Below are 72,089 nucleotides of genomic sequence, written 5' to 3'. Positions count from 1 at the left end.
TCCTGCAGCGATCGGACGGGATCAGACTCGCTCTAGGAGCTGCCGGTAATCAGCACATAAGTGAGTATTTTTTTTTTTTGTACCGATGCATCTGCTGTGATTGTATAAACGGCTTTTTTACAATCAGCTGATGTGTGATGTGATTCAGGCACTTGATCCTGACACATCATCTGATCGCTTTGCCTTCCAGCAAACCGATCAGATGATATTGGATCTGGATTGGATGGCGCGGGACCCTTGACCCAGGATTACTGCGGAGGGGGGTTCTTTATTTCAATAAAGATGGAGTCACTAATTGTGTTGTGTTTTATTTCTAATAAAAATATTTTTCTGTGTGTTGTGTTTTTTTTATCTTTACTAGAAATTCATGGTGGCCATGTCTAATATTGGCGTGACACCATGAATTTCGGGCTTAGGGCCAGCTGATAATATACAGCTAGCCCGAACCCCATTATTACCCAGTGAGCCACCCGGCATCAGCGCAGCTGGAGGAGTTGGATACAGCGCCAGAAGATGGCGCTTCTATGAAAGCGCCATTTTCTGGGGTGGCTGCGGACTGCAATTCGCAGCGGGGGTGCCCAGAAAGCATGGGCACCCTGCACTGTGGATTCCAATCCCCAGCTGCCTAGTTGTACCCGGCTAGACACAAAAATTAGGCGAAGCTCTTGTCATTTTTTTTTTAATTATTTCATGAAATTCATGAAATAATTAAAAAAAAAGGTCTTCTCTATATTTTTGGTTCCCAGCCGGGTACAAATAGGCAGCTGGGGGGTTGGGGGCAGCCCGTACCTGCCTGCTATACCCGGCTAGCATACAAAAATATGGCGAAGCCCACGTCATTTTTTTTGTTTGGGGGGCAAAGAAATCCTGCATACAGTCCTGAAAGGAGGATGCTGAGCATTGTAGTTCGACAGCTGCTGTCTGCTCTCCTGCATACACTATTGGATGGAGGATGCTGAGCCTTGTAGTTCGACAGCTGCTGTCTGTTCTCCTGCATACACTATTGGATGGAGGATGCTGAGCCTTGTAGGTCTGCTCCCCCTGACTCTCCCTCCAGCATACAGTCCTGGATGGAGCATGCTGAGCCTTGTAGTTCTGCAGCTGCTGTCTGCTCTCCTGCATACACTATTGGATGGACAGACTAAGAACAAACTCTGTTCGAAACGCGTCCTCTCACGTTTATTCCTATGAATTCATGATGGAAAATTTTTTAACTTGAACATGAAATAAAGAAACAACCTATTTTTAACCTATTTTGGACCAGATTGCTGGATTTCTACTCTATTCATACTATTGGATGGAGTATGCTGAGCCTTGTAGTTCTACAGCTGTCTGCTCTCCTGCATACACTAGTGGAGAATGAAGAACATATTGAAGAAGGAAATGACATCAGACCTTTTATTTTTGTTCACTGACAAAAAACGCATAAAGACGCAGTGAGCAAAACGCACCAAAATGCAGCAAAAAACGCAACAAATCGCGGCAAAAACGCGTGCGTTTTTGGCCGCGTTTTTTTGACGCGGGTGCGTTTTTGTGCGTTTTTTGCCGCAAAAAACGCACACAAACGCAGCGTCAAAAAAACGCAGTGTGTGAACCTAGCCATAAGATGCAGCACATTTATTAAGTAGAATGCGCCTCTGGATGAATTTTTCAACATCTTATTACTGCATACATCTTATTAAGACTGGCGAAAGAAACCCCCATCTTAATGAAGCGGTGCCATAATTTTAATATAGCATAGACCGAGGCTATCCCAAACAAACCATACTAAAAATTATACCGTAGCCTACACCATAGGGCAAGATGTAGACCTAACATATAAACATACGTTAACAGTCATGGTTTGTGATGTTATTTTTTTTTAATGCATAGGAGTTGGTGTAGGCCACACCAGTTACGGTACTTAGGTCCTGTTAAATAAAAAACATTGGTAGGGATGTACTTTCTTTTTACCATGGTTATAAGTAAAGACATACAAACCCCCCCCAAAAAACTGCAACGATAAGAATCCTATACCCCCATAATAATATGCTTACAAGAAATATACACTGTCTTGGCCTAAGAAACGTGTCAAATATTTTTTTCCTGAGGAAGCTAATGCGGAAAATGTGGAGAAGGAGCTCAATGTTTTCCAAGTCTTGGGTTTGATCTCTGCTTTCCTGATTATCTTACTAGCACCAAGGCGGGCTTTACACGTTGTTATTATTATTATTATTTATTATTATAGCGCCATCAATTCCATGGCGCTTTACATGTGAAAGGGGTATACATAATAGGGACAAGTACAAAAACAGTACAAGACACAGACAAGTACAGGAGGAGAGAGGTCCCTGCCCGCGAGGGCTCACAGTCTACAAGGGATAGATGAGGATACAGTAGGTTAGGGTAGAGCTGTGTTGTGACATTGGTAACGATATATCGTCGGGGTCACATCGTTAGTGACGCACATCCGGCGGCGTTACCGACATCGCAGCATGTAAACCCTAGGAGCGACGATCACCGATCGCAAAAACGTCAAAAATCGTTGATCGGTGACACGTCGCTCCTTTTCATAATATCGCTGCTGCTCCCGGTACGATGTTGTTTGTCGTTCCTGCAGCACCACACATCGCTGTGTGTGACACCGCAGGAACGACAAACATCTCCTTACCTGCCTCCACCGACAATGCGGAAGGAAGGAGGTGGGCGGGATGTTATGTCCCGCTCATCTCCGCCCCTCCGCTTCTATTGGCCGGCCGCTTAGTGACATCACAGTGATGTCGCTGTGATGCCGAACGCACCTCCCCTCTGAAGGAGATATCGTTCGCCGGTCACAGCGACGTCACCGACCAGGTATGTGCATGTGAAGCTGCCGTAGTGATAATGTTCGCTAGGGCAGCAATCACCACATATCGCATGTGCGTAGGGGGCGGGTGCTATCGCGCTCGACATCGCTACTAATTGCTAGCGATGTCGCAGCGTGTAAAGCCCGCCTAAGACTATTTTGCCACACATTCTCTACATTTTTCTTGGTATTGACTTTTATTATATTTTATACTATACTGTATGCAGATTCTTTTGCCATCTTGTACATAAAAATTACATTATACTAGGGTTAGTTTTCTTTGACCTATACTGAGGAGTCTTATAGTAATTAGTATTCTTGTTTTAGTTTTGTTTGTTTTGTTGTTTTTTTTATATTACATTGGTAGTACATGGCGTTTCTTCATTTTTCATCATTTTTCTTTTTTGCTTTTCTAATAAGCCTTTACATGTTATGTGTAATGATCTTCTTTGATTTCTGGACAATGTATGCTTCTTGACACTTCAGGCTGTAGATGGGAATATCATCATCCTAATTTAATGTAGGCAATGATGTTATTCAGAATGTTTGCTTCTTGAAAACATGAACATATCTTCAGGGAGGGGAGCGGTACTTGAACTTGTTCATGCCTGTCTACAAAAATCCTATCTAAACTACTTAGAATGATAATGGTGTGCTTGTTATAAGATCCATCTGTTGTTGAATTTCATTTCATTTCTTTTGTCTGATGCATAAGAAATAGTAAGTAGATGCTCGGGTCATCCCATTTTCAGTTGGCAGATTACCTTTTTTTCGTGTTTAGTGATGGTCTGATTGGTGGGGCCCCAGAAATTAGACAAGGACAAAAAGTATTACCTGTACTTCACATAGGTGATCAATGTCCATTATGGGACTACTAGTTAATGCTTAAAAGCAAAGATGCAAAGTAGAGGTTTTTTAGAACAAAACAATAAAATACCGTAATAAAAAGGATAAAATGTGCAAAATAATACTGAAATTACATGTTGGATGACGGCAAAAAAAAGAATGGACCAATTCTAGATTTGAGATATTTGGGCCAAAAAAAACTTGTAAGATAATCACAGCTGCTGGAGGAGTGATTGATGCAGAGGATAGGTCATCAATTACTGATCAATTGGGGTCCGATACCCCTGCTGATAGCTTTGGCAGTGGTAGGCTGCAAACAATGTACAAAGTTAGAAAAGCACTGCCTAAGGCCTGCAACACACATCCGTGCCTCCGGTACGTGTTTGGTACGTTTTTGCACGTACAGTAGACACGGAGACACGTTGACCAATGTTGCCCTATGGTAGATGGCACACACACGTAAAATCACACGAAACGTGTGTCCATGTGGTTAGTACGTGTGTGCGTTTTCCCACACGGCCGACATGTCCGTTTTTGGCGGTCAGCACGCTAAAGTCAATGGGTCCGTGCCTGCACGGACGGCACACGTAGCATGTCCGTGTTCAGCATGTACCGTTCGTGTGCGTTTTTAAACAAACGATGTCGGGTTTTTTTTTGGTAAATGTCTGTCTACTTACCTTTTTTTCTGCTGTTCTCAGTCATCATCCCATTGGCGCTCGGTCTGTATCTTCCTCTGTCACATACTCACCGATCATCAGCGCGGCGAAGAACAGCTGTGTCAAAGATATGTGGTTTCAATTAATTTGAAAATGCCGGCCGCTCATTAATCAATCTTATATTCCCTGCTTCCCCCGCCCACCGGCACCTATGATTGGTTGCAGTTAGACACGCCCACATGGTGAGTGACAGCTTTCTCACTGCAACCAATCACAGCAGCCGGTGGGCGGGTCTATCCTGTGCAGTAAAATAAATAATTAATTAAAAAAAAAACGACGTGCGGTCCCCCCCAATTTTGATACCAGCCAGGGTAAAGCCATATGGCTGAAGGCTGGTATTCTCAGGATGGGGAGCTCCACATTATGGGGAGCCCCGCAGCCTAAAAATATCAGCCAGCAGCCGCCCAGAATTGCCGCATCCATTAGATGCGATAGTTCTGGGACTCTACCCGGCCCTTCCCGATTTGCCCTGGTGCGTTGGCAATTGGGGTAATAAGGAGTTAATGGCAGCAACCCATAGCTGCAACTAAGTCCTAGATTAATCATTGCAGGCGTCTATGAGACACCCCCAATGATTAACCTGTAATTTAAAGTTAATAAACACACACAACGACAAATCCTTTATTTGCAATAAAAAACAATAACAAATACCCTCGTTCACCAATTTATTAAGCCCCAAAAACCCATCCATGTCCGGCGTAATCCACGGAGGTCCCACGTCGCTTCCAGCTCTGCTACATGAAGGTGACAGGAGCTGCAGAAGAACACCGCCGCTTCTGACAGCTCCACGCAGCAACTGAGGTGAGCCGCGCGATCAGCTGTGCTGTCACTGAGGTTACTCGCGGCCACCGCTGGATTCTCCGCCTCGGGAGGCGGACTCCAGCTGGCCGCGGGTAGTCTGAGTGACAGCAACGCTAATCGCGCTGCTCACTTTAGTCACTCAAGGGATTACTGGTCACCGGTGAGTCCTTCACGGGTGACCGCTAATCAGTACGTGACACACAGACAGAGCCGCGGTATGACAATGAAGTCAGGTGAAGTTCACCCGAGTTCATTCCCATCGCGCAACTCTGTCTGCTGTCAGCTGACATGTATCAACGACATTGTGCATCACACACGGAACATTTCACACGGACATTACACGTACGCATACACAGCCATTCCACACGCACACACCGCTAGCATACGCCATCACACGGATGTCATACGTACCGGAGAAACGCCCATAAAAAACAGAACACAGACCCGAAAACGGAACGTGAGACACGTACGTTTTTTATGCGGAAGTGTGTTTTAGGCCTTATACACTGCAGCCATTACCAAGTACTGCAGCTAAGCTCCTAGTCACATAAACATCCCCTGTAGACTGTGAGCCCTCGCGGACAGGGTTCTCTCTCCTCCTGTACCTGTCTGTGCCTTGTATTGTTCATGATTATTGTACTTGTTTTTATGTATACCATTTTCACTTGTAAAGCGCCATGGAATAAATGGTGCTATAATAATAATAAATAATAATAATAAAAAACAAAACAAAAACAAGAGCAAAACCACCATACCTGAGAATAGCCTCTACACAGTGGAGCTGTGATAACTAGAGTTGAGTGAGTACCCAACTATTTGTACTCGCTATACTCATAACGAGTACTGTCTAATACTCGTGTATTCATTCTGAATACAGTGCCTTGCGAAAATATTCGGCCCCTTGAATTTTTCAACCTTTCTCCACATTTCAGGCTTCAAACATAAAGTTAAAAATTTTAATGTTATGGTGAAGAATCAACAACAAGTGGGACACAATTGTAAAATTGAACGAAATTTATTGCTTATTTTAATTTTTTTTAAAATTAACTGAAAAGTGGGACGTGCAATATTATTCGTCCTCTTTGAGGGTGGCATTACACGGGACGATTTATCGTGCGATCGCATGAGCGATCGCACCCGCCCCCGTCGTTCGTGCGACACGGGCAATTTGTTGCCCGTGGCGCACAAAGTCGTTTACTCCCGTCACACGTACTTACCTCCCGAACAACCTCGCTGTGGGCGGCGAACATCCTCTTCCTGAAGGGGGAGGGACGTTCGGCGTCACAGCGACGTCACACAGCGGCCGCCCAATAGAAGCGGAGAGGCGGAGATTCCTTCTGCATTGCCGGCGGGACGCAGGTAAGCTGTGTTTGTCGTTCCCAGGGTGTCACACGGAGCGATGTGTGCTGCCTCGGGAACGACGAACAACCGGCGGGCAGAAGGAGGAATGACTTTATGAAAATAAACGACGTGTCAACGAGCAACGATAAGGTGAGTATTTTTGCTTGTTCACAGTCGTTCGTAGCTGTCACATGGTACGACATCTCTAACGATGCCGGATGTGCGTCACGGAATCCGTGACCCCGACGACATATAGCCCGATATATCGTAGCGTGTGACGCCGCCCTTAGTTAATAATTTCTAGCGCCACCTTTTGCTGCGATTACAGCTGCAAGTCGCTTGAGGTATGTGTATCAGTTTTGCACATCTAGAGACTGAATTTCTTGCTCATTCTTCCTTTGCAAAAAGCTCGCGTTGAGTGAGGTTGAATGGAGAGCATTTGTGAACAGCAGTTTTCAGCTCTTTCCACAGATTCTCGATTGGATTCAGGTCTGGACTTTGACTTGGCCATTCTAACACCTGGATACATTTATATGTGAACCATTCCATTGTAGATTTTGCTTTATGTTTGGGATCATTGTCTTGTTGGAAGACAAATCTCTTGTCCCAGTCTCAGGTCTTTTGCAGACTTCAACAGGTTTTCTTCAAGAATGGTCCTGTATTTGGCTCCATCCCATCAATTTTAACCATCTTCCCTGTCCCTGCTGAAGAAAAGCAGGCCCAAACCATGATGCTGCCACCACTTGGGTTACAGTGGGGATGGTGTATTAACCCCTTAACGACTGCGGGCAGTAAAATTACGTCCTAGCGGTCATAACGTTACTGCCCGCGGTCTCCTGGCAGCAGCATGCTGCGATCGGCGCACATCTCAGCTGATTTTCACAGCTGAGATGTGTGCCTGCTAGGCACGAGCAGAATCGTTATCTGCTCGTGCCGTTTAACCCCTGAAATGGCGCTGTGAATATGTGACAGCGCTATTATAAACGCGATCGCGGTAAAGTTTTACTTACCACCCGATACCGGAAGTCACGTGACATGATCACGTGATTTCCGATGGTTGTCATGGTAGCATAGGGTCATGTGATGACTCCTGTGCTAGACATGAACTACTTTCACTTTCGCTTTCCACGGAGGCCAGGGAAGCAGAAAGTGAGCGTATCTGCTGTTTACAGCTGTGTAGCTATGATCAGCAGATAGTGCAGAGCGATCGGATTGCTGATCGCAATAGCCCCCTAGGGGGACTAGTTGTTAAAAAGCATTAAAATTAATACATCTAGTTATCAAATATTTTATAGTAGGACATATAAGTTCATAGTTCTGTTTATGTTGGAGGGCATAGGTTATTAATAAAGTTTATAAGGAATAAACTTTAAGATGCCCATATTGAATATACTTGAGTACTGACATGGAAGGATATATATAAATCCTCTGGTAGCTTCTAGAAGATTATGTCACATGAACTATGTTCAACTAGAACACCCTGTATGGACTGAGCAGTTGGTATATAACACACGATGGAGGGGGCCACTGGGGGCTCCTCCACATTGCCTGCTGTCGGACGACTCCAGTGCTGCAAGATGAACATACGCTGTCCGGCCTAAGAGATGACACCCCCTGCTTTGCCATTCAGGACCCAAAGAGAGATGGGTAAAGATTTCCCATTGATCAGTATGGACTAAATGAACTCTTTTTATGTAAGCTGACAAAGTATATTGTTTTTCCTTTCTGTAACTGAACCCTGGCAACCATTTTTAAATAGATAAAATACATTTATTTTTTACATTTTTGAAGTCCTTTCTTTCATGCGCTTTTACGTATTTGAAGAAAAATATATTTAAGAGTATATTTTTTAACATTTGGTGAGCCACCCATTCGTGATTTTTTTTTACATTTTTTGTTGTTCCTTCACTTTGCATAAGGGGGGTCGAAGTCAAGTATCTCCTGCAAAGGATCAGGAATCGACAATTTATAAAAAATCACGCAGAACCTAGGAAATACGTATAAGTCAAGTTGCATGAATGGTTTTTTTTTTAATGAACTTTAAAGTCTTTACAAAGCTACAGAAGTTAACTTTTGACGTATTTTTGAGCAAGAAAGATAAAGTCAGTCCATAAGGAGTATTGGACGTGCTGAGCAAGGTGAATCAAGTCTTACAGGATCATCCATGAGATCGTCTGATCATTTCAGGTAAGAAAATGGATTTTATCTCTTCATATGTTAAGCAAAGTAAACTTCAGTTCACTTATTCAGATATTTCTAATGTGGAAGAGCTTTGGTTACGCTTTTATGAGGAGTGTGAACTTGAGAATTCACATATAGAATGTGCAAGGTCTTTTAATAGAGAGAAACAGAAAATCAGTTTCTAAAAATAGAACAGACAAATTTAGGAATTAAACTTAGAAAGAGTCTATTGGACATATGCAAATTAATTCCCGCATATAATCCTAAAATACATGTTTGCAGAAATTCAGAGATATTTGAAAGTTCCATTGAGAAGTTAAATTTAACCAATAGTGAGACGAATCAGTTATTCTGTATGTGGATACCTCAGCATTTCTTTAGACAATTGGCATTAAAAAAGTCTTCTGACAATGAGACATTTGATTGTTCAAATGATAACGATATCATAAGGTTGAAAAATCTCATCTTCTGTGCAAGGAATGAATCTGATCCAAATTATGAGATGTTGAAGGAATTACAAATTGAACAGAATGAGAGTACGTTCTCATTTATGTCCGTTTTTGAACGTTTGTATAGGGCGGTCATTCCAAATGTCAGATTGGATGGAATGATACGTTTATTCATCAAGAAATTTCATTTCCTTGACAATGCCGCCTGTACGGTGGCATTAAATAAAAAGTCCCTATTCGAATGTACGACATTTATCGATTTTGTTAGAAGTCGCCAAAGTCAATCAAAACAGAAATTAATTAATTCTGAAAAACCAACACGAGAAAGGAAGAGATTCTGTAAAAAATCAACAGTGTCTCCCAGATCCAGATATTTCTGTGACAGGGTGTATGAAGTTCGGAGGAAGATGCATACGTGTTACAAACCATACAATCCACCCCAATTTTTGTCATCTAAAAGTCTTTTTCCACAGGAAAAACCCTTGTCACCAGTGACGGGATCGGTCACTGGGATTGAGGATTCCAGACAAATGATGAGTAAAAGCTTTGAAAGACAGAAACAGGTGTCTTGTGGAGATCCTCTCCCTGGGTTAGAATTTGACAGCCAGCGACAGTTGGGGGATTTTTCAGAGAGAGAAATTCTTTCTCGTTTAAGGGACAAACTAGACCGAATCTTTGAAGAAAAATTTAGGTTTGGTCTTCAGCTAAATAAAGTGGATTTCTGGGTAAATTAATTTTATTGTTTGATAAATATGTTTATTCATATACAGTGAATCTATGCATATATATATATATATATATATATATATATATATATATATATATATATATATATATATATTAAAGGTAGTGATAGTAAATCAAGGTCATATTTTCATTTAGTAACATAATAGTTTAATGTTATAAATTAATAATTTGATCTCTGTATATGAATAATAATATTTAAAATAAAATAATAAGAGAAAGTAACAGATTTAAGTGTTTTCATTTTTATTATAAATATGATAATAATTTTATTCTTTTATTTCCCTCAGAATTTATCAGTAAAGCAGATTGATGAAGTATTAATTTTTTATCTATGCATTTGTTCTTGTCCTCAATCAGGTAACATATATTTTATTGGGTAAGGTTAATCGCGAAAGCACGATTAATAATTTTATTTTCTCAGGTACCAATTGCCAGAGAACTATTACTTTAACGTTTCTTTTATGAATATACATACATCTTCTTTAGAGTTTTTAGAAATGTAATCTGAGCTTTGGAGTGTAGTAAAACTGCTTGCTGTTTTGGAATGGTGTTCTTTGCACGTAACCAGACCATGTGACTTGAATTACTAAAGCTAATAATAAATGTTTGTTCTATGGTCAAATGTACAGTATGTAATACATTGGAATTTGTATTTTTTCGAGAAGTACTTCAAATTAGTAACATAATTTTTGAAATGCGCATAGAATACTTGGAAAAAAGGGATATGTGTCTGTCAGTTTCTATGTAGAAGTATATGTTAAAGAACCATGACAGTCTTGTGTGCATAGATGTGTCTATGAATGATTGATTGTTTGAGCAGCTGCTAATGTCTATGTTGAGTACTTGGATCCAGAAAAAAAAAAAAAGGGAATTTTTGTTTTAACTTCGAGGTTATAATATATGTGTTATACTATTAGAATAAATAGGTTATAGTACATAAGTATAAATGAAGGAATTTATACCGGATATATATATATATTATTCTTAGACATATTTCTTTAATATAGAGATGTTAGGATCTTTTGTGTTAGTCACTTCTTTTACTGATACACAGATTGGTAATCATTTTTCTTTTCAAATATGGAAGTGATATTTATAATATGGTCTTGAAGATATACAACACAAATTTTAATTTAATTTAATCTAAACATATTAATTTTTTATAATATCATATTTCATGATATTGAAAGGGGGAGGTTTGGTCTCGATTACACATTTTATAGTTGATAAATATATGTGTTTACAGGATACTTTAATAATTAATATTTCAAGTACAAAGGAAGAATTGGGAATAAAAAAAAAATATATTTGAAGTATATCATAATGTATTTATATACTAAGAGAAGTGTATTATTTGCAAGGTTACATGACTTAATTACTGATATGATAGGTTTGGTAATCCTATAAGATACTGGTAACATTAAGGTTATGTATTATTAAACACATAGGTGTTATATACATAGAAGGCCTTATTTTTATTTCAAGTTTTATTTTTATTCCGATTTTCATTTTTCTTTTTATTCCTATTTTTTATATTAATTATTATTTAATATTCACATTTTTAATCAAAATCTTAATTCTACAATTTTTATTTTTTCTTCAGATTTTAAATATCTCAATTGAGAAAACACTTTAATATTTGGTTCAGTAATATCTAATATAAGAATATTACTTTATTAAATATGAATCATATTAAAAGGGAAAAGTTCCACTTTTTTGGAAGAAAAGATACTTCCTTTATCAATATATACAATTGTTTACTTTCTGGTAATACATTATTTTTATATTAGTATGTTAACACAATAAGGATGAAATATTACTTATAGTTACACATTTTCTTATAGTAGATTATTTAATAAATAATAGACAAATCAAATAAATTAAGTTAGAGTAATAAAGATGGAAGATCGAGGTACATTTGGGTTTACCTTTCTAAATTTACAAATAATATATATTATATTTTTAATTAATAATAATTTATAATGGGTATTATTGTGTTTTGATGGAATCATCCAGTCTTTTCTAAAAGGTTATTTGCTTTGGTTTATAATTTTACAAATGATCTAACTAAAAAAGCCACATTGTTGCCTTTCATATTTATAATATGATACATGTTATAGGTACACATTATATTATTTCATATTTTATATATTATATTTTGGTTACATTCAACACATTGCCACCTATGGGTTTGGAAGGGTAATGCACCAATGACAAAAAAGGTCATTACATGAGAATTCTATTGTCTATACCAATATGCAGTATTTTATCATTCTAAGTATCAATTATATTAATACTTCTACGATAATAATAATGACATGGTATTATAGTATTAGAGTTATGATACGCTGTGACATTTATTAGTGATAGTTATTGCCATATTTGGTATTTAGATTAGGGAATGAAGTCTTCAATCAAGATTATAGAAGATAAAAAGACTTTATAATTTTCCTAAAGTTAAAAGGGATTCTGCAAAAAGGTCCAAAAGGTAACGTCTCAAATAAGACTGTGAAACATACAAAATACACTTACCGCGTTTGCACCTCAGAAACACAATGGTCTTATGGTTCGAGGATGGACAATGACACATGGTCTGTGCATTAAGACCTCCCTACAGTTACTAAGAAGAGCAATGACGTGTTAAAGTTAACCCCTGTCGTGCTGACCAAGAACGTCTTAACATCTGTTCCAGGATTTGACAACAGGCAGCATGGAGGATAAAGGTGACTAATGTAAATTACACTGCACAGACATCAAAGATTTCTGCTATTCTTCTACACTCATGAACTGTGGTTTATCAACATTGGCTATGGACTTTGTAATAAAGAATAAGGTTTATGGACTTTGATCTAACGATGATAAACACAATACGGGACTGTATAAATTGGTAACCATTCATTTTTATCAAAGGATTTATTTCTAAGAGACTGTGTTTATGCCGGATTACATCGGAGATAAGAAGACATCAATTCAGAGGACATCATATGGTGACCGGATTTGGTTTTTTTTGCATTTCTTTTTAGGTCTAGCAAAGTATAGTTATATATTTTTATATGATTGATCAGTCACGGCCTATCATAACAGGAATCCACATTATTATATTATTGAATTTACAACATGAATAATGCAAATTAATTATTCATCATTATTATTGATATTAATCCATTATCACCAAATAAGGAAAGAAGATTTGTTATTTTAATGATGTATTAATTAATTTTCGGGGTTGCTCCACCCGCTTCAAGGGGGGATTGTTAAAAAGCATTAAAATTAATACATCTAGTTATCAAATATTTATAGTAGGACATATAAGTTCATAGTTCTGTTTATGTTGGAGGGCATAGGTTATTAATAAAGTTTATAAGGAATAAACTTTAAGATGCCCATATTGAATATACTTGAGTACTGACATGGAAGGATATATATAAATCCTCTGGTAGCTTCTAGAAGATTATGTCACATGAACTATGTTCAACTAGAACACCCTGTATGGACTGAGCAGTTGGTATATAACACACGATGGAGGGGGCCACTGGGGGCTCCTCCACATTGCCTGCTGTCAGACGACTCCAGTGCTGCAAGATGAACATACGCTGTCCGGCCTAAGAGATGACACCCCCTGCTTTGCCATTCAGGACCCAAAGAGAGATGGGTAAAGATTTCCCATTGATCAGTATGGACTAAATGAACTCTTTTTACGTAAGCTGACAAAGTATATTGTTTTTCCTTTCTGTAACTGAACCCTGGCAACCATTTTTAAATAGATAAAATACATTTATTTTTTACATTTTTGAAGTCCTTTCTTTCATGCGCTTTTACGTATTTGAAGAAAAATATATTTAAGAGTATATTTTTTAACACTAGTAAAATAAAAAAAAAAGTAAAAAAAAAGTTTTTAAAAAAACCAAAAAAACATAAAAGTTCAAATCACCCCCCTTTCGCCCCATTGAAAATGAAAGGGTTGAAAAAATAAAAAATATACACACATTTGGTATCGCCGCGTTCAGAAACGCCCGATCTATCAAAATATAAAATCAATAAATCTGATCAGTAAACGGCGTAGTGGCAAAAAAAATCCAAACGCCAAAATGACGGTTTTTTGTCGCCACAACTTTTGCGCAAAATGCAATAACAAGCGATCAAAACGTAGCATCTGCGCAAAAATAGTACCGTTAAAAACGTCAGCTCGAGTCGCAAAAAATAAGCCATCACTGAGCCATAGATCCCGAAAAATGAGAACGCTATGGGTCAAGGAATATGGCGTAAAACGTGCGCCACTTTTTTCAGACAAACGTCCGAATTTTTTTTAACCCCTTCTATAAAAGTAAACCTATACATGTTTGGTGTCTACGAACTTGCACTGACCTGAGGCATCACACCCACACATCAGTTTTACCATACAGTGAACACAGTGAATAAAATATCTCAAAAACAATAGTGCTATCGCACTTTTTTTGCAATTTTTCTGCATTTGGAATTGTTTTGCCATTTTCCAGTACACTATATGGTAAAACCTATGGTTTCATTGAAAAGTGCAGCTCGTTCCGCAAAAATTGAGCCCTCACATGACCATATTGACTGAAAAATAAAAAAAGTTACGTCTGTCAGAAAAAGAATGGCGGAAAAAAAAAACGGAAAGCGAAAAATCGGCCGGTCGTGAAGGGGTTAAGGGTGATGAGCTGTGTTGCTTTTACGCCAAACATATAGTTTTATAGTTTAGCATTGTGCCCAAATAATCTGATTTTGGTTTCATCTGACCAGAGCACCTTCTTCCACATGTTTGGTGTGTCTCCCAGGTGGCTTGTGGCAAACATTAAAAAACACTTTTTATGGATATGTTTGAGAAATTGCTTTCTCCTTGCCACTCTTCCATAAAGGCCAGATTTGTGCAGTGTACAACTGATTGTTGTCCTATGGACAGACTCTCCCACCTCAGCTGTAGATCTCTGCAGTTCATCCAGAGTGATCATGGGCCTCTTGGCTGCATCTCTGATCAGTCTTCTCCTTGTTTGAGATGAAAGTTTGGATGGACGGCCGGGTCTTGGTAGATTTGCAGTGGTATGATACTCCTTCAATTTCAATATGATCGCTTGACATCAAATTCGGGACTGGAGAAAACAGGTTTAACACCGCGCTTGAAGACCACGGACATCAGTGTTGAACACACAATTCTTTTATTTTACTTCATTCCTACGCGTTTCGGAGACCACAACTGCCTCCTTCTTCAGGGAAAAGAATTTTACAGAGACCAAGGAGGAGCCCTTAAAAAGGATATACAGAAAAAAAGAGGAAGAAAAAAAAGGGAGAAGGGAAGAGGGATCCCTGGCTATGACGTCAGTTCACCGTGTGCTGCAGAGCAATGACTCATTGCCACGTGGAGTAAAACCGCATTACATGGCCCTTACAAAAATTAAATAAAATATACATTAATGCATTTAGCACAAACAGAACATTCATAATCAGAAATCATAGCAATGAGAGATACAGAAAAAATGAATTTAAAGTGAAAAAAAAAGGGGGGGGGGAAATATATATACAACTATTAATGATCTTTGACACGAACCCGGGGTAGAGAGGCCGTGAAATTGACCGGCCATCTCACTGACATTGTGCTAACAGAGAGGTTAAATGATGCCTCATGATTAGCTACAAAAACCATTCACCATTAAAATCAAGTGCAAATGACATGCACTAGGTAAAAATCGGCAAATAGAACGGGGCATATATTATATTTGCAAGTAGGACCAATAGTGACATCATTTTTGTTATTATTAAAACTCAACCTTTTTAATTAATGAGTGAGGTGCACTTGAATAGGATCGACTAATGAAAAGGATCCGTTGTGATAAACCAGGAGGAACAACAGAGGAACAGTGTAGTGCGCATGTATAAGAATGGAAGCAGATTCTCTTAATGAGAAGAGGTGAAAGGAGTTCAGATCGTGGGAAGAAATTGCAAAGCGCAGGCGCGCTTCACATAGAAAGTAGCAAGTTCCTCACATCCCAAGGTTAAGAAAGTTCAGAAGCGTGGGAACTAACTATAGTGCGCGTGCGTGCAGCCAGTGACAGTTAAGGATTTTAACTCCAAACCATGTAGTCAAGCCGTGGAGAAGGAAAGACAAATCACGGATGAAATGCTCAGAGAAGTGTGAAGCGGGATCAAGCCCGACAGTGCTAGGAAGACTAAAGGATAGTTCATTTTAATCTGACAAAACATCCAAAACTCTCTCATAATTGGTTTACCGAAAAAACTAATCTTTAACACTAAAAAGCAAGGGAAGGGAAAAGGGTAGTTTAAAAACAATAATGCATTATTTGAAACACGTAGTAATTTAAGCAAGAAAATAAATTAATAAAGAATGGATAAAAATCAGGATATATGTGCGATGTGCATGGGGATTAATGACAAAACATATGTTGACAGTGTATCATTAGTAACATGAAAAAAAGGGGGGGGGTATGGGGGGGGATTTAAAAATATCTAAACTGGTAATTAAAACAACATTTAAGACATGAATACATTGAATATTTAAATGAATGTAAAAACAGTCCATCAGAGAAAAATGATATAAAAATGATATAAAAATATGTAAATATATATATAAAAAAATATATATATTAAATATATAAAGGATATATGAGCGAATAAACATAAAAGGCAATCATTATGATTAAAAATATCATAAAAAATCACAATAACGTATTCCCATAAATTAATAAAATAAATCAGTAATCTCATTGAGGCCAAAGGGTTTAAGAGTATTCAATCTGTGTATCCAGTAGGTTTCCTTTCTACTGAGTGTTTCTGCCCTATTATTGGCATTAGGGGGAACCTGCTCAATGGGTGTAATTTTAAAATCTGGATTTTTATTGTGTGCAATAGTGCAGTGTTTAGACAACCCATGTTTTAGGAATCCTATCTTGATATTATGGCGATGGGAATTGACTCTATTATGGAGTTCCTGACTGGTCCGACCTACATACTGCTTCCCACATTTGCAGTCCACCAGATACACCACATAATCGGACTGACATGTCAGATGATCTCTTATTGGGAAATTCTCAGAGACACCAGGAGTACTAAAAGTGGTCCTCCCGTGACATATGTTTTTGCAACACAAACATTTTTTTGACCCACATCTAAAAGCCCCCCCTATGGTAGGAGTATTATTATTTTGGTTAGGAGTTACTGTTCTGAGCCTACTAGGGGCTACTATAGTTTTGATAGTCGGTGCTCGTTTGAAGGTGACACCAGGAGCTGAGGGCAAAATGGAGCTAAGAATGGGATCTTTTTGCAGGATCGACCAATGCTTAGATAGAGTGTCCCTTATGATTAGATTATCCCTGCTGAAGGTAGTAATAAAATTGAGTGCAAATCCATCTAACATTTTACCCTTTGTTAGATCCAAGGGGACCTTTCTCCCTTTAATGAGATCAGACTGTTTAAGTTTAGCAGTCTCCTGGTAGGCTCTCCGGACCAAAGAACCAGGGTATCTTTTCTCTGAAAAACGTCCCCTCAATACATCTACTTGATCTCTAAAATCAGTGTCACGCGAACAATTTCTCCTAATCCTCTTGTATTGATTGAGGGGAATATTTTGTAACCATTTGGCATAATGCTCACTTCCAAAGTGTATGTAGGCATTAGCATCTACTTTCTTAAAGAAAGTCTTAGTAAGAATTTTTTCATTGTCATGAAAAATGGTTAGGTCCAAAAAGTTGATCTCTTTATCGCATATAGTAGCTGTAAAATCCAAACCCCAGTCATTACTATTTAGTTCATCGAGGAAGGTTCTGATATCTGAGTGATCACTATCCCAGATTATGAAGAGGTCATCAATGAACCTTTTATACAGGATAAGGCCACTCTCATGTGAGCCATTGTCAATAAATAATGATTCAAATAGCCCCATAAACAAATTAGCATAAGAGCAAGCAGCTTTAGATCCCATAGCTGTACCGACATGCTGATGATACAATTTTCCCAAGAAAGTAAAAAAATTATTGTGAAGGATGAAGTGCATACTTTCACAAAGAAAGTTTTTTTGTAGGAGAGGAAATCTGTTATCATCCTCCAGAAAAAAAGAGAACGCTAACAGGCCCAAATGGTGGCGAATATTTGAATATAATGATGCTATATCAATTGAAACAAAGATATAGGATTTGTTCCATGCGATTTCATTTAAAAATTCCACCAGATGGGCTGAGTCCCTGAGGTGACTTTTAAGGTTCCTGACATGTGGCTGCATTAATAGATCCACATAGTGGGCTAAATTCGCTGTGAGGGGGTTTATGCCAGAAATAATAGGCCTCCCAGGTGGATTAAGAAGATTCTTATGGACTTTCGGGAGGTGATAAAAAAAGGGTAATGGCGAATTATTCACCTGAAGGAACCTCTTTTCTGCTGGACTCAGCATATTAGCATCCACTGCACCTTGGATTAGAACTTTATAAGATACAACAGCTTGATCATATTTCTCTTTACTGACAATTTCATAATATAAAGGGTCCGATAGGATTCTGAGGGCTTCTTTGATGTAGTCTGTCCTATTCTGGATAACTATTCCTCCACCTTTATCAGCTGCTCGGATTACTATATCGCTATTATTTTTAAGACTATTTAGGGCTTTCTTTTCTATATGTGACAGGTTATGCTTAAAAAGTTTTTTTCGATTAACTGCTACTTTTAGATCCGCCAATACTAGGTCGCAAAAGGTTTTTATAAAATGACCTTGGCTGGCTATAGGATAACACTTCGATTTAGCCTTAACCGCAGTATGATAATAAGAAGTTGTTTCTGGGAGATTGACAAAGTTAGTGTCATTTTTTAATAAAAAATGCCTTTTCAGGGTTAATTTTTTGATATACTTTTGAACATCCAGGAAGAGATCAAAGTCCTTTGACCTATACGATGGGCAAAAAGACAAGCCCTTATTCAGAACTTGGATTTCACCCTTGCTTAAGACATGGTCAGAGAGGTTAAAAATATTATTAGTGGTAATGGTCTCTTTCGATTCAGTATCATCACAGATCACGTTGTTTGCACTGTTGGATCTGCTTAGACATTCTTTTTTTCTTTTTTTGTTTGCATTTGGAGCCTGCTCTGACTCCTCTGCGCTGTTTTTTCTTTTTTTGGTTGATGACCGTGGGACTAAAAAATCAGTTATTAAATTAGTTTTTTGGATTTTCGCCGATGGTAAAAAAGGTACTAACGGCTGGGACATGTTAGTATTATCGATAATGATTTTTTCAGGCTCTATGGATGCAATCTCAGGGACTAGTAGTATTGGTGAACCAAATGAGGGGGTACAGTCATCATGCACGGATATATTTAATAAATCAATAATATCACCATCTTGCGATGTGATAAGGACCTTTTCTTCTTGTTCGATGAGGGCTCTTTCCTTTCTAATTTTTTCTATTTGGAGTCTAATTCTAGCCAGATGAGCCCGTGTTTCCTCCGGGTTCAGGGAGGCCGGGTTCAACGATAAGGAATTAATGTAATCTCTAGAGGTAGATGGTTGAGCTGTAGAAGTTGCCACTACCGTCTTACTTTCATTAGGAGCATTGACCTGCTGGAAGACTTCATCTGCCAGCAAATCAATCTTATCAGGCTGCCTGACGGGTTTGCTGAAGTCAGTCTCCCCATTAGCAGCTGATGGTTTTACCGAAATGCTACTAGAACCTCCAGTAATGTTCTGATGACTATTGTTATGGTTATGAAATTTACTATTGATAAAACTTTTTCTATTATTGAAATTATTGCTGGAAGAGGAGCTAAAACTCCTATGTGAAATTCTTCTAGGAGGGAGGGGGGGCATTGAATCCACACTAGGAGGGTGAGATTTGGCTTTACTCTTATCATGCCTATCCCTTTGAAGCTTTTTGGATTTTCTCATGATCGTATCATGCTCCAGCTGCAAGAGACGAGTATTGAGCCCGGAGTTCAAATATTTATAGTCCAAGTGCAAACAAAACTTGGAAAGTTCACTATTTAGCTCAGTGATTTTTTGAGCTGAAGTCATGGCAATGTTAGTTCTTTTATCATGAAGGCAAAGCAACATACCTTTCATACAGTCCTTAAATAAGTCGCTCCATTTGGCTGTGAAAACTTGGTCCTGCGGAAAGGGTGATTCACGTCCAATCTGCAAGCCTTTAGGGCAAAGTCCTTCATCCAGGTATATCGATAAAAACCTGGCATCCAGGCTGTAATGCAACTCTTCTTTCATAAGGTCCTCCAAAGTATAGAACAGTTTTTTCATAAGAAAAGTATCATCCTCAGAAAAAGGAACCCCTGAGTCCATACTGGATTCAGGATCATTGCTTTCTGGTGTACCTACAGTCTGAAGTATTAACCTCTCTCTAGAGGAGAGGCGATTACTGTAGTAATCCATGTCTCTTGAATCGATAGAGAAGTTGATAATGTACCCTCTGCTGCCGGTTCTCAAGAGGAAAAAGGGGGACTTGGTCACACCGCCAAACCCCGATGTCCAACGGACTTGAGCAAACTAAAATTAGGAGAGAGAAGGCGCAATAGGGTATTACCCGATTTACTGGGTAAAAAGGTATAAGGAAATGGTGCACTCACCTGGTCGGGTTGTGCCAGTCACAACCCCTTTAATAGCATAGGCGAGTGCTAAGGTGGTCCAGCAGCAGCCCTGTTGTACAAGCAAAACATCAAATTCGGGACTGGAGAAAACAGGTTTAACACCGCGCTTGAAGACCACGGACATCAGTGTTGAACACACAATTCTTTTATTTTACTTCATTCCTACGCGTTTCGGAGACCACAACTGCCTCCTTCTTCAGGGAAAAGAATTTTACAGAGACCAAGGAGGAGCCCTTAAAAAGGATATACAGAAAAAAAGAGGAAGAAAAAAAAGGGAGAAGGGAAGAGGGATCCCTGGCTATGACGTCAGTTCACCGTGTGCTGCAGAGCAATGACTCATTGCCACGTGGAGTAAAACCGCATTACATGCCCCTTACAAAAATTAAATAAAATATACATTAATACATTTAGCACAAACAGAACATTCATAATCAGAAATCATAGCAATGAGAGATACAGAAAAAATGAATTTAAAGTGAATATGATCGCTTGCACAGTGCTCCTTGGGATGTTTAAAGTTTTGGAAATCTTTTTGTAACCAAATCTGTCTTTAAACCTCTCCACAACAGTATCACGGACCTGCCTGTTGTGTTCCTTGGTCTTCATGATGCTATCTGCGCTTTAAACAGAACACTGAGACTGTCACAGAGCAAGTGCATTTATACAGTGACTAGATTCCACATAGGTTGCTTATATTTATCATCATCAGTCATTTAGGACAACAATGGATCATTCAGAGTTCCTCAATGAATTCCTTCTGGAGTGAGTTTGCTGCACTGAAAGTAAAGGGGCCAAATAATATTGCACGCCCCACTTTTCAGTTATTTATTTTTTAAAAAAAGCTTCGTTCAACTTCACAATTGTGTCCCACTTGTTGTTGATTCTTCACCATAACAATCTTTAAATTTCAAGCCTGAAATGTGGGAAAATGTTGAAAAATTCAAGGCAGCCGAATACTTTCGCAAGGCACTGTAGTGTGTGCAATGCAAGTCAATGGGGAAAACTCGCAAAGTAACGAGTAACCAAAATGCCGTACTATTCGTGCGAGTAGCGTACTCGTTATGGGTATAGTGAGTACAAACAGTTAGGTACTTGCTCAACTCTAGTGATAACCTGTCCTAAGAAAAGGTCATCAAAATGTAAATAGTGGACAACCTCTGTAAAGGGAACCTGTAATGAGATTCAGGCTGCAGGAATACAGGCAGCATGAATCAGACTCTTGCTATCAATCTAGCGGTGTGAATTAGGAAGAATTTTTCGTGAATTGGTTTTGGACGCTTTCTGAGCTGCATGTTTTCTCCGAATATTGGCTTCATCGTAAACATACTTTGCTGCCGTAATGCAGCCGGTGTCTGAATCATGTTACCCACAGGTAGCAGGAATCAGACAGAGCTGCATTATTAAAAAGATGTATGTTTCACCCGGAAACGCTGCAGCTGTGGAAAGGTGGCTAGGCTGACTTCTCTTCTCTCCGCCTTACTCTGCATGATTAATAGGTGTCTCGCTATGTGTATATAGGGAGAGACCTGTCAATCTAGCTGGGAAAAGTGAGCAAGAACATACCTATGTGAGTAGTCACCTTGGTTCCATCTTAAATTATGTTTTCTATAAAACAGCATAGTGCTTCAGATAGAACATACATATTTGTTATAAGACAGCCTGGCTCTGGCTCATGTTGCTCATGGCTAATTCATAAGACAAATTTCCTTTATGCATGTGTAACCAAACAAGAAAGAAGAGAAACATTTTTTATCAAATGTGTTGAGGTCATGGCTTTGTGGCACTTACTAATATAGATTCTCCTGTACTTGTTAGTATATGCTTCCTCTTTGAGGAGAGCTGTGCAGCCTGGGAGGACGGCTACAATAATAAATGTACGGGTCCCTGTAATACCTATAAAATAGTAAGTGCGACAAAGTCATGTTCCAACATACTTAAAGATAAAGTGGCCAATCCCTTTTAATAGGTCTCTGTTCACATAGCTCTTACTTCCAGGTTTGTAATAAAGAATTGTAGTGTCATACTATAAAGCAGGAGTCCCCAAACTGGGGTTTAGGAGCCACATGTGGCACACCAGCCTATGATATGTGGCTCGCAAATGTCTGCCAGGTTAGTGCATTAGCACCAGGTCTAGCAGAAATGAAGAGTGGGTCTCCAGATGGTGACATTTGTGTCTAGCCCCACACAGAAGAGCAGATCTGGATGCATATAGTGGCCTTGAGGGTTTGGAGATAAATGAAGTACCATAAGCTGGAGATAAAATGATACTGCCAATCAGAGGAGGTGCTTGAAGCTGGATCTTGTAAGAGTGAATAATTTAAGAATAACGAATTGGGGTAAGGTGGGAATCCCTGCATGTAAGTACTCTGCTCCAGTGTTATTTCTGTGGGAAAGCTTTGGCTGTCATTGTACCGGTAATAGGGGCTCTGAGAGTCACTGCTCCATGTCAAGAGGCACTTGATGTGGCTCTCTACCCTATCAGAGCTGAATGTGCCTCTACAGCAGTGATGGCGAACCTATGGCATGCAGAGCCCTCTGTGTCGGCACGCAGAGCCCTCTGTGTCGGCACGCACGCTCTCGCCTCATTCAGCCACTTTGAACTGCCTATGTGATCGTGCCGGCAGTTCAAAGTTGTGTTGGAGCGGAGGAGACATTTCACCTCGCTCTGACACTCCTCGTCTAGGCTGCAGGCCTGTTGCCTAGGAGACGGCGGGAGCATCAGTAAGCAGCGCCGGCGTAATGACGTCTTGTGGTCGCGCGGGAACTAAGGACCCAGCGGCGCGCAGCGGTGGAGCGAGTGTTGGCAGGTGAGTTTTTTGTTGGGTTTTTTTTGCCAGGAAAGGGGTACATGATCATGCCAGGAAGGGGGAACCATGCCAGGAAGGGGGTAAATGAACATGCCAGGATGTGGAAACATGAACATGCCAGGATGGGGAAACATGTGTACCGCCCCGGGCTCGGCTGCAGCTGAGCCGCTCAGGTCCGGGCTCACTGGTGGGTGGCTCGAGCACCTCCGGACCCGGGGGTCCTGTGGTCACTCCGATCTGAAAGGGGCTGGCGGTTTAGGGGACGTAGGTGTACGGCCGGAGCTGTGTTAAAGTTCGTGACGCCACCCACGGGTTCTGGTGAAGGTGGATACCACCGCTGCAGTTGCGGGGCACCCGAGGGAGATGTTGCGCAGCAAGATGTTAGCCCCTCCGTGGGTAGGGATGATGGTCCCGGGACCCGTTGGAGAGAGCTGGGCGGTGCATGGAGATGTGCGGCCGGAGGGCACTGATGTACTCACGATTAGTAACACACACAAGTCTCTGGTAAACCAAGGTGATGGTGGTTGGTGCCCGCAGACGGCTGCAGTCTGGTCCCCCACCCGGTTGGTGGTCTCTGCCTTTCTCCTGCACCTGTTTGTGTGATGATGGGCTACCTGAACTTGCAATACAGGAGTCCTATAGTCCTGGCCGCAATCAGTTAATTAGCTAGCCCCCAGTAGCTTCTGGACCTAGCTTCAGGGTCTGAGTACCCCCCTTTGTGCTCCGTTTCCAGTCGGTTCCCCGGGTCGGTACCGGCGGGCCACTACCCTGTCCCGGTCCACCACGGTTCCATCGAGCCATCTTTCCGGCTCCTGCAGGCAGAGGCCTCCATATGCCTCCTAGCCAAAGGTGCCCGGGCTCCAACCCTGGCACCTGTCAGTTAGCTGCCGACCTGTTACGCAGGCCTGCTTCCACTTCACTTCCAAAACTCATCTGACATTTTTCCCGCCTCGGGCTATCTGAACTCCTCGGTGGGCGTGGCCAACCGCCTGGCTCCGCCACCTGGTGTGTCCATCAAGCGATGAGAAGGGTGACTAGGTTTTTAAGGGTTGGCTGCTGTCACCTTGTTAGGGGACTGGTGTTGTGCGGGGCTCTATCTGTGACTACCTGGCTGGTCCAGGGCGTCACACATGAACATGCCAAGATGGGGAAACATGAACATGCCAGGATGGGGAAACACGATAGGATGAGGAAACATGCCAGGATGGCATTTACCAGAAAGGGAAACATTTACCAGGATGGGGGGAACATTTACCAAGATGGGGGAACATGTTGGGATGGGGTACATTTACCAGGAAGGGGAACATTTACCAGGATGGGGTACATTTACCAGGATGGGGGTACATGCCAGGATGGGGTACATTCACCAAAATGGGGGAACATTTACCAGGATGGGGGAACATACCAGGATGGGGTACATTTACCAGGAAGGGGTACATTTACCAGGATGTGGGAACATGCCAGCATGGGGGACATTTACCAGGATGGGGTACATTTACCAGGATGGGGGAACATGCCAGGATGGGGGAATATTTACTAGGATGGGGGAACATTTACCAGAATGGGGTACATTTACCAGGATGGGGTACATATACCAGGATGGGGAACATGCCAGGATGGGGGACATTTACCAGGATGGGGGACATTTACCAGGAAGGGGTCATTTACCAGTTTGGGGTACATTTACCATAATGGGGGAACATGACAGGATGGAGTATATTTATCAGGAAGGGGAACATTTACCAGGATGGGGGAACATTTACCAGGATGGAGGAACATTTACCAGCTTGGGGGAACATGCCAGTACAGGATACATTTACCAGGAAAGGGAACATTTACCAACATGGGGGAACATGCCAGGATGGGGGACATTTACAAGGATAGGGGACATTTACCAGGATAGGGGACATTTACCAGGATGGGGGATATTTACGAGGCTAGGTGACATTTACCAGGATTGGGGAACATTTACCATGATGGAGGACATTTACCAGAAATAAGGTACACGCCGGGAAGGGGGAACATTTCCCAGGATGAGGAGCATGGCGGAATGGGTTACATTTACCAGGATGGGGCCATGACGGGGACAAATATGCTAGAATGTAGGAAATGTATATCAGGATGGGGAACATGTTTACCAGGAAGTGGCCCAGGAGCGGGGACATAACTACACAATGAAAGGGGAGGGTAGCAACTTGTATGTCTACATGGGATTTCAAGATGTTAAGGCTTTGAAATGTAGATGTGGATTAACGGTGAAATCTGATTGCATTTCATGCTAAAATCTCTGTCTGTCTAATATGCTGCAATTTTTTTTCCGGAAAAATCAATCCAACTGCTGTGTCTGGAAAGGGCAGGGGCTGAGCTTCAATGTGTGGTAAGCACGCATGAGCGTGATGCCCCCTGCTGAAGAGAAGACTGCAAAGTAAGGTTAAAATCAATTATTTACATAAAAGGATTGGTTGGCACTTCGGGAAAAAAATTGGGTTTAGGGCTACAGTTGGGGCACTCGGCCTGTGAAAGGTTCGCCATGACTGCTCTATAGGGAAGAAAAGTTGGGGACCACTACTGTAAAGGCTGCTCTACACCAGAAGATCTATCGTGCGATAGATCGTCGGGGTCACGGTTTTTGTGACGCACATCCGGCATCGCTTGCGATGCCGGCCTGTGTGGCACCTCCTAGCGACGCAGTATCGCTCACAAATCGTGAGTCGTGTACTGCTCGTTAAGGCTGCTTTACATGGTACGACCGATTGTGCAATTTCACAATCGATCGTACCCGCCCCCGTCCTTTTTGCGTCACGGGCAAATCGCTGCCTGTGTCGCACAAAGTCGGTAACCCCCCGTCACACGTACTTACCTCTCGTGCGACCACGCTGTGGGCGGCGAACGTCCACTACCTGGAGTGGGAGGGACGTTCGGCGTCACAGCGACGTCACACGGCCGCCAGCCAATGGAAGCGGAGGGTCGGAGATGAGCGGGACGTAAACATCAGGCCAACCTCCTTCCTTCACATAGCCGGCGGCGGCCGCGTGACGCAGGTGAGCTGCTGTTCATCGTTCCCGGGGTGTCACACGGAGCGGCGTGTGCTACAACGTTAACAATGAACAACTAAATTAAACGATATTATGGAACCTAGCGACCAGTACACGACTCACGATTTGTGAGCGATACTGCGTCACTAGGAGGTGTCACACAGGCCGGCATCGCCAGCGATGCCGGATGTGCGTCACAAAAACCGTGACCCCGACGATCTATCGCACGATAGATTGTCTGGTGTAAAGCAGCCTTTAGGTTTCATAATATCGTTTAATTTAATTGTTCATCGTTCCCGGGGTAGCACACGCCGCTCCGTGTGACACCCCGGGAACGATGAACATCGCTTACCTGCGACCCGCGGCTCTCGCCGGCTATGTGGAAGGAAGGAGGTGGGCGGGATGTTTACGTCCCGCTCATCTCCGCCCCTCCGCTTCTATTGGCCGGCGGCCGTGTGACGACGCTGTGACGCCGAACGTCCCTCCCACTCCAGGAAGTGGACGTTCTCCGCCCACAGCGAGGTCGGACGGGAGGTAAGTACGTGTGACGGGGGTTACCGACTTTGTGCGCCACGGGCAGCGATTTGCCCGTGACACAAAAAGGATGGGAACGGGTACGATCGATTGTGAAATTGCACAATTGGTCGTACCGTGTAAAGCAGCCTTAAAGAAAACAAAAACACTGTATTATTTTTTTTTTTACACAGAAAGCAATAGGTATACAGACTAAACCAGGCCTGGACTGACCATAGAGCAAGTCTGGCAAATATGGGCCGCTCTCTGCTGTCACAGCCGCTTTGCTCAGCAGTGTGCAAGCCGGGCACTGCCATGCGCACACTAGCTGTAGCAGAACCAGGAGGCAGCGCGCTGTGCCAGCCCTGCTGTGTGCTGTGTGCACAGCATGCACACGCTGCTGAGGAGCGTGGCGGTGGCGGTGCCGGTGACGGCAGCTTCCTCCTCCCTATTGAAATGTATTTACGTCTTTCAGACGTAAATACATTTGAATAGTGCGCCGGGACTGGGCCCCGCCCCCGACGTGCAACAACGTGATGACATCAGCACCTTGCTGACGTCATCACAGTGCTGCGGGCGCCACGCTGGACGCATCAGGCAGCGGTAAGTGCTCCATGGAGGAGCTGAAGATATTAATGGGGATTAGTGGGGAGGGGCTGAGGACACATAACGGGGAACATTTGTGAAGGAATACAGCTATGTGACAGGCAGAGGAGGAGTACTGTATTCCGAGGGAGGGGGGAGGCAGGAGTGTGTAGTGATGGGGTAGTGTAATTTGTGTGTGTAGGGGGTGATGGGGATGCATTATATTGTGTGTGTGTGTGTGGGGTAATAGAGGGTGCATTGTATTTTGTGTGTGTGTGTGTGTGTGTGTGGAGGGTTAATGGAGGGTGCATTGTATTTGTGTGTGTGTGTGTGTGTGTGTGTAGGGTTAATGGAGGGTGCATTGCATTGTGTGTGTGTGTGTGTGTGTGTGCGTGTGTGTGTGGAGGGTTAATGGAGGGTGCATTGTAGTGTGTGTGTGTGTGTGTGTGTGTGTGTGTGTGTGGAGGGTTAATGGAGGGTGCATTGTATTGTGTGTGTGTGTGTGTGTGTGGAGGGTTAAAGGAGGGTGCATTGTAGTGTGTGTGTGTGTGTGTGTCTGTGTGTGTGTGTGTGTAGGGATAATGGAGGGTGCATTGTATTGTGTGTGTGTGTGGAGGGTTAATGGAGGGTGCATTGTATTGTGTGTGTGTGTGTGTGTGTGTGTGTATGTGGAGGGTTAATGGAGGGTGCATTGTATTTTGTGTGTGTGTGTGTAGGAGTAATTGGGGTGCATTGTATTGTGTGTGTGTGTGGGGGGGGAGGGTAATGGAGGGTGCATTGTATTTTGTGTGTGGAGGGTTAATGGAGGGTGCATTGTAGTGTGTGTGTGTGTGTGTGTGTGTGTGTGTGTGTGTAGGGTTAATGGAGGGTGCATTGTATTTTGTGTGTGTGTGTGTGTGTGTGTGTAGGGGTAATGGGGGGTGCATTGTATTGTGTGTGTGTGGGGGGGGGAGTAATGGAGGGTGCATTGTATTTTGTGTGTGTGTGTGTGGAGGGTTAATTGAGGGTGCATTGTATTGTGTGTGTGTGTGTGTGGGTGTGTAGGGTTAATGGAGGGTGCATTGTATTTGTTTATGGGGAGGGTTATATTGTGTGTGTTGGGGGGTTTTAATGGAGGGTGCATTGTATTTTGATTGTGTGTGTGTATGTGTGTATGTGTGGGGAGGATTAATGGAGGGTGCATTGTATTTTGTGTGTGTGTGTGTGTGTGTGTAGGGGTAATGGGGGTGCATTGTATTGTGCGTGTGGGGTGAGGAGTAATGGAGGGTGCATTGTAGTGTGTGTGTGTGTGTGTGTGTGTGTAGGGGTAATGGAGAATGCATTGTATTGTGTGTGGGGTGGAGGGGTAATGGAGGGTGCATTGTATTGTGTGTGGGTGGGGGGATTACAAAAGAGCAGTTTCGGGGAATATATAAATAATAATAATAATAATAATAATAATAATAAAAAAAGGGGCAATATGAGGGAGACATTATGGAGAGAGGCAGTGTGGGGGTATATTACAAAGAGAGCAGTGTGGCGGGGACATTATAGAGATAAGCTGTGTATGGGGACATTATGGAAAGAGGCAGCATGGGGGTATATTAAGGAGAGAGGCAGTGTGGTAGGTATTTTGGATAAGGGCAGTGTGGGGGGGATATTTTGTGAAGGAAGCACAGCAATTATTTATTCAGGGGCACAGCATGGGAGATATTTACATTTATGGGGCAGTATAATGATACTTTTATTTTTAAAGGTGCTTTGTGGGGAAGTGCTGCTGAAGAATAGTGATGCCTTCAGAGACAAGCAGTGGGCACGGAACCTCACCATGGCGTCTGTACTGCGTGGAGACAAAAAGGATGGGATCAGCTCAGAAGATGTCACCTATAAAGGTACCTGGATGTAAATGATTATTTGTGATATTGCCTGCGTCTTATCAGTATTGTGGTTCCTGTATGGTCCGCAGTCTGATAACAACAACTCCCAGCATCTCCTTACCATTGTTAAGGACAAGCTGGGAGTTGTAGATTCCGGCATCTTCCGAGCCTTCCCATTGATCTGCATTGTAACATACAGAACGTTTTCCGAGTGGAAAACACCAGAAGAATGGAGCGGTCACTTCTTTTAATCACTTGGTGGTTTTAGAAACCTGAAGTGGGAAAAAGATGCTCAAAATCCTGAACCTGTGCACAGCGAGTAGATGCAGATGGTCATTCATGGGCAGTAATTTTCATAGTAGTTTCCATGGTGGGATCTTCCCCAACATTTCATTGCATATTCCCTAAGTGGTATGTGGGAAAATAGCAAATGTGTAAGAGCCTAAAATATAACTTTTAATCTATTCACATAAAATCTTAGATTAAGACACAGGGGTAACGTATAGCTCTCTGGATTGAATGGGACAAATGGAGCCCAGATCCAGGAGCCAATAATATATAACAAAATTAACAAAAAAACACAACATACATAACAAATAATTGAGTATGATAATTATTACTCCAAGAGGGACAGTGGTCCCGTAAATGAGTACCTAAAAAATTATCAAAAAAACTCAATATAATAAACATATAGTGCATAGGTGATCCTCAAGGAGGAAATCACTCAAATCAGGATTCTAGAATGAGTTAGACTCGATCTCACCCATTCCTCGCAGCTTGGGGTATACAGGATTTTCTCCACACGGGTCCGCACAGCATCCAGCTGGCCCTACAATGACTCTAGGAAATCTTAGTAATACCTGATACCCCAAAAGCTTCTGCCCTTTCAAGGGCAGACCACATCTAGCCCTCTCTTAGTGCCCCTATAATGTTCCTGGCCCTCGTCCCAAGCTGGGAGTTGTAGATTCCGGCATCTTCCGAGCCTTCCCATTGATCTGCATTGTAATATACAGAACGTTTTCCGAGTGGAAAACACCAGAAGAATGGAGCGGTCACTTCTTTTAATCACTTGGTGGTTTTAGAAACCGGAAGTGGGAAAAAGATGCTCAAAATCCTGAACCTGTGCACAGCGAGTAGATGCAGATGGTCATTCCAGTATTTTTCATAGTAGTTTCCATGGTGGGATCTTCCCCCAAACATTCCATTGCATATTCCCTAAGTGGTATGTGTCCAAAATTATCACCAGTGAAAACAACAGCTTCTCTGATCACCCATCTGTAGAATAGGTCATCAATATTAGTTCAGGGAGATCTGATTTTGTATCCCTGCCCATCAGCTATATGACGAGGCCGCAGCACTATGGAGAGCAGCATCCTCTTCATTATCTGCGAGACCCAGCTCTGTAGGAAAATAGCGGCTTCACCAGGTCCTGCTACTAAGAGCAATAAATAGGCCTGAGCTGTAATACTGGACGCAGCTGTGACTACATATTATATGATCGTGTTACACAACCTACAAGTGCACAAAGATATTACACATTCACCAAGTGACAAGTGGGCCTGCGTATCCCCAAATGCCAGGGCTGAATTTTAGTCCCAGTCCGGCCCTGGACTAAACCATGTAACATCATTACATATTTATATTTTATACATTTAGATCTGTCTAAAAAAAAAAAAGAGAAAAGAAAATTAGATCCTTCTGTCTGACTGGAACTCTTTACCTTTCTTTTTGGAACCATTAATTTGAATAAAAAAAATAAAACCAGAAACTTTTCTATAAAATAAATACAATATATAACACGTTTGTTTTTATTATACAGTATATTTATTACTTCAAATGCTGGTGATAAGAATTGTAGTAGAGAAAAACCGATATATACTGGTGAAAGAGAACATATCGCTCTGCATATATTAACCCCTTCTATCCCCCTCCCATCTCCAAGGGGAATGCACCAGGTATACAAGATAAAATATGCAGTCATGTTTAGAGAAAATGAGGTATAATACATATAATCTAGACCTTTTCCACAAGAGTTTAATGATAACGCCTAAAATATCCTAGTAATAAACTGCATGTGATAAGAGGGAAATAATGAAGGAGCCCTTTATTGCTGTACGACAGGACAGATGGTGAAGGAGAATTTTTTTGCTTTTGCTGTACAAAGGTTTTCCATTATCATAAGGTTTGACAAGATGATATTTGTATTTGACATACTATAGATTCCTCATAGAACATAAGGCTGAGCGGAGAATTTTGGATTATTGCCACGTGTCAACATTGGCTTGCGTGTAGCAAAGCTGTCTCAATAAAAAATGTGGCTTTGTTAGCCAGTGCAAGCAATGCCAGTCTATTATTTTTCACTTTGCTGGTGTAGTTTAGACAGGGCAATGCGGAGTTAGAAGGTGACCACTTTATGATGATGTCCACAAATATGCTGTAAATAATATGTCACTTATAGAGCAGCCCGTATGAGCTTCTTTGTGAAATGCTGCCCCTTATATAGTAAAGTCTTCTAGACAAACTTCATGGCTACCGATTGATGGACATGTAATGTCCCATGTTCCTCAATTGCCCTTATTGAAAAGTACTGCTCATGGGAAACCATTGCAGGTGTAGTATTTAACTATGGAAATTGCTCAAAGAAATGTTGAGTCACATGTCCCTCCACCAGTAGGTTCAGGGAAATCATCGGAGCCAGTGACAGTTGTGAAAATTCTCATAAAGTGGCCACCGTCTTTAAGCAATACCTTTCATTAGCTAAATGGTATTCTATGCCCACAAAACGATTGGGTTAGTGATCGTTCTATGAGCATAATAGTATAGTTGACCTGTCTAAAAGGTCTATTAAACAGTAGCGTAATCGACTTAGATGTTTAATGCTGACCATTAGCCAGTGTAAATGCACCGTAAGGCTAAGTTCAGATGTCCAAGCATCACAATTTGTGTAGGGATTGTTTGTGATTCCTGGACTGGCCGTTCGTCTCCTTACCTGAACTTAACAGTCTCATGTATTATTATGAGGCTGGTGACTTTAGATCAGGAGACTCACGACTGATCCAAAATCTGAACTTGATTCTCAAACATCCTTATTCAACCTGAAATGTATGGCGGTCCTAATCTGACCACTGTACATGGCTTTAAATAACAACCCCATGGCCAAGAGCTATCTCCTTAAATCTTTTAATAAAACTTCAGGCTTGACTGAGCACTCACTTTTATTTTATTAGAGAGATGGTGAAAGGCCAAAGAAGACAGGAGCTGGTTGGGCTGTCACTATATTCATAGGGCCTGATTCATGAAAACTGGTGTTCTGTATGCCAGTCTTAAAGAACTCTGTGCTGTAGCAAGATGCGCCTAATTTTGTAAAAGGTACGTGTCTTTGAATGAATTTGATGCGTCCTTCAGCTACCATGCGCCACTGACAGAAATACCAAACATTTTAGTGTTGTAAATTATCACAATTAGTAGGGCATGCTTGGTTCTGCCCCATGCTGTCCCAGTTCCACACACGTTTCTAAACATTGGCGGAGCTGACCCAGGAGTGGTGTAAAGACGCCAAAAGTCACAATATTTTTGCACAACTTTGAGTTGCACAACAATTTAGTGACATTTCAAGGTATTTTACGGCAGAGTTCTGGAGAAAATACTTTGATAAAATAGACTCATTATTTTTTTACTGATTCCCCAAAAATTGGTGAGTTCAGCTAACATTTATGTAATGTTTATGGTCAAGTTAAGTGGAATGGCCAAGTTAAGTTAAAGGGGTTGTCCACTACTTTAACATTGATGGTCTATTCTTATGATAGATCATCAATGTCTGATTGACCAGGGACCGACACTTGGCACCTTCACTGACCAGTTGTTCTTGGTGCCACCAGATGTGCAGTACCCGGTCGTGGCCTCTATCAGAAGACATGACATCTCTGAAACTGTGTATTTCTGGCTGCCTGCTGCCGCTGCCGGCACCGACACCGGAAGTGGTGGGTGTCAGACTCCAGCCAATCAGACATTGATGACCTATCCTAAGGATAGGTCATCAATGTTATAGTAGTGGACAACCTCTTTAAGTTATTTTTTTTTATTTTCTAAGCAAGTGAAAGGTATTACTTAAAGGTTTTTGTGGACTATAGCATTGATAACCTGTCTTTTACAATAATACCACTAATCAACAGAATGAAGAGTGAATGATCCTTGCCTGCAGTACCAGGCATAGTAATGTCTATGTGAGTGTAGTTCTGCCTGATGTAATGCAGCTCTGCTGGATGCAGGGGGTAACTCATCAGGCAGTGATGGCCTTGTCTAATCGACTGCTTTGACAACAAGGTCACTCTGGGACAGGTTCTGCATTTGAGGACGTCTGTGTGTTATTGACCCTTCCTTATAGGTAGCGACTGTACCTTACACATTAGTGTCTTACATTACACTGCATCGCTCTCTGTGAAGCGCACCCTGCAGGCAGATGCTAGGTGTGTGGCTCCTGCTTCTGGTTGTGGTGCTGATGAGGAGTTCCTTGAAAAGTAACAGGATGTGCCAGTTGTTCTGGGCGGAACATTCCAAGTACCCACATTTCCAGCTCTTCTTTACCAGAATTGATAGGACATGGCGTGGTGCAAAGCGATGCTTCTGCTGGTCTCTCTTATTTCCAACCACTACAATAAGTGGAGTTTTGCTGGTGCTACATAGAAATATGAGTGTGAATTAATTTCTCATACACACCAGTAAGAATTTACGTTACACAACATTCCGACCAAATACATTCTTTGAGACAAAGAACTTCTGGTAAGTTGTAGACACTTAAGAGAAGACTTTATTGCTGAAGTCTGTGACTAATAGCAATTTTGCTACTGCTCAAAAATGTACTGGAAATCCAAAACAATATCCTAAGTTTCAGGTCATTCATAACAATGGTAGAGTGTATAGGGTGCGTTCAGACATATGTTTTGTCCAGCCAGTTGTTTGGGTTTATTTTTATTATTTTTTTTTTTACATCCCAACTTGACATTACTGATGACAATTCACCTGCTTGGTGTTGGTTTTGTCATAAATTTACACCTGACACAGAAGCATGAGAAGCAAATATATGTGAACAGTCCCTTAGAATATTGTGCCAGATTTCCAGTAAAATAAATCTATCAATGCCATAATTTTTTTTCCATTTTTAAGTGTTTGGCCAAATGACTATAATTATATCATATGTATTCAAAGACTTAAGCCCGCTTTACACGCTGCAATGTATCTTACAATGTGTCGGCGGGGTCACGTCGTAAGTGACGCACATCCGGCGTCGTAAGGTACATTGCAGTGTGTAACAGCTACGTGCGATTGCGATTGAACCGGAAAACGTTCATCGGACGCACGTCGTTCATTCCTCATGAATTGAACGTCAGGTTGTTCATCGTACCCGGGGTAGCGCACATCGCAGTGTGTGACACCCCAGGAACGATGAACAGATCTTACCTGCATCCTGCGGCTCCCGGCCGGTAATACGGAAGGAAGAAAGTGGGCGGGATGTTTACGCCACGTTCATCTCCGCCCCTCCACTTCTATTGGCCGGCTGCCGCGTGACTTCGATGTGACGCCGAACGTCCCACCCACTCCAGGAAGTGGACGTTCGCCGCCCACATCGAGGTCGTATGGACGGGTAAGTACGTGTGACGGGGGGTTACTCGTATGTGCGGCACATTCAACAAATTGAACATGCCGCACATACGATGGAGGCGGCTACGATCGCATACGATATCGTATGCTGGATCGTAAGGTGTAAAGCAGGCTTTAGACATTCCTGATGCTGCATAGAGATTTTTAGAAAATTTAGTGTATTGTAAGCAATCCACTATACTGGTATAAAGTGTGACATTTTTTGCCCTACCTTCTCAATAACAGAAAGAAACAAAAAGGTTATTTCAAGTTAAGATCCCACCTGGAGGATCGGAAGATGAAGGGTGAGCACCCATCACATAGGCATCTGACGATCCTCCATAGTGATTGTTACCTGATATAAGACTGTCATATATATATACATTGTGTGGATATATATATATATATATATATATATATATATATATATATATATATATAATATAGGGTTACCTAGATTATACTAAACTCTCTAAACATTATTTAGATAAAATGATTACATGCTGATATAGGATGGCCTACTACTTATGCACTCCAATTGGGCAGAGTGCCACCGTCCTTCTACACTATAATTACGTAATAAATAATATATTTTCTTTTAACGTGATTATTTGATATTTTTCAACTGTGTATTATTACCAGAATGGCTGCTCATGTCTATTTATAAAGGGGATAAGCCCCTGTCCAGCGATTGACTGGACCATATACTGTACATTACTTTGAAATCACCAATGCTTGATTGTAATATCTATAAACCAGAGAGATCAAAAATTCTCTGAATAAGGGATTAAATACACATAACACGTAACCTTTATTGTTAAATTATAAATAGAAGACGCCATGAGACTATATGTATTCCACAAACATATCAATCATATCTCCTTCTATTTCTTTATAGGATATGACTAATCTCTACTAATAAAATATAGCCTAAAATCCCATAAAACCACCCTTAGTGGTCCCTCACCAATCACAGGGAACTAACTAGAGTATAATCCGAGGAGGTACAATATATACTTAATAAACTCAGTGCTGTTCTTTCATTAATTACACCATTCACTGGACAGTTTACATCCTGTAATTATGCACTTTATCTCTTCATCTCAACGTGATTTGTCACTCCTATAGACAAATATTAATATATATGGATGGGATATAAATATGCCATCCACCATAACAGAAGACACAAAGAGATATTAAAATTCCCCACTTTATCTACTCTGGATAGATAGATGGATAGATGATAGATAGCTAGATAGATCTATATATACATAGATAATAGATATAGAAAAGGATAGATAGATGGATAGACAATAGCTAGATACAACAAAAAAGTAAGACTGACAGCACTTTGAATAGTGTGAACAGGTGCGTATCTGTTCATGATACATAATATCTACAAAAAAGAGGAACAGTCGCACACTATAATCGCAAAGCTTTAAACTACTAATAACAATCTAGAATTTTTTTAGGTGTTTAGCATATTAGAATGGCCATCTTAATACCTGCCCAGTAGCCACGTCACGACAACCTCATTGTACTGGGTCCTTCTCTATCCTACTGCCTCTGTCTGGGCTTTCAAAAACCTATATGTAAGCCCACACAGAGGCAGTAGGATAGAGTAGGGCAAAGTACAATGAGGTTACCTTGACGTGCAGCCGCCGCTGCTGTGTGAGGCCTCCGGGGTGATGATATGGCAGCAATGGTGGTACTGCTCCCCACAGGTGGAGCGGTGCCCCGGGGACACTGTTGGCGCTCGTGAAAGTCTATGGTGTTGGGTGGATAACACGGTGCAGGGCCGACAGGCGATGAAAGAAACAGGCACAAACAACAGTCTCTCTACCTTCTCCTCTTTTACTTTAAGAACAGTCCAGTCCTGGGAGACCGTCACAGGTGGTGAAGGGGATCCGGTCGGCCTGGAAGTACTTGGGGTGATCTTTTTGGCCAGCTGAGTATGAGGCCTACTCCTGTTCTTTTCTTTACTATTATAGGACCCTGCTCTCTGGATTTAGCGATCGCCCTCTTGCTGCTGGGACCGGTGGTACGTCCCTTTCCCTCTGTGGTAGGCTGCGCAGGCCCTCTCTGGTGCTTCTCTGCTGGAGTCCACACCGGGCCCTGATGATGTAGCTGTACCTTCGGGCTGTTTATGGGCCAGGTGCTGCAGCTCTCCTGCCCTTCGGATTCGGCTACCAGGAAGTATTTTAGGCCCTGGTGGCCACAGACTCCGATGTCCGAGTCTCTTCTGTGCCTCTCTGCTACTCCTGCTTCCCTGGGCCAAGCTGCTCCAGCTCTAGGCCCCAGATCCACAGGACAGCACACTCTGCGTCTGCTTGCTATCACTTCTCTCTACAGACTGAACACTACTTCCTCCCTCAGGTCAGACTTAAGGAATGCTCCCTGGAATTCCAGGTTCAGAGCTCCCCCTGCTGGTCTGAGGGAGAACTGCGTTGGATGTTAAACTTACTGGCCAATAGACCTCCCAATTACCTCCAGGCTCAGCATTAAGCCTTTGGGAGGGCAATGCTGTTGTGGGACCAGGTCCTCGGGCGCCACACTCCCCCTTAGTTAAATTCAGTACTCCCGGACTGTAGAAACAAACATAACATGTTAGAACATTTCATCCCATTATGGGAGGCGCATTACTTAAACGTTACAAACTTAAACACTACTATAAGAGTCCAGTGTGGCTCCCTGCCGGGTGTTCATTACACTGCTCCATGGGGGACCCGCCACGATCAAACCCCCAACGTAGGCTCTGGGCGTGCATCAGAGCATTGATGACCCCACTCTATGCACGCCGGATGGGTTTTTCTTCAGGGGTGTTGAGCACACTGGTGCTAACTATGTACAATTAGAGTGTTGGCCACCCATAGTCCAGTGGCCCAATTGTCCGTTTACTTAACCACCTAAAACAAAACATTACATACAAGACATTTTCACATAACTATTTACACTCTGTTAGGTATTTTACTTTCTATGTTCTATACCTTGGAGGGGGCTGTCCCCGAGTGCTGCGTTGGGACCGGCGTAGCTCTGGGGTTTGTCCCTGACTACTTGGAGTGTCTTCCCCCCCCCGTGTTATTGGTAGGCCTAACCCTGACAGGGATGCATGTTGGTTGCCTACGGGGTCTCAGATTCGCCAAGGGTACGGCAGGTTCACCACTGGCAGGGGGTTGAGCCTCCTGTTCTACTGCTGGCGTGTCATCTTGTGTTGGAGCGGACGGTTCTTTAGGTGGATCTGGAACCTCTTCTGTTTCTGGCTCGACCAACTGCGGGAACGTCAAGACTGGTACCACTATGGCATTGTTTATTCGGGTCCAAGTTTTGGGGAATTTTCCAAGGATTGTTTGGATCATCTCTTCCTCTTTTTCTTGACTTTGGGGACTTTCTTGTACTTCTTCTACTTCTTTTTGGATTCTGCACCGTTCAGGGCACGCTTTCAGGCGGTCTCGAGAAACTGCTTGATAGGTCTTGCCTTCATCTTTGCTTATGAGGCATACCTTACTATTGTCAAAGTTGGAGGGAATAATGGTGTAGGGTTCATTCTCCCACTGATCATCTAATTTATGCGCCCTCCGCTTTTTCTTGAGGACCTGTTCTCCAGGTGCTAAGGGAGTTGCTGGGGCTGTTTGATTGTAGTTCTGCTCTTGTCTCGTTCTTGCTTGGGACAGGCTCCTTTCTACGCATTCCTGGACTTTGCGGTACTGCTGTTGTCGCTCTGTATCCCAATCTTCTATCTCCTGAACCGCTTCAGGTGACACAGTCCCCATCTCAAAGTCTACAGGTAACTTGCCAGGTCTTGCTCGCATCAGGTAAGCAGGGCTGCAGTTGTTCGAATTTACTGGGATATGGTTGTACAGGTCTACCAGATCTGGTAACTTCTCTGGCCATTGGTTTCTTTCTTCCAGAGGTAGAGTCTTCAGCATATCAATAACCACATGGTTCATCTTCTCGCACAATCCATTGGTTTGGGGGTGGTATGGTGTTGTTCGGATTTTCTTACAGCCGTACATGTTACAGAACTCTTGGAACACTTCGGCCTCGAATGCAGGACCTTGATCAGTCAGTACCCTTTCCGGATAACCGTGAGGCCGACAAAAGTATGCCTGGAATGCTCTAGCTGCTGTTCTGGCTGTCTGGTCCTTCACAGGCACTACTACCAGGAAACGAGAGTAATGGTCCACAATGGTGAGGGCGTACACATAGCCTGACCGGCTTGGTGTTAACGTCACGTGGTCCAAGGCCACCAACTCCAGGGGCTGCTTCGTGACAATTGGCTGTAGGGGAGACCTCTGGCTGGCATCATCCTTCCGCCTCAGGTTACACGGACCACAGTCTCGGCACCACTTCTCGATCGTCTTTCTCATGTGCACCCAGTAGAACCGATCGCGGAGTAGGGTCTCCAACTTCTTCCACCCGAAGTGTCCTGCTTTATCATGGTAAGCTGCTAGGGCCATTGGAGCATCCCTCTGTGGGACCACTATCTGCCAGACGAGTTCATTCGTTCGCCAGTTGACATATCTCTTGCAGAGCTTGCCTTGGTAGGTGAACAGTCGTCCCCTCTCCTTCCACAACTGCTGGGCTTCTTGTGGAGCATCTGGACCGAGATGGGTCTCAGCTTGTGCTAGCTTTTCTTTGACCAATCGCACGGCCGGGTCACCGTTCTGTGTCTCTTCCCAATTATGGTGGAGTAATGGGTTGACCGAGACCTCGTGCTGGCTCGAGCGCTTCACTCCTACAGCATGCTCACACTGGGAAACACCTTGGTTATGGAAAGCCGGTAACTCTATCTCTTCGAGTTCATCCAGGTCTTCTCCAGACTCGGGTAAGTGAGGCATTCTGGACAGCGCATCAGCATTGTTATTCTTCTTGCCAGCCCGGTACTTGATGGTAAAGTCAAAGTTAGACAGCCGGGCCATCCATCGCTGTTCCAACGCACCTAACTTGGCTGTTGCCAGATGTGTCAACGGATTGTTGTCCGTGAAGATGGTGAACTTGGCCGATGCCAGATAGTGCTTGAAGCGTTCAGTCACTGCCCAAACAATAGCGAGGAACTCCAGCTTGAAGGAACTGTAGTTTTCTGGATTCCTTTCTGTGGGCCGAAGCTTCCTACTGGCGTAAGCTATCACCTTCTCTCTGCCTCCCTGCACCTGGGACAGAACTGCTCCCAGTCCCACGTTGATGGCGTCTGTATACAGTACAAATGGCTGGCTGTAGTCAGGGTAGGCCAGAATTTCTTCTCCCGTGAGAGCCCCTTTCAGCCGGACAAGAGATGTTTCTATTTGGCTGTTCCATTCAAATGGAGGGCTCTGCTTCTTAGCCTGCTTTGGCTGGCCCACCAGGAGATCTTTAAGAGGCGCTGCTATCTTTGTGAAACGATCAATGAACCTTCGGTAGTAGCCCACCAGCCCAAGGAACTGCTGCACCTCCTTTACCGTGGTGGGTCTTGGCCAGTCCTTGATTACGGTGACTTTCTCCGGATCAGGTGCCACACCTTCTGCGCTGACCACATGACCCAGGTACTGTACCTTTGGCTTCAAGAGGTGACATTTTGACGACTTTATCTTCAGGCCATACTCCGACAGGGACTCAAACACTTCTGCTAAGTGCCTCAGGTGATCTTCGTAGGTCTTGTAGTAGACTATGACGTCATCCAGGTACAATAGCACGGTTTCAAAGTTGTGATGGCCCAAGCAGCACTCCATCAATCTCTGAAATGTCCCTGGGGCATTGCAGAGCCCGAACGGCATACAATTGAACTCGCAGAAACCCATTGGTGTCGTGAATGCAGTCTTCTCTTTGTCCGCCTCTGCCACGGGAACCTGCCAATACCCACTGGTGAGATCCAGGGTGGAGAAATAATTAGCTGATTTTAAGGCCGTTAGTGACTCTTCTATTCTGGGTAGTGGATAAGCATCTTTATGTGTAATGAGGTTAATTTGTCTGTAATCTATGCACATTCTCATTGTACCATCTTTTTTCTTTACGAGCACTAGTGGAGCTGCCCAAAGGCTACAGCTATCTCTGATAACCCCAGCCTCCTTCATTTCCCATAACATTTCTTTGGCACGCTGATACTGTGCTGGGGGTACAGGGAGGTATCTCTCTTTAATGGGATGATGATCACCCGTGGGGATTTGATGTTTAGCCCCTTTTACCTGCCCAAAATCTAGGGGGTGTTTGCTGAAGACCCGCTCATACTCCTGTACCACCCGGTAAACCCCATGCTTTTGGTGTGAGGGGGTGGAGTCGGTGCCCACATGTAATTTTTGGCACCAGTCTTCCAGCTGTCCTTTGGAGCCATTGTCTTCCGCCTGGTCGGACGGGATGAAGGGTTCCACTGCTTTGATGGTATTGTTACTGACAGTGTACAGTTTTGCTACAGTGGCGTACCGGGGCAATTTGGCTTCCTCCTCCCCACAATTCAGGACACGGACGGTCACTCTTCCCTTGCGGACGTCTGCTACCCCTCTGGCTATCAGGACTCCAGGCCTACTGTCTGAATACACCGGTTCTACCAAGGCCTGGTAATCCTGACCCTTGAGGCCTATTGCTGCCCGACACCATATCAACATTTCACTTCTTGGGGGTATTGCAATGGGGAGGGGGTCACTTACCCTCACACTGCCAATTTCTCCTCCGGCCAGCTCTACCTGCTGCCTCCTCATCAGGGCTTGGATTTCCCTCTGTAGGGCACGCTGCTGCCCGGAGCTGGCAGTTTCAGACGCCTGTTGCAACAAAATTATCACTTCGGCAATACAATTTTCTATCACATTTGTACCAATGGTTAGCAGTGGGTCAGAATCTTTGCGATCAATATCTACAATTATCTTTCCCTGACATGGCAATTCTACCCGCCCCACTTTAATGGTTACTTCTTTATACCCAATTTGAGGCAAGGGCTGACCATTACTGGCCACAATTGTTAAATCATCATCTGGGCCAGGGTCAATGTCTGAATCAGCCCAATATCTTTTGTACAGTTTATAAGGGATGGTTGTTACCTGGGACCCCGTATACAGGAGGGCATTCAAAGGGATCCAATCCAGCACAATAGGAAGGACCGGGCGTCCTCCCACATACTTGCTGCGACAGGGGGTTGAGCCGGGCTTCCTTACACCTGGGGGTCGGCTCCTGGCCCCAGGCTCGGCCCATTTAAAGGACAGTGTCTTGCCATATGGCCCGCCTGGCTGCAGCGGCGGCAGATCGGTTGTCCCGTTGAATCATACCGGTCTGTGTATTTTCCTCGGGTCGGCGGAATCCTCCTCTGTCGCATCCATGGGACGTCATCTGGGTTGGAGGCCAACTCGATTCTTGCAGGTGATGGGGTCACTTGTAGAGACTGCACGGTCTTGGCAAGGGCAGCTACAGTCTTGGTCAGCTCCTGGACCTGCTGTCTGAGCTCTGCAGCGGGATCCTTATCCAGGGACTGCGCCTCAGCCCCTGCAGCGGCTCGTGTTGCAGGCACCACCCCGGGGTACGTGATAGCAAGAGGCCGGAGGGGTACTGGGTCATTCGGTGTAGATTCCCTCAGTACCCGGATGGCCTGGTCCTTAAACTTTGCAAAGTCCAGAGCAGGGTTCTGCAGGACCATGATACGCAGCTGGGTCCTGTGGGCATCTGACAGGAGCCCTTCTATGAACTGCTCAGTTAGGAGTTTGTCTTCTTCACGTACACTCTCTGGGTCCACCTGTTTAATTGCTTTCAGGGCCTCCTGCAAGTTTAAGGCATAGTCCCTTATGCTGTCTGTGGCCCGTTGTTTGCACCCAAAGAATCTCATCTTTATTTCTGCTGCGGTGCGGGTGTCGAAAGTACTCTTTAACTTGGCCAGTATCTGGGTTGCTGTCCCTTTATCTGTATCAGGCCAGGACTTCACGCTGGGCCGCGCCGGCTAGCTGCCCCATTAATATGCCCACCTTTTGGCTCTCAGTCAGCGGATACACCCGGAACAAGCTGTGCAGCCTTTCTCTGAAGTCGCTCAGGGTATGTGACTCCCCGGAGTACTGCGGCAGCCATTCTGCTCCCGGGATGTACGGCATTGTGATCGGCATTACCGGCGCTACCGTGGGGGCTGGGGCGACGGCGACTGGGATTACATCAGCCGGTGCTGCTGCGTCTTGAACTACTACAGCCACCGGCTCTCCCTCGGTGTCGGACATCTTCCTCCCCCTTAGTGAACCTTACCAGGCTCCGCTTTCTTTTTACAATCTCTTCCCGGTAGCGCGGGGTTAACGACCCTCCGCTCTGATGGCGCGCTCCCTTCGCGCTCTTTTTCGGGCACGCCCCCCTTCTTCCTGCACTCAGCGAAGCTAATGGCGGCGGCAGTCTTCAAACAGTAAACACACAGTCTTTTCAAAGGCGCACAGTACCCGGTGGGCGCTGGGCACGAAATCCTGTTCATGATGCCAAAAGTTGACTCGCCCACCCCAGGGCTATGGGACACCCGGTGCCGGGCCGGACCAGTTCGGGGGTTGTCAGTGGTGGTGGGGCCCGACTCCGTGGCCCTGGTGGGTGTCAGTTTAAATATGGCTGGTGACTTGGGAGCAATTAAAGTATTTGTTTCGTGACGCCACCTGTGGTTTGCGGCTATTAAGCCGCCGCTGCTGTGTGAGGCCTCCGGGGTGATGATATGGCAGCAATGGTGGTACTGCTCCCCACAGGTGGAGCGGTGCCCCGGGGACACTGTTGGCGCTCGTGAAAGTCTATGGTGTTGGGTGGATAACACGGTGCAGGGCCGACAGGCGATGAAAGAAACAGGCACAAACAACAGTCTCTCTACCTTCTCCTCTTTTACTTTAAGAACAGTCCAGTCCTGGGAGACCGTCACAGGTGGTGAAGGGGATACGGTCGGCCTGGAAGTACTTGGGGTGATCTTTTTGGCCAGCTGAGTATGACGCCTACTCCTGTTCTTTTCTTTACTATTATAGGACCCTGCTCTCTGGATTTAGCGATGGCCCTCTTGCTGCTGGGACCGGTGGTACGTCCCTTTCCCTCTGTGGTAGGCTGCGCAGGCCCTCTCTGGTGCTTCTCTGCTGGAGTCCACACCAGGCCCTGATGATGCAGCTGTACCTTCGGGCTGTTTATGGGCCAGGTGCTTGCAGCTCTCCTGCCCTTCGGATTCGGCTACCAGGAAGTATTTTAGGCCCTGGTGGCCACAGACTCCGATGTCCGAGTCTCTTCTGTGCCTCTCTGCTACTCCTGCTTCCCTGGGCCAAGCTGCTCCAGCTCTAGGCCCCAGATCCACAGGACAGCACACTCTGCGTCTGCTTGCTATCACTTCTCTCTACAGACTGAACACTACTTCCTCCCTCAGGTCAGACTTAAGGAATGCTCCCTGGAATTCCAGGTTCAGAGCTCCCCCTGCTGGCCGGAGGGAGAACTGCGTTGGATGTTAAACTTACTGGCCAATAGACCTCCCAATTACCTCCAGGCTCAGCATTAACCCTTTGGGAGGGCAATGCTGTTGTGGCGACCAGGTCCTGGGGCGCCACAAAACTATAAGACCCTGTCATATTTTTGGGGAAACATGGTACCAGTCTCATCCCATTCATTAGGCACTTCTATCCCATGCTGTAATAAGTACAGTATCTACCTTGGTAAATTATTAGGGGTGTGTAAGCACAGAACACTGATGGTGGGTGCCACGCTATGTGGAGGAGTGGTAAGGAGTTAAGTTGAGGATTACTGCCTGTGAATAGTACAAAGAATAAAGGCTGGTTTATAATCTGGGGCGCTCTTATAGCCCTGATAGAAGGTGGACACTGAAAACTAGCCGTAGCTTGTAGTATAGATAGAGTGGGGAATTTTAATATCCCTTTGTGTCTCCTGCTATGGTGGACGGGATATTGACATCATATCCATATACAATAATATTTATTCACAGGGCTGAAGAAATGTGTTGAAACAAAGATATCAAGAGCATAATTATGGATATAAACTGTCCAGTGAATGGAAATGTAAAAAGACCAGCATTAAGTTTATTAAGTGCATATTGGGCCTCACTAGTCACTTCCCTGTGTTTCTAGATTTTTTCTATTAATAGAGATTAGTCATATCCTATAGAGAATGAGAAGGGGATAAGATTTATATGTTTGTGGACAATATGGAGATGTGTGTCTTCTATTTTTAATATAGCAATAAAGGATACGTTTTACCAGATTGAGGATTTGCTTTCCATTTTTCTCAGTCTTAAGTCCCATGGTTGTAGAGATCAGAGATAGTTGGGGAAAAATGGACTAATCTATGACCATATTTAATCCATCCTACTGAAAGTTCAGTCTACATTTTGGAAAAGCTGTGTCTGGGCAACAAAAGCAGCAATGTGAGTGTGACGTCATGGTTGCTTTGCTTTTTCCATATATAGTAGCGTGGTGTGGAGGTATGACATAAATCAGGTATCCTATCTGGACAGCATCTTTCCATGTGCTTCCCTGGCTCCCATTCTGACATACAGTACTTAGTGATACATCTAATACATTTCAATGGGCTGCTTGTAATACTGCACCTCCATACATAAGAAGCAACTACATTGGAAACAAGCAGCAATAACACCAGCAATATTTCCAGAAAAGAGTAAAGTAGGATCAATCGTTAGGAAATTCCATATAAAATAGTTCCCTATTTCATTCTCTTGATGCTTATTTAAACCAAAGTAAGGCGTGGATTTAATTAAGATATGCATATATGTACTGTATGCAAGTGTGTATATATATATATATATATATATATATATATATATATATATATATATATATATACACTGTATATAGATACTATGGTTCCCCGAAAATAAGCCCCAGCAGGAATTTTAAACATTTTTGGCGTAAGGCTGTACATATATATATATGTGTCTGTATTTATATATTCATTACCAGAGTTTGCCATATTTGATCATAACATAATTGTGATTTGTAGTGTGATTCTGACCTGTCAATGATCTGTTGCCTTAACTGCTTCACATGGTGGAAACTCTCAGGGCTACAGATATCAAAGACCAGAATGAAGACTCTGCTATTCCGAAGACCCCGAAATTGAGGATCCAACCACTCCTAGAAAAAAAAAGGAAGGAAGGAAAAATAAATATTACAGCTAGAAGTATTTTGTTTTTCCATGGCAAGCGGTAGTGACAGGCTGTTATTTATATTTCCATGCTCCATTAATATTCATTTACAGTCAAGTATTTCCACCCAGCCCCTCCAGTCCTCCCACTGGCATGTACATAAATGTGCAGTAATGTCATATGAGGAAGTAGTCCAGCATTTTTCTGTTTATTTGTATGAGTGTTATGATTATGAACCATTTTATGTTTTGTTGTGTAATTGTTTTTTAATATGCACACTGAAGCTAAAATCAACAGAGCCTGTATGGTAGCGCAAAGAGTCAATACGTGTCTGAATTACGGAACTGTTTGGAACTTCATGTGTCATAGTATTGAGTTCTGTACGACACTGCATTCCCCTCTAGACGCATTGCTTTTAGGCCTCTTTCACACATCCGTGCATTAAACACACGTGTGTGACAGTCCGTGGGGAAGGAAAGTAAGGCCATCCGTGTGCCCGTGTGCTCTACATGGGCTGTTGTGCGCTATCCATGTAACATCCGACTAGCACAAAGACAGCATGTGCTGGTATACTTACCTGTCCCCGGCGCTGCTGTCTCCTGTCTTGCTGTTACTTTTGGGTCTGTGGTCAGTGCAGTAAATATACATGAGCATAATGTGCAGGACTGGAAGCAACAGCAGCGCCAGAGACGGGTAAGTATAAAAATAATTTTTTTAAGGGACAGGTGTTTTACCTGGGACATGTCACACTGATATCACACAGATAATATCAGTGTGCGGGCCTTGTGATACCCGTGCTGCCTTTAGAAAACTGACATGTCACCTTGTGGAGCACACAGACACACACTCCACACAGGAACCTTATCCGTGTCAAAATATGGACTGTGCGGAAGCCCGTTGATTTTAATGGATCTACGTGTGCCCATCTCCCCGATATGTGTGAAAACAGATGTCACATGTACTGGAGACAGGGATGTGTGAAGGAGGCCTTAGGAAGAGTACCTGCATAATATCCCATGTACTCATTCGTAATAATAATAGTAATAATAATAATACGTGTGTTTCTTGGTGTAAAACTGGAGGTACACAGAGGTATAGTACAGCCCAAAGTCACCCTATTGTGGGTCTGCACCCCACAAATAAGTAATAAAGGCATGTACATAAGGTATGATACTGGTTGAATCAGTGAAGCTTTTTTCTGCACATTGTACAATTTGACATACATTTAAAGCAGTATAAATTAAAAATCCCTTAAGACCATAAGCATGAAATGTACAAGACCAGAATAATCATTAAATTTTATATTTTTATTCATTCAAAAAAATACGCAAATATGACTAAAATACAATTAAATACAAGTCTGCATAAAAAGGGGGAAAAATAGATGGTGGGTAACCTAATACCAATAAGTATATTCCCGGTGACATGAGGCTGCTGCTAAACACATGTAAATGTAAAGCTCTACAATAAATGCATAAGTATGGTCAGTTCACATAAGTGAGAAAACAATCAAGAAGTAACTCCCCTGACCAGGCGCAGCACATGTAAAGGGCCAGATATTCAGAGAAGACGCCACCAGACGTGTCACGCACAATGCTTTGTCTGCCATATTTTTTTTTGGGACTAAATATAATTGTATTTTTCTGTCCATGTGAGTAGTTTTTTGTATGAATTAATACATTTGTTTTATTTTTTTATTAAACATTCACAGTCCTGGTCTTGCATATTGAATTATATTTTTTGTCGATCTATTATTAAACCAAAAAAAGCCGAATAATGTATAACATATGGTCACCGAAGACAGATGTTACCAATGTAAATGTATTATGTGCGCTGCATACCAACAGAACAGTAATAAAAACCATATAAGTCACAGCAGGAGAACATTAGAGGAAATAATTACGTAAAAGTAACGATGTTTGTAATTAGATCATAAGGAGAAAAAAAGCAATTTCATGAAATTGTGGCACAGTCCAGTGCACAGCCATTCTCACCTGTCCTGCAGAGCCGGGGTATCTGGGCAGGTTTGGTAGGTCCAGGATTAGGAGCTCATACAACCTCTCGCTTAGAACAGCAGAGGCTCGGTACAGTTGCCTGCTCTCTGTTGGAGTGTATTCCTCCTGAAACTCCTGGGCTACAAACTGCCGGATGATGGAGGTCTTTCCAACTCCAGGTGCCCCCAATATTGCCACCTGCACGGTCTGCACCATGGTCATACAAGCACGTCCATCAATGCCATGAGCCGCTATTACCTTAGCATTATGAAGAGTAGTGGCATTCTCATCCTGAGATCTGGAAGGACAAAGTAAAAAAAATTGACCGGAAATTCACAAGTAATATCTTTGTAAAAAGAAATAGGACTGAGAAACAATTGTATACAACATTCTTTAAGGGGCATTAAACCTATGGTTAGTATTTCGTACACAGTTACAGTCTATTGTTCCCTGTAAGCAGACATGTCCGGCTCAAAAAAAACATCCAAAAAACCCACAACATCCACAAAACAACAGGCTGCTTGGCCATTCCCTATGTCCTGGCGTGATAACAAAGCTCCACTGAGCTTATGTTGGAGGTAATGCTCCATAGCTGATGAGAGCTAGCACTAGGCAGGTAAGCAGATTACAGTGTCACTAATCAAGGTCACCTTCAGGTTGACTATGGCATGAGATCAGCCACACACTATACTATCACCGTCTTTACACCCCCTTCTTGGCATGTGTGCTTGCTGGACATTGCAGAGAGATGCTTACCCTTTGCGTCCACTTGCAGCAGAATCTCAGACGCAAGCATTAACCTTCAGCACCATGGACAGCGGCGAGGCATCTAGCCCTTGTGTTCTATACTGTACCTCATCCCTCCCCCAGTGCTTCATTACTGCTGAGAGCAGCATGAATCCTATGTGCTGCAGAATACAAATAGGCCCCCTCCCCTTTTTACTAAACTGCGGCATCTTGTCTCATATCGGTAGAGGGGTCTCAATATACCTAAGTCTATTAGTGCTGGACTGCAAAAACTAGCTCCATCAACTTCCTTAAAGCTGTCCCCACCTGAAGCATATAGTCCCCAACATATCATCATACTGTATGTCTTGTAAGATTTTCTATAGCATCTCATATCTTCCTAATCTCAGTTATTTCCAGGGCTTCACTTCAATTACATCGGATTTGGTCTTCGACTCCCAGACTAATAATGCCCATTATTTGGACAGATTTCTGCGTCCTCTGCTTAATAAGTGTCATTATCATTCGGACAGATGCTTAGAATGCCCAAATGACAATTAGCGCTCAAAATCCTTTACCCTTTTACTGCCAAGACAATTTTCACACAATATCAATATATTTTCTGAAAGCAGATATTCAACATGACTCTTTGGGTCTATAAAAAGTGCCTTTGTCATAATGGTGCTTTCAAGGCGTATAGATAAACCCTATGGTAAGTCTCTATGTGTTGTTTTCTTTACAAGAAAAATAAGCTATAATAAATGAGAACAATAGTAGAATTAGAGCACATCTTTTATATCTGCATTATGCCCAAATAACCCCATATTCCCTGCTGTAATATCAGTATTAGTGTAGATTTAATGGTGGACACTGCAGGGCATTTGATGCCTTTGTCTTCCTTTTCATCTGCCTTCGACATGAAGAGTTAAATTAGTGAATGCTAAGTACTGTCTACCAAGACGTATCTCAGACATCTCAGACACACACTGAGTCCATTAGTACGATAGATAATAGAGAATATTATTCACACTGGCTATGTCTATTAGGGATGGATAATTGTATTAAATGTTTAAAAGAAGATTTTGCTTTTCTTTTCAATTGAATTTTTATTTACCATATATACTTGAGTATAAGCAGACCTGAATATAAGCTGAGGCATCTAATTTTACCACAAAAAACTGGGAAAACGTATTGACTCGAGTATAAAAGACTAGGGTGGGTAATGCAGCAGCTACTGGTAAATTTCAAAAATAAAAATAGATACCAATAAAAGGTAATGTGACCCATCCTTGTGCCCTGTAGTAAAGTGCTCATGTTGTCTCCTGTAGTAATGTGCCCATTCTTGTGCACCATCCTTGTGCCCTGTAGTAATGTGCCCACCCTTGTGGCCCATCCATGTGCTCTGAAGTAATCTGCCCCATCCTTGTGACCTGTAGTAATGTGCCCTATCCTTGTGCCCTGTAGTAATGTGCCCCATCCTTGTCTCCTGTAGTAATGTGCCTATCCTTGTGCCCTGTAGTAATGTGCTCCATCCTTGTGACTAGTAGTAATGTGCTCATGCTCATAGTGGTCCCCTTCTTGTCCTCAATTATGCCGTTGTTCACATACACACACAAAAAAATCTTCTCACTTGTCTTCCGTTCCCTCGGTGTCCTCTTACCTGCTTCTTGCAGACCGCAGACATGTAGACCCTGACCGCACACCCCTCCCCCACTAGCCACAGGTGATTTTATCCTATATAGCAGGTTCCTACTTGCCCATACACAGGAGGTTTGTAAACCCAGAGAGAGGCTTCAATATAGAGTAGGTACCCAATTACGAGATATGCTGTCATGTGGCGACTGGGCAGATATAAAAATGGCCGTTTTTGTATGCTAAATATCTAATTTTTCATAGATTTTCCTTAGCAGTAATGCATATCTATATTCATACATTCAAGATTTTCATGCTTTAGCATTTCAGACTGCAAACTGTCTCTTTTTTTGTAATTTAATGTCATGTTCAGTTATGCACCTGTTCACATTGCAGTTCGGTTAGTGTCGTCAGTCTTTTTGTCTATACCCAAGTATATATGGTATTTAACATTTTTACATTTTTTAAAAAGGTAAGATACATAAATGTAAAATTAGAATACGTCCACTTGTTTAAGAATTGTGCATAGTTAAAAGGAACAACTTGTCACCTATCCACAGTATCGGGAATAATTTATTGATCAGCAGAAGTCCAACCCTTGTGACCCACACCAAAGAGCAGAATGAGGAATTGTTATGCCTGTTAGGATAGAGTATCAGTACATATGTCACTCCATTCACTCCAGCTGTCAAGCGCTGCTCTCTGATTCTTCCTACAGCCTCATAGATCTGTGGTAGGACTAGCCTGGTGGGAATCCACACCCAGTTCACTAGTCCTGGATATTTGCATATTGTGAGACATATTTAAAACTTGATAATTAGAAATACAGTGTTGTGAAAGTGTTTGCTCCCTTTCTGATTTCTTATTCTTTTAGGTGTTTGTCACACTTAAATGTTTCAGATCATGAAACAAATTTAAATATTTGACAAACATAACACAAGTAGAGATGAGCAAACGCGAGGTTCGGTGTTAGTACCAAACACAGACTTTACAAAAAAAACCAGAGTTCAGGTTCGGCTTTTGGTTGCTTTATGTATGCAAACCACCTGTGTGAACATCGCTGTGCTTGGGTACAATCGGTGGTTAGCCTAAGGGAAGCTGCTTGCAGAATGGCTCTGACTGGGGGTAACAACAGTGTGATCGGATGTAGTGTGCACCAACCAAACAAAAATTGAAAAACCCCGCTACCCGCCCGTGGAAGTGTTCTGTCTATGGCTGGCTGCATGTGGACAGAGACCCAAACTGCCCATTTAGTGACTTCCATTGGGGTTCAGGTCAAGTCTGAGTCCCAAAAAGAACTTTATCTAAAGTCCGGCTGAACCCACTGAACCGAACTTTCACAGGTCCGCTCATCTCTAAACACAAATAAACACAAAATGCAGTTTATAAATGAAAATATTATTAAGAGAAAAAAAATCCAAACCTATAGGGCCCTGTGTGAAATAGTGATCCTCCTTAAAACATAAATTAACTGTGATTTATCACATCAATGGGAAACTGAGTTCAATTATCCTAACCACACCCAAGCCTGATTACTGCCAAACCTATTCTCAATCAAGAAATCGCTTAAATAGGACCTACCTGATAAAGTGAAGTAGACCAAAAGATCCCCAAAAGCAAGACATCAAAAGAAATTCAGGAACAAATGAGAAACAAAGTAATTGAGATCTATCAGTCTGGAAAAGTTTCGAATGATATGTCTAAATCTTTGGGACTCTAGAGAACCACAGTGAGAGCCATTATCCACAAATGGCGAAAACATGGAACAGTGGTGAACCTTCCCATGAGTGGTTGGCCAACTAAAATTACCACAAGAGCACAGCGACGCCTCATCAAAAAGGTCATAAAAGACCCCACAACAACATCCAAAGAACTGCAGGCTTCACTTGCCTCAGTTAAGGTCAGTGTTCATTACTCCACCAAAAGAAAGAGGCTGGGCGAAAATGGCCTGCATGGCAGAGTTCGAAGACGAAAACCAACCACTACTGAGCAAAAAGAACATAAAGGCTCATCTCAGTTTTTCCAGAAAACATCTTTATGATCCCCATGACGTTTGGGAGGATACTCTGTGGACTGACAAGAGAAAAGTTGAATTTTTTGGAAGGTGTATGTCCCATTACATCTAGCATAGAAGTAACACTGCATTTCAGAAAAGAAACATCATACCAACAGTAAAATATAGTGGTTGTAATGTGATGGTGTGCCGCCCCCACGTCAGTAGCAGCCGGGCTGCTCGGATCCGGACCCGCGGTGTGCCTCGAGGGATCATCCGGACCCGGGGGTCACGCGGACACTCCAAATAAAAGGAGACGTATTTGTACGGGATTTGCCGTAGTCAGTCTGTGACGCCCCCCACGGTGTGTGGTGAAGTATGGCACCACCTTTGCTGCTGTGGGACACCCGGGACGATGGGATGGCAGCTGGTTGTTAACCCCTCCGTGGGTAGGGATGGTTGCCCCGGGACCCGGTGACTTGGTGCAGGGGATGGTGATGGCAGGGGCCAGCGCACCTGGTCAGACCAGGGAGTCTCAGCTTACTCACGGTTAAAGAAATCAGACAAGTCCAGTGATTAACCAAGGTGCTGGTGGCCGGCCGCCGCAGCCGGATGTACTCGGGTCCCCCACCCGGGCTGGTGGTCTGTGTCACTTTCCTCTGCACTGTGTTGTGATGTGGTGGACTTCCCGGTGTGGAATGCGGGAGTCCGCTCCCGATACTATTGTTGGGAGCCGTGCCCGTTAATGCTGACCCGTGGGATCTACCGGGCCCTGGCGGATGCCCTATCCCTCTCTGTGGGTGGTTGTCTCTTTTCGGGACTTAGGTTGGGACAGGACCTATAATCCTGCCCTCAATTCATTAATTGGCTAGGCCGTCGGTTCCGGTCCTGGCTTCAGGGTCCAAGTACCCCTTCTGTGCACGGTTTCCAGGTCGGTTCTCCGGTGTCGGTACCGGCGGACTCCAACCCTGCCCACCTCGGATCTCCGGCTGCCGTCTTCCCGTCTCCTGCTAGACACGGACCACCGTCTGCCACCTAGCCAATGCACCAGGGCTCCAACCCCGACGCCTGCCAACTTCAACCTCCTGCTACTCCATTGTACTCCAAACTAAAACTCAACTCCAACTGACTGTTTTCCCGCCCCGGGCTCTCCAGACCCCTAGGTGGGCGTTCTCCATCCACCTGGTCCCGCCCACTGGTGTGCCTGTCTTTCCCTGGGGGAGGTGACTAGGGTTTTAGGTCGGCTGTGTGTAAGGCTAGGTTCACACTTCCATTGTTTTGCATCCGTCAAAATCCGTCGCCTTGAGGAATTACGGTATCCTGCAAAATATTTTGCAGGAATCCAGTTTTTCCCCATAGACTTCTATTAGTGATGGATTGTGACTGATGACCTTGCGTTGCATCCGCTGCGTCGCGGTCAGTCGTTTTTTGACTGACCACCGGGCGGGAGCAACGCAGAATGTAACGTTTTTCTGTCCGTCAAAATTGACGCACCGCGCAGGAATCCGCCGCAGTCCGTCACGCTTGTAATGTATCATGTACAGCACCATGGAATTAATGGTGCTCTATAAATAAATAATAATAATAATAATAATAATAATAATGGTGCTGGATTCCGTCGTAATCCGTCTTACGAGGGAATCCAGCACTGGATTCCGTCATGTTCTACTGAGCATGCCCAGCATGTTTGGCACACCCACTGGGCTGTCCCAAACACAAACGGATCATGACTGATCCGTCAAAAAACGGACGCACAGCGGATGCAACGGACGCAACGGATCAGTTTTTTCTCAGGATTCCTCAAAAACTCATTGCCAGTTATCGCAAATGCTTGATTGCAGTTGTTCCTGCTAAGGGTGGCCCAAACAGTTATTAGGTTTAGGGCCAATCACTTTTTCACACAGGGTCCTGCAAGTTTGCTTTTCTTTTTCCCTTTATAAAAAGACCTTCATATATAAACTGCATTTTGTGTTTATTTGTGTTATCTTGTGTCATCTGAAACATTTAAAGCTGGGTTCACACTAAGCAACAGCGACAACGACGTCGCTGTTACGTCACCATTTTCTGTGACGTAACAGCGACCTTGTAAGTCGCTGTTATGATCGCTGCTTAGCTGTCAAACACAGCAGAAGCAGCGATCATAACGTCGCTGTGCTACATGTGCAGAGAGCAGGGAGCCGCGCTTAACGCTGGCTCCTTGCTCTCCTAGGTACAGTACACATCGGGTTAATTAACCCGATGTGTACTGCAGCTACATGTCACAGTGCAGAGAGCAGGGAGCCGCGCATACTGCTTAGCGCTGGCTCCTTGCTCTCCTTGCTACAGTATACATCGGGTTAATTACCCGATGTGTACTGCAGCCACATGTGCACAGAGCAGGAGCCGGCACTAGCAGCAAGAGCGGCGGAGGCTGGTAACGAAGGTAAATATCGGGTAACCAGGGAAAGGTCTTCCCTTGGTTACCCGATGTTTACGCTGGTTACAGCTTACCGCAGCTGCCAGACGCCGGCTCCTGCTCCCTGCTCGCTTCATTTCGTCGCTCTCTCGCTGTCACACACAGCGATGTGTATGTCACAGCGGGAGAGTGACGACCAAAAAATGAAGCTGGACATTCAGCAACGACCGGCGACCTCACAGCAGGGGCCAGGTCGTTGCTGGATGTCACACACAGTGACAGCGACGGGACGTCGCTGCAACGTCACAGAAAATGGTGACGTAGCAGCGACGTCGTTGTCGCTGTGTGTGACACCAGCTTAAGTGTGACAAACTTGCAAAAGAATTAGAAATCAGGAAGGGGGCTAACACTTTTTCCCACCACAGCATATGGCACATAAAAGGTTGCAGAGGCGCCTAGGTAGGTATGGATCAACGTATTCCACAGTATGGATGGAGGATCCATTTTGGAAGCAGAAGGTAGGAATCTGAGCAAATGGAAGGCACCAGGTAGGGTGATGATAAATGAAAAACTTTTCAGTCCCAGCATGAAAAGTCCCTTTAAGGGTTAAACAATGGGGATCACTATCTGCCACTTATAGGCGTTTTGTAAAGTGAAATACAATGCTGTGGCTCTAATTTCTAACAAAGGCCACAACACCAATTAACCTGAGCAGTCTACAACACTTCAATTGTGTCTTAAGCTGGTGTCACACTAAACGACAGCGACAACGACGTCGCTGTTACGTCACCATTTTCGGTGACGTAACAGCGACCTTGTAAGTCGCTGTTATGATCGCTGCTTAGCTGTCAAACACAGCAAAAGCAGCGATCATAAGGTCGCTGTGCTACATGTTCAGAGAGCAGGGAGCCGCGCTTAGCGCTGGCTCCTTGCTCTCCTGCAGCACACATCGGGTTAATTAACCCGATGTGTGCTGCAGCTACATGTCACAGTTCAGAGAGCAGGGAGCCGCGCGCACTGCTTAGCGCTGGCTCCTTGCTCTCCTTGCTACAGTATACATCGGGTTAATTACCCGATGCATACTGCAGCCACATGTCACAGTGCAGGAGCCGGCGCTGGCAGCAAGAGCGGAGGCTGGTAACCAGCGTAAACATCGGGTAACCAGGGAAAGGTCTTCCCTTGGTTACCCGATGTTTACGCTGGTTACAGCTTACCGCAGCTGCCAGTGCCGGCTCCTGATCGCTTCATTTCGTCGCTCTCTCGCTGTCACACACAGCGATGTGTGTGTCACAGCGGGAGAGTGACGACCAAAAAATGAAGCTGGACATTCAGCAACGACCGGCGACCTCACAGCAGGGGCCAGGTCGTTGCTGGATGTCACACACAGCGACAGCGACGGGACGTCGCTGCAACGTCACAGAAAATGGTGACGTAGCAGCGACGTCGTTGTCGTCGTCGTTATGTGTGACACCAGCTTTACTTTCTGCTGACAAAGTGTGAAACTAGTGATCAATGGGAAAACAAATGAGATCAGGTCATTTTTTTACCCTACATTGCTAAAAATAAAAGCTAGTACCAAGTGTATAAGGCTAGAACAAGCAAGTATCCATATAAATGCTCTGTGGGCATTCTGTATATATTGAACCAATACCAGAGCAAATGTTAAGGAAAGACATCTCAGCTTTTCTCTGATGGGTTCCAAATTATGTTGGCACAAAATATACAATTAACACAGTTCATTTCAGTTTTGGCAACACTTGTAAAGGGGCTGCAGTACAAGTATAGCATTCATGTCACATAAAAGTGGTCTTCCTGTTGAGTGTACATGTTTTGAGGCGAAAAAAAAAAGAACAAACAGAATTGATTTAATCTAAGTAATTTAATGTGTGCAGAAAACAAGCAGAGGCAAAGATCATAATTACTGCCAAGACGATAAAGGGATGGGCCACAGATGACAAGTCTAATGGTTCATAGCTTTGGGCTACGTAGAAGCTGCCAAATGCCTCCATACGTTTGCGCTTCAGAGCAAGGCAGAAAGCATAATGGGCAGAAGCGCAATCATTTATGTGCAGCCGGTAACTAAAGCTGAATGGCATGTATCATTTTCATTTTATGTTAATGAAATATTGCATTTTTCTTACATTGAAGAAAAACTCCAACTATCCCAAAACGACCTTCAACACCACTGCAGAATTCAGTATTGGCAGTTTAAAAAAGTTTAAAAACACCAATTCTTTTAGTGAAGCTCCTAATGCTTTTTTAATTACTTCTCAACCTCGGATGGATTTTAAATATATGTCCGGGAAGTCCACACGTTTCTTTGCATTTACATCCTAAAACACTAATGCAAAGTAGGCAGCTCGCAGGAGATTGTGAAGCTGTCAGACACAGCCAGACTCCCTACAGAGAAGATTCACTTGATTTACATTCCAATTTTTTATGTGTCATAAATATACAGTATATACTAGTTGTAGTAGCCGGCATTGCCCAGGATAGTAAAGGCTAAAGGCCGCTTTACACGCTGCGACATCGCTCAAGCGATCTCGTTGGGGTCACGGAATTTGTGACGCACATCCGGCTGCTTTATTATTATTATTATTATTATTATTTATCTTTATCTTTACTTTTAGCGATGTCATTGCATGTGACACCTATGAGCGATTTTGAATCGTCGCAAAAACGTTCAAAATCGCTCATCTGTGACATGCCCCCCTATTCTCGATTATCGCTGCTGCTGCGTGTACGATGTAGTTCGTCGCTCCTGCAGCAGCACACATCGCTCTGTGTGACACCGCAGGAACGAGGAACCTCACCTTACCTGCGGCCGCCTGCAATGAGGAAGGAAGGAGGTGGGCGGGATGTTACGTCCCGCTCATCTCCGCCCCTCCGCTTCTATTGGGCGACCGCTTAGTGACGTCACTGTGACGTCGCTGTGACGCTGAACGAACCGCCCCCTTAGAAAGGAGGCGGTTCGCCGGTCACAGCGACGTCAGTAGGCAGGTAAGTAGTGTGATGGGTCTGTGCGATTTTGTGCACCACGGGCAGCGATTTGCCCGTGTTGCACAACCGACGGGGGCAGGTACGCATGCTAGTGATATCGGTACCGATATTGCAGCGTGTAAAGCGGCCTTTACTCTTTGTCTCTCTCCTTCTCCCTCTCTCACATTCTCTCACTCTCCCTCTCTGTCTGTCTCCCTCTCTGTCTGTCTCCCTCCCTGTCTCTGTCTGCCTCTCTATCTCTGTGTGTCTCTGTCTTTGTGTGTATGTGTCTGTGTGTGATTGTGTGTGCCACTGTCTGTCTCTATCTCTGTGTGTGTCTGTCTGTGTCTCTGTGTGTGTTTGTCTCTGTGTGTGTCTCTGCCTGTGTGTCTGTATTGGTGTGTGTATCTGTCTGTGTGTCTGTCTCTGTAAGTCTCTGTCTGTGTGTCTCTATGTGTCTGTCTATGTGGGTCTCCGTCTTTGTGAGTCTCCGTCTCTGTGTATCTCTGTATATATGTGTGTTTCTGTAAATGTGTGTGTATCTCTATCTGTCTCTGTGTGTGTGTCTCTGTGTATGTATCTGTCTCTTTGTGTCTCTGTCTCTGTGTGTCTGTCTCTCTGTGTGTCTGTGTGCGTCCTTGTGTGTCTCTGTATGTGTCTCTGTGTGTCTGTATGTGTCTCTGTATGTCTGTCTCTATGTTTCTGTGAGTCTCTGTCTCTGTGCATGTCTCTGTGCGTGTCTCTGTCTTTCTGTGTGTGTCCGTGTCACTTTCTGTGTTTCTCTGTGTGTCTCTGTGTGTCTCTGTCTCTGTGTCTGTCTATGGGTGTCTCTGTATTTGTGTGTCCCTGTCTGTGTGTCTCTGTGAGTGTGTCTGTCTCTGTGTGTCTGTCTCCTTCTGTCTGTGTGTCTGTCTTTGTGTGTCTCTGTCTCTGTGTCTCTGTGTGTTTCTCTGTCTCTCTATGTGTGTCTGTCTCTGTGTTTCTGTCCCTGTGTGTCTGTCCCTGTGAGTGTGTCTCTGTGTATGTGTCCGCCTCTGTGCCTGTCTCTGTCTGTCTCTGTCTGTCTCTGTCACTGTCCAATATCATATTACCTCACACGTAAATATCTTATACTAAGAATATCCTTCGTTGCCTATAGCAACCAATCAGAGCTCCTATTAATGACCTGTAGCTCCCAGCTCCAATGACTTTAATGTAAGCAGATTTTTTGGTGAATAACTGTAGTGTGGGGTTAAATTTTCCCCTCAAAACATAGTCTATGATGTTCCTTGACTCAAATGGGGTGTCCGTGCAAAATTTTGTGATTGTAAATGCGACGGATTCCTTTAGTGGACATACAGTTAGGTCCAGAAATATTTGGACAGTGACACAATTTTCGCGAGTTGGGCTCTGCATGCCACCACATTGGATTTGAAATGAAACCTCTACAACAGAATTCAAGTGCAGATTGTAACGTTTAATTTGAAGGTTTGAACAAAAATATCTGATAGAAATTGTAGGAATTGTACACATTTCTTTACAAACACTCCACATTTTAGGAGGTCAAAAGTAATTGGACAAATAAACCAAACCCAAACAAAATATTTTTATTTTCAATATTTTGTTGCGAATCCTTTGGAGGCAATCACTGCCTTAAGTCTGGAACCCATGGACATCACCAAACGCTGGGTTTCCTCCTTCTTAATGCTTTGCCAGGCCTTTACAGCCGCAGCCTTCAGGTCTTGCTTGTTTGTGGGTCTTTCCGTCTTAAGTCTGGATTTGAGCAAGTGAAATGCATGCTCAATTGGGTTAAGATCTGGTGATTGACTTGGCCATTGCAGAATGTTCCACTTTTTTGCACTGATGAACTCCTGGGTAGCTTTGGCTGTATGCTTGGGGTCATTGTCCATCTGTACTATGAAGCGCCGTCCGATCAACTTTGCGGCATTTGGCTGAATCTGGGCTGAAAGTATATCCCGGTACACTTCAGAATTCATCCGGCTACTCTTGTCTGCTGTTATGTCATCAATAAACACAAGTGACCCAGTGCCATTGAAAGCCATGCATGCCCATGCCATCACGTTGCCTCCACCATGTTTTACAGAGGATGTGGTGTGCCTTGGATCATGTGCCGTTCCCTTTCTTCTCCAAACTTTTTTCTTCCCATCATTCTGGTACAGGTTGATCTTTGTCTCATCTGTCCATAGAATACTTTTCCAGAACTGAGCTGGCTTCATGAGGTGTTTTTCAGCAAATTTAACTCTGGCCTGTCTATTTTTGGAATTGATGAATGGTTTGCATCTAGATGTGAACCCTTTGTATTTACTTTCATGGAGTCTTCTCTTTACTGTTGACTTAGAGACAGATACACCTACTTCACTGAGAGTGTTCTGGACTTCAGTTGATGTTGTGAACGGGTTCTTCTTCACCAAAGAAAGTATGTGGCGATCATCCACCACTGTTGTCATCCGTGGACGCCCAGGCCTTTTTGAGTTCCCAAGCTCACCAGTCAATTCCTTTTTTCTCAGAATGTACCCGACTGTTGATTTTGCTACTCCAAGAATGTCTGCTATCTCTCTGATGGATTTTTTCTTTTTTTTCAGCCTCAGGATGTTCTGCTTCACCTCAATTGAGAGTTCCTTAGACCGCATGTTGTCTGGTCACAGCAACAGCTTCCAAATGCAAAACCACACACCTGTAATCATCCCCAGACCTTTTAACTACTTCATTGATTACAGGTTAACGAGGGAGACGCCTTCAGAGTTAATTGCAGCTCTTAGAGTCCCTTGTCCAATTACTTTTGGTCCCTTGAAAAAGAGGAGGCTATGCATTAGAGAGCTATGATTCCTAAACCCTTTCTCCGATTTGGATGTGAAAACTCTCATATTGCAGCTGGGAGTGTGCACTTTCAGCCCATATTATAAATATAATTGTATTTCTGTAGATGTTTTTGTAAACAGCTAAAATAACAAAACTTGTGTCACTGTCCAAATATTTCTGGACCTAACTGTACATACATAAACATTAACATACATACACTCAGCTTTATATATTAGATATGCTTTCAAATAAATTCATGGATGGTATTGTGCTTCAGGGCTCTTTGGATCACTGAAATCAATCTCAAACACCTATGATAACCAGGTAAGCCAATGAAAGGAAAACTACTTAAGAAGGAATTCCACATTATTAAAGGTAATCTGACAGCATATTTTTGCTATGTAATCTGAAGACAGCATGTTGTAAGGGTTAAAATATAAGATTCAGGGATGCCTCTTTTGTCAAGGTCCTGCTGTTGTTTATTTGCAATGGGTTTTTTTTAGCAGCAGGATCTTATCAATTAATTAACTTGCTCCCTGCCATGTTGTAAAACACGGCCCCTCCTCTGATTAGCAGATCACTTTCAATATACAATGTCTATAGAGCAGGGGTCCCCAAACTTTTTACACAGGGGGCCAGTTCACTGTCCCTCAGACCGTTGGAGGGCCGGACTATAAGAAAAACTATGAAAATCCCTATGCACACTACACGTATCTTCTTTTAAAGTAAAACAAAAAGGGAACAAATACATCATTCAAAATAATCGAAAATAATTGAATATCCTACACTCCGAGTCAATTTTTCTCTTTTTTTGACGTCATTGTTTCCTAGGGATTCCAAATTGCCATTAGTAAAATACCAATAGATATATATACAGCCCTACAAAAACAATATATGCCAACAATAATACTGTACACACACTGTACCTCAGATTATAACACATACACTGTACTCCCCAAATACAGCACAGTGCACCTCTGAAATGTGCTTTTCTCTTCCCGCAAATAGGTCCAGCACTCTGCCCCCATATAAGTCGAGCTCTCTCCCCCATATAGGTCCAGCTCTTTCCCTCATATAGGTCCTATGCTCTCTCCCCCATATAGGTCCCATGCAGTCTCCCCCATATAGGTCCCATGCAGTCTCCCTCATATACAGTCAGGGCCAGAAATATTTGGACAGTGACACATGTTTTGTTATTTTAGCTGTTTACAAAAACATGTTCAGAAATACAATTATATATATAATATGGACTGAAAGTGCACACTCCCAGCTGCAATATGTGAGTTTTCACATCCAAATCGGAGAAAGGGTTTAGGAATCATAGCTCTGTAATGCATAGCCTCCTCTTTTTCAAGGGACCAAAAGTAATTGGACAAGGGACTCTAAGGGCTGCAATTAACTCTGAAGGCGTCTCCCTCGTTAACCTGTAATCAATGAAGTAGTTAAAAGGTCTGGGGTTGATTACAGGTGTGTGGTTTTGCATTTGGAAGCTGTTGCTGTGACCAGACAACATGCGGTCTAAGGAACTCTCAATTGAGGTGAAGCAGAACATCCTGAGGCTGAAAAAAAAGAAAAAATCCATCAGAGAGATAGCAGACATGCTTGGAGTAGCAAAATCAACAGTCGGGTACATTCTGAGAAAAAAGGAATTGACTGGTGAGCTTGGGAACTCAAAAAGGCCTGGGCGTCCATGGATGACAACAGTGGTGGATGATCGCCGCATACTTTCTTTGGTGAAGAAGAACCCGTTCACAACATCAACTGAAGTCCAGAACACTCTCAGTGAAGTAGGTGTATCTGTCTCTAAGTCAACAGTAAAGAGAAGACTCCATGAAAGTAAATACAAAGGGTTCACATCTAGATGCAAACCATTCATCAATTCAAAAAATAGACAGGCCAGAGTTAAATTTGCTGAAAAACACCTCATGAAGCCGACTCAGTTCTGGAAAAGTATTCTATGGACAGATGAGACAAAGATCAACCTGTACCAGAATGATGGGAAGAAAAAAGTTTGGAGAAGAAAGGGAACGGCACATGATCCAAGGCACACCACATCCTCTGGAAAACATGGTGGAGGCAACGTGATGGCATGGGCATGCATGGCTTTCAATGGCACTGGGTCACTTGTGTTTATTGATGACATAACAGCAGACAAGAGTAGCCGGATGAATTCTGAAGTGTACCGGGATATACTTTCAGCCCAGATTCAGCCAAATGCCGCAAAGTTGATCGGACGGCGCTTCATAGTACAGATGGACAATGACCCCAAGCATACAGCCAAAGCTACCCAGGAGTTCATGAGTGCAAAAAAGTGGAACATTCTGCACTGGCCAAGTCAATCACCAGATCTTAACCCAATTGAGCATGCATTTCACTTGCTCAAATCCAGACTTAAGACGGAAAGACCCACAAACAAGCAAGACCGGAAGGCTGCGGCTGTAAAGGCCTGGGAAAGCATTAATAAGGAGGAAACCCAGCGTTTGGTGATGTCCATGGGTTCCAGACTTAAGGCAGTGATTGCCTCCAAAGGATTCGCAACAAAATATTGAAAATAAAAATATTTTGTTTGGGTTTGGTTTATTTGTCCAATTACTTTTGACCTCCTAAAATGTGGAGTGTTTGTAAAGAAATGTGTACAATTCCTACAATTTCTATCAGATATTTTTGTTCAAACCTTCAAATTAAACGTTACAATCTGCACTTGAATTCTGTTGTAGAGGTTTCATTTCAAATCCAATGTGGTGGCATGCAGAGCCCAACTCGCGAAAATTGTGTCACTGTCCAAATATTTCTGGACCTAACTGTAGGTCCCATGCAGTCTCCCCCATATAGGTCCCATGCAGTCTTCCTCATATAGGGCCAGTTCTTTCCCCCATATAGGTCCCATGCTCTTCCCCCATATAGGTCCCATGCAGTCTCCCCCATATAGGTCCCATGCAGTCTCCCCCATATAGGTCCCATGCAGTCTCCCTCATATAGGTCCCATGCAGTCTCCCCCATATAGGTCCCATGCTCTTCCCCCATATAGGTCCCATGCAGTCTCCCCCATATAGGTCCCATGCAGTCTTCCTCATATAGGTCCCATGCTCTTCCCCCATATAGGTCCCATGCAGTCTCCCTCATATAGGGCCAGGTCTCTCCCCCATATATGTCCAGCTCTCCCCCATATAGGTCCCATCAATCCCCCATATAGATCCAGCTCTCTCATCCTCCTCCATGCCCAGTAAAAAAAGTGAAAAAAGACTTGACCTAGCACTGCAGCCGCTCCCGCGCTGTGGTCCCGGCTCCTATGTCTTTGGCTGTAAGGCCTAGATGAGCACGTTGTGCGTCATGACGTGATCATTCTAGGTCCGGACGACGAGCGCCAAGCGTCTACACAGGAACGAGACTTCTCGTGTAGCGCTCGGCGGGTTATTTCAATTGTAAGCGCCTGTGCGCTTACAATTGAAATAACACAAGGAAATTGTGACACGGGCCGGGTAAATGGCCTCCGGGGGCCGGATGCGGCCCGCAGGCCGTAGTTTGGGGACCCCTGCTACAGAGAGTCTGGTGTGGGCGGGGACAGCTTTGTCAGCTCTGCTGCATGGCTAAATCTAAAAATTCTGATTGTGTTAGGACTGCTGCAAGCAGTAATCTAATATATAAAGCTCAGTGTATGTATGTGCGTGTGTGTGTGTGTGTGTGTATCTGCTAAAGGAATACGCACCGTCGCATTTACAATCACGAAATTTTGCACAGACACTCCATGTAACTCAGGGAACATCATAGACTATGTTTTGATGGGAAAATTTAACCCTGCGCTTTACAGTTGCTCTCCAAAATCCTGCCTCCAATAAACTGAATGGAGGTGGGAGCTACAGGCTATTAATAGCAACTGTCAGTGGTTGGTATAGAAACAAAATAAACTGTTAGTATAAGAAGCTTATGTGTGAGGTAATAAGATGTCCGTGGGGAGACGGATAGAGGGAGACAGGGAAAGAGACAGACCTGGAAAGAGACAGACCTAGAAAGAGACAAATGGGGAAAGAGACAGACGGGGAAAGAAACAGCCCTGGAAAGAGACAGACGGGCAAAGAGACAGACCTGGAAAGAGACAGACCTAGAAAGAGACAAATGGGGAAAGAGACAGACGGGCAAAGAGACAGACCTGGAAAGAGACAGACGGGGAAAAATACAGCCCTGGAAAGAGACAGACAGGCAAAGAGACAGCCCTGGAAAGAGACAGCCCTGGAAAGAGACAGACGGGCAAAGAGACAGACGGCTAAAGAGACAGAGGGGCAAAGAGATAGAGGGGCAAAGAGACATACTGGGAAAGAGACAGACGGGCAAAGAGACAGCCCTGGAAAGAGACAGCCCTGGAAAGAGACAGACGGGAAAAGAGACAGACAAGGAAAGAGACAGACAGGGAAAGAGACAGACGGGGAAAGAGACAGATGGGGAAAGAGATGGCCCACGCAAAGAGACAACCGGGCAAAGAGACAGCCGGGCAAAGACAGAGCTGGGCAAAGAGACAGCCCTGGAAAGAGACAGCCCTGGAAAGAGTCAGATGGGGAAAGAGAGACAGGAAGAGAGACAGCCCTGGAAAGAGACAGACGGGCAAAGAGACAGACCTGGAAAGAGACAGACCTGGAAAGAGACAGACGGGGAAAGAGACTGACGGGCAAAGAAACAGAGGGGCAAAAAGACAGAGGGGCAAAGAGACAGAGGGGCAAAGAGACAGACGGGCAAAGAGACAGATGGGCAGAGAGACAGACGGCCAAAGAGACAGACGGGCAAAGAGACAGCCCCGGAATGAGACAGCCCTGGAAAGAGACAGACAGGCAAAGAGACAGACGGGCAAAGAGACAGATGGGCAAAGAGACAGATGGGCAAAGAGACAGACGGCCAAAGAGACAGACGGCCAAAGAGACAGACGGGCAAAGAGACAGACGGGCAAAGAGACAGACAGGCAAAGAGACAGACGGGCAAAGAGACAGACAGGGAAAGAGACAGATAGGGAAAGAGACAGACGGGGAAAGAGACAGATGGGGAAAGAGACAGCCTAGGCAAAGAGACAACCGGGCAAAGAGACAGCCAGGCAAAGAGACAGCCCTGGAAAGAGAGAGCCCTGGAAAGAGACAGGCGGGGAAAGAGACAGACGGGGAAAGAGACAGACCTGGAAAGAGACAGACGGAAAAGAGACAGACAAAGACAGATGGGGAAAGAGACAGACGGGAAAAGAGACAGAAAGGCAGAGAGACAGACGGCCAAAGAGACAGATGGGCAAAGAGACAGATCGGCAAAGAGACAGCACTGGAAAGACACAGGCGGGCAAAGAGACAGACCTGAAAAGAGACAGACCTGGAAAGAGACAGCCAGGGAAAGAAACAGACAGGGAAAGAGACAGACGGGGAATGAGACAGCCCTGGAAAGAGACAGCCAATGCAAAGAGACGGCCGGACAAAGAGACAGCCGGGCAAAGAGACAGCCCTGGAAAGAGACAGACGGGAAAGAGACAGACAAAGACAGATGGGGAAAGAGACAGACGGGGAAAGAGAGAGACAGACAGACACACATAGAGACAGACACAGAGATGGAGACAGATAGACTGATACAAATACAGAAAGAGAAATAGAAACAGACAGACAGAGACATATACACAGACAGACAAGGAAAGAGACAGACAGAGAGACAGACAGACAGCGACACACAGACAGAGACTGGGAGAGAGACAGAGAGACAGTTACTATCCCGGGCAACGCCCGGGTACTACAGCTAGTCTAATATATAAAGCTGAGTGTATGTATATCCGCTAAAGGAATCTGCACCGTCGCATTTACAATCACGAAATTTTGCACAGACACTCCATGTGACTCAGGGAACATCATAGACTATGTTTGGGCGGGAAACTTTAACCCCGCACTTTACAGTTACTCTCCAAAATCCTGCCTCCATTAAACTGAATGGAGGTGGGAGCTATAGGTTATTAATAGCAACTGTCAGTGGTTGCTATAGGAACAAAATAAACTGTTAGTATAAGAAGCTTATGTGTGAGGTAATAAGATGTTGGTGGGGAGACGGATAGAGAGAGACATAAAGAGGGAGACAAGGAAAGAGACAGACCTGGAAAGAGACAGACCTGGAAAGAGACAGATGGGGAAAGAGACAGACGGGTAAAGAGACAGCCCTGGAAAGAGACAGACGGGCAAAGAGACAGACCTGGAAAGAGATAGAGCTGGAAAGAGACAGATGGGGAAAGAGACAGCCCTGAAAAGAGACAGACAGGCAAAGAGACAGCCCTGGAAAGAGACAGACGGGCAAAGAGACAGAGGGGCAAAGAGACAGATGGGCAAAGAGACAGATAGGGAAAGGGACAGACGGGGAAAGAGACGGCCCAGGCAAAGAGACAACCGGGCAAAGAGACAGCCAGGCAAAGACACAGCCGGGCAAAGAGACAGCCCTGGAAAGAGACAGCCCTGGAAAGAGACAGGCGGGGAAAGAGACAGATGGGGAAAGAAACAGACCTGGAAAGAGACAGACGGAAAAGAGACAGACAAAGACAGATGGGGAAAAAGACAGACGGGCAAAGAGACAGAAGGGCAGAGAGACAGACGGCCAAAAGACAGATGGGCAAAGAGACAGACGGGCAAAGAGACAGACCGGTAAAGAGACAGCCCTGGAAAGACATAGGTGGGCAAAGAGACAGACCTGAAAAGAGACAGCCAGGGAAAGAGACAGACAGGGAAAGAGACAGACGGGGAAAGAGACAGACGGGGAAAGAGACAGACGGGGAAAGAGACAGCCCTGGAAAGAGACAGCCCGGGCAAAGAGACAGCCGGGCAAAGAGACAGCCGGGCAAAGAGACAGCTGGGCAAAGAGACAGCCTTGGAAAGAGACAGATGGGAAAGAGACAGACAAAGACAGATGGGGAAAGAAACAGACGGGGAAAGAGAGAGACAGACAGACACACACATAGAGACAGACACAGAGATGGAGACAGATAGACTGATACAAATACAGACAGAGAAATAGAAACAGACAGAGACATATACACAGACAGACAAGGAAAGAGACAGACAGAGAGACAGACAGACAGCGACACACGCCCGGGTACTACAGCTAGTCTAATATATAAAGCTGAGTGTATCTGTGTATGTATGTATGTATGTATGTCCGCTAAAGGAATCCGCACCGTCGCATTTACAATCACGAAATTTTGCACAGACACTCCATGTGACTCAGGGAACGTCAAAGACTATGTTTGGGCGGGAAAATTTAACCCCGCACTTTACAGTTACTCTCCAAAAATCCTGCCTCCTTTAAACTGAATGGAGGTGGGAGCTATAGGTTATTAATAGCAACTGTCAGTGGTTCCTATAGGAACAAAATAAATTGTTAGTATAAGAAGCTTATGTGTGAGGTAATATGATGTTGGTGGGGAGACGGATAGAGAGACAGAAAAAGACAGACAGACACAGACAGACGGGGAAAGAAACAGAGAGATAGAGACAGACAGAGAGATGGAAGTAGACAGACGGGTAAAGAGACAAACCGGGAAAGAGACAGACGGGGAAAGAGACAGACGGGGAAAGAGACAGACAGGGAAAGAAACAGAAGGGGAAAGAGACAGCCCTGGAAAGAGACAGCTGAACAAAGAGACAGCTGGGCAAAGAGACAGATGGGCAAAGAGACAGACCTGGAAAGAGACAGACGGGCAAAGAGACAGACCTGGAAAGAGACAGATGGGAAAAGAGACAGACCTGGAAAGAGACAGATGGGCAAAGAGACAGATGGGCAAAGAGACAGACCTGGAAAGAGACAGACCTGGAAAGAGACAGACCAGGTAAAAAGAGACAGACCGGGAAGAGACAGACCGGGAAAGAGACAGACCGGGAAAGAGACAAACTGGGAAAGAGACAGACGGGGAAAGAGACAGATGGGGAAAGAGACAGATGGGGAAAGAGGCAGACCTGGAAAGAGACAGCCCTGGAAAGAAAAAGACAGGGAAAGAGACAGTCCTGGAAAAAGACAGCCGGCAAAAAGATGGCCATGCAAAAAGACAGCCGGGCAAAGAGACAGCCGGGCAAAGAGACAGCCCTGGAAAGAGACAGCCCTGGAAAGAGACAGACGGGCAAAGAGACAGATGGGCAAAGAGACAGACGGGGAAAGAGACAGACGGGGAAAGTGACAGATGGGGAAAGAGACAGATGGGGAAAGAGGCAGACCTGGAAAGAGACAGCCCTGGAAAGAAAAAGACAGGGAAAGAGACAGTCCTGGAAAAAGACAGCCGGCAAAAAGATGGCCATGCAAAAAGACAGCCGGGCAAAGAGACAGCCGGGCAAAGAGACAGCCCTGGAAAGAGACAGCCCTGGAAAGAGACAGACGGGCAAAGAGACAGACGGGCAAAGAGACAGACGGGGAAAGAGACAGACGGGGAAAGTGACAGATGGGGAAAGAGACAGATGGGGAAAGAGGCAGACCTGGAAAGAGACAGCCCTGGAAAGAAAAAGACAGGGAAAGAGACAGTCCTGGAAAAAGACAGCCGGCAAAAAGATGGCCATGCAAAAAGACAGCCGGGCAAAGAGACAGCCGGGCAAAGAGACAGCCCTGGAAAGAGACAGCCCTGGAAAGAGACAGACGGGCAAAGAAACAGACGGGGAAAGAGACAGACGGGGAAAGAGACAGACGGGGAAAGTGACAGACGGGGAAAGTGACAGACGGGGAAAGAGAGAGACAAACAGAGACACACATAGAGACAGACACAGAGATAGAGACAGACAGACACAGAGATGGAGACAGATAGACTGATACAAATACAGACAGAGAGATAGAAACAGACAGACAGAGACAGACATAGACAGACAAGGAAAGAGACAGACAGAGAGACAGACAGACAGCGACACACATACACTGGGAGAAAGACAGAGAGACAGTTACTATCCCGGGCAACGCCCAGATACTACAGCTAACCTAAGTAATATATCTTTAGATTCAGAGTCTCTTTACCTTCATCATGCTGCTCTCAGATGAGGGAGCAAAAACCTGCTGACAGATTCCCATTAAGCAAGTCACATGTTTCAAGCAATATGGCAAAGAAAAAGGATGTCCCTGCTGCAGAGATATTTCAAATAGTGTAATATATAATATATAAAGACATTAGATATTTCACAAAAACTTAAGTGTAATTGTAACTGTATTCCCAGAATGCAACACACAGAGAGGGATGATGCAGTGATGACTTTATGCTATATTTATTGCTTATACAAACTAGGATATTGGTGATGTAGGAAAGTAAGTTCAGGCTCTTCTTCGGGCGGCTCACGTAACTCAGGCTCTTGACAGGTGGAGTCTGTGGGGGGGGGGTTCACAGGAGTAACTTGACACACACTCCACGGTCGGCAATAAGCTTCTTCGTTCCTTCAGCAGGGAGGGTATCGTCCCAAATCCCTGTGCACATGTCTGCTCGCTTCAACTTCTTGGCACCAATCCCACTCCTCTGCCAACATCTTGCTCTTTAGTTCCCACCTGACCTGGTCCTCCTCTGAAACACTTTCCCCACGGAAACCGCATTCTTATTTCTTGGTTCCAGGCGGCATCTTTGGCCAGCAGAGAGAAATGTTCCCTTGCTAGCCCCGCAGGACCTTTCTAAAGGTAACGGCTGTTATAGCCGCTTCTCTACATAACCATCGTACTGTGAAGTAATTTGTGGCTGATACACAGCATGGATGGATTTGTGCAGATAAAGGCATAATGAGGAAGGTTTCTGCCAAATTATTCGGGTTAACAGAGTAGCTGCTAAAATACCATTACAGCTCTGCAAACAGGCATTTGAACTTACCTTTGCCTCTGAAGTGTCACAAACCTCCAAGTGTAGGAACCATCCAGAGGCTTGCGCAGTTGTGTATAAACCTATTGCTCGACTACTCCTAAACAGTGCTCACAAGCAGTAATGACTGCAGTGGGCCCAGACACACATGAAGACTGATTTTTAAAACAATCTTCTTTACTGAGGAGTGCTGTGCAACCCTTGATGGTTCAAATAGCTAGAGTAGTGTATGGTTGATGGATGTCCACCATGTCCCAACAACGCTGCAATGTCAGCAAGGAGGTCATATTTTAGCTGGAATCATGGGTAAAGAGCTGATAATAAGAAAATAACCTCTGTAAAATATAGTTTCTGACTGATCACTTTCTTCCATGGTGCAAAAAGAACTGTGCCATCTGTAGCATTCTGACTTCCTGGAAAGAAGTTCAAGCATAAACTATCCAATTACTCACAAATTCAATGGATGCAAGAATAATGAAGGTGATCTCAAAGAAGGGGTCCCATGTAGTGAAGGGCAGACCCGGACTGTAAAAGTCTGGATCTGCGCGGTTTCAAAGGTGCACATGTGCCGGGCCCAGGATTCCAGGTGTTTGATCCCGATCCAGCACTCGAGAAATAAAGGAAATAAATAAAGGAAAAATAACGAAAATAAGAATGAAGCAAGCGCTTCATACTTACTAAGGCTCTGTTGCAGCTGTACACTGCTCCTGCGCAGCTGTACACTGCTCCTGCGGCCTCCCTGGGTCGCTCATCATTGCTCATCCATCTGCACAGCTTTCTCCGCCCACTGGCCGGCCTGGTGTCTGTGATTGGTTGCAGTCAGATGTTTCCCCCAGCCTGTGTGACAGAGTCTGCTTGCAACCAGTCATCGCTCATCGCGGCTCATTCATTCTTTGCCTCTACTCACAGCAGGCAGTCATGCTCTGTGGCCGCTCGCTGTGACTGAGATGTCGCAGAGCTGGAATCACCGTGGGACCTCGTGTGGATTAAGTTGGACCTGCAGGTATGTTTAGGGGGTTAATAAAGTGGTGAAAGAGGGTGTTTTTTGTATTTTATTCCAAATAAAGGATTTTTCGGTGTCTGTGTTTGTTTACTTTCATTTACAGATTAGTGATAAGGGTATCTCATAGACACCTGTGCCATCACTAATCTAGGGCTTAGTAGCAGCTGTGGGCTGTTATTAATCCCTTATTACCCTGAATGCCACCGCACCAGGGCAACGGGACGAGCCCAGTAAAGTGTCACGCTTGTCAAATCTAATGGATGCAGCAATCCTGGGTGGCTGCAGGTTGCTATTTTTAGCTGAGGGATGGCCAATGACCATGGCCATCTACAGTCTGAGAATAGAGCCCCCAGCTGTTGGGCTTTATCTTGGCTGGGTATCAAAATTGGGGAGACAGTACACTGTTTTTCTAAATTGTTTATTTAAATAATTAAAAAAAAAAGCTGCATGCGGACTGAGGAAAAAATTGCTGCATGCTGCGATTCTCTGCGAGTCTCCTATCACTCGCACCCATACAAGTCTATGGGTGCGATCGAAAAATTGGACTGCACTCGGATGACAATCAAGTGCAGTGCGATATACGCACAGGCTGACAATAGAGGAGATGGAGAGATTAATTCCTCCCTCTCTTCCGCAGCTAGGATCTGATTGCAGGATCGGGTCGCAGTCACATAACAATCAGCCAACACTCACAGCAGAGCCTGAGCTAAGGGTCGTTAGCATATCACATTCAATGCTCTTGCATCGGTTGCTATATG

The 72,089-nt window shown here is 44.0% G+C and overlaps 1 protein-coding gene across 1 annotated transcript; it reads right to left on the bottom strand.

Annotated features, from left to right (window-relative positions):
- Positions 1–31,137: 31,137 nt before the first annotated feature.
- Positions 31,138–48,895, bottom strand: RASL10A (RAS like family 10 member A). The gene is made up of 4 exons (XM_075319979.1): positions 48,756–48,895; positions 48,000–48,297; positions 45,873–45,994; positions 31,138–33,984 (listed from the first exon to the last, which is right to left on the bottom strand). Exons 2-4 carry the CDS (start codon positions 48,219–48,221, stop codon positions 33,723–33,725), a joined length of 606 nt encoding a protein of 201 aa, XP_075176094.1. The 5' UTR covers positions 48,222–48,297; positions 48,756–48,895; the 3' UTR covers positions 31,138–33,722.
- Between the last annotated feature and the right edge of the window lie 23,194 nt (positions 48,896–72,089).

Source organism: Anomaloglossus baeobatrachus, chromosome 1, assembly GCF_048569485.1.
Source record: "Anomaloglossus baeobatrachus isolate aAnoBae1 chromosome 1, aAnoBae1.hap1, whole genome shotgun sequence".
Taxonomy (NCBI): domain Eukaryota; kingdom Metazoa; phylum Chordata; class Amphibia; order Anura; family Aromobatidae; genus Anomaloglossus; species Anomaloglossus baeobatrachus.
This window is presented reverse-complemented; position numbering and strand designations above follow the sequence as displayed.

What these genes read in the sequence shown, in the direction of transcription:
- RASL10A (XM_075319979.1), bottom strand. Translation starts at nt 48,221, where the DNA reads ATGACCATGGTGCAGACCGTGCAGGTGGCAATATTGGGGGCACCTGGA. An exon ending in ACCCCGGCTCTGCAGGACAG is followed by an intron (nt 45,995 to 47,999) that starts GTGAGAATGGCT and finishes TTTTTTTTCTAG; the next exon opens with GAGTGGTTGGATCCTCAATT. An exon ending in AGGCAACAGATCATTGACAG is followed by an intron (nt 33,985 to 45,872) that starts GTCAGAATCACA and finishes ATTTCTATGTAG; the next exon opens with CACCAGCAAAACTCCACTTA.